Here is a 72,089-nt window from a genome sequence, read left to right as displayed (position 1 = left end):
ACCGCCCTTTCCTGGTATGCATGGTCCCCTCACCCCCCTTTCCTGGTATGCATAGTTCCCTCACCCCCCAATCCTGGTATGCATGGTCTCCTCACCCCCCAATCCTGGTAGGCATGGTCCCCTCAACCCCCTATCCTGGTATGCATGGCCCCCTCACCCCCCAGTCCTGGTATGCATGGTCCCCTCACCCCCCAATCCTGGTATTCATGGTATCCTCACCCTCCTTTCCTGGTATGCATGATCCCCTCACCCCCCAATCCTGGTATGCATGGTCCCCTCACCCCCCAATCCTGGTATGCATGGTCCCCTCACCCCCCAATCCTGGTATGCATGGTCCCCTCACCCCCCAATCCTGGTATGCATGGTCCCCTCACCCCCCAATCCTGGTATGCATGGTCCCCTCACCCCCCAATCCTGGTATGCATGGTCCCCTCACCCCCCAATCCTGGTATGCATGGTCCCCTCACCCCCCAATCCTGGTATGCATGGTCCCCTCACCCCCCAATCCTGGTATGCATGGTCCCCTCAACCCCCTATCCTGGTATGCATGGTCCCCTCACCCCCCAATCCTGGTATGCATGGTCCCCTCACCCCCCAATCCTGGTATGCATGGTATCCTCACCCTCCTTTCCTGGTATGCATGGTCCCCTCACCCCCCCAATCCTGGTATGCATGGTCCCCTAACCCCCCAATCCTGGTATGCATGGTTCCCTCACCCCCCAATCCTGGTATGCATGGGTCCCTCACCCCCCTTTCCTGGTATGCATGGTCCCCTCACCCCCCTTTCCTGGTGTGCATGGTCCCCTCACCCCCCTTTCCTGGTATGCATGGTTCCCTCACCCCCCAATCCTGGTATGCATGGTCCCCTCACCCCCCAATCCTGGTATGCATGGTCCCCTCACCCCCCAATCCTGGTATGCATGGTCCACTCACCCCCCTTTCCTGGTATGCATGGTCCCCTCACTCCTCTTTCCTGGTATGCATGGTCCCCTCACCCCCCTTTCCTGGTATGCATGGTCCCCTCACCCCCCTTTCCTGGTATGCATGGTCCCCTCACCCCCCTTTCCTGGTATGCATGGTCCCCTCACCCCCCAATCCTGGTATGCATGGTCCCCTCACCCCCCTTTCCTGGTATGCATGGTCCCCTCACCCCCCTTTCCTGGTATGCATGGTTCCCTCACCCCCCCAATCCTGGTATGCATGGTCCCCTCACCCCCCAATCCTGGTATGCATGGTCCCCTCACCCCCCAATCCTGGTATGCATGGTCCACTCACCCCCCTTTCCTGGTATGCATGGTCCCCTCACCCCCCTTTCCTGGTATGCATGGTCCCCTCACCCCCCTTTCCTGGTATGCATGGTCCCCTCACCCCCCTTTCCTGGTATGCATGGTCCCCTCACCCCCAATCCTGGTATGCATGGTCCCCTCACCCCCAATCCTGGTATGCATGGTCCCCTCACCCCCCTTTCCTGGTATGCATGGTCCCCTCACCCCCCCAATCCTGGTATGCATGGTCCACTCACCCCCCCAATCCTGGTATGCATGGTCCCCTCACCCCCCAATCCTGGTATGCATGGTCCCCTCACCCCCCAATCCTGGTATGCATGGTTCCCTCAACCCCCAATCCTGGTATGCATGGTCCCCTCACCCCCCAATCCTGGTATTCATGGTCCCCTCACCCCCCAATCCTGGTATGCATGGTCCACTCACCCCCCTTTCCTGGTATGCATGGTCCCCTCACCCCCCTTTCCTGGTATGCATGGTCCCCTCACCCCCCAATCCTGGTATGCATGGTCCCCTCACCCCCCAATCCTGGTATGCATGGTTCCCTCAACCCCCAATCCTGGTATGCATGGTCCCCTCACCCCCCAATCCTGGTATGCATGGTCCCCTCACCCCCCAATCCTGGTATGCATGGTCCACTCTCCCCCCTTTCCTGGTATGCATGGTCCCCTCACCCCCCTTTCCTGGTATGCATGGTCGCCTCACCCCCCAATCCTGGTATGCATGGTCCCCTCACCCCCCTTTCTTGGTATGCATGGTCCCCTCACCCCCCAATCCTGGTATGCATGGTCCCCTCAACCCCCTATCCTGGTATGCATGGTCCCCTCACCCCCCAATCCTGGTATGCATGGTATCCTCACCCCCCCAATCCTGGTATGCATGGTCCCCTCACCCCCCAATCCTGGTATGCATGGTCCCCTCACCCCCCAATCCTGGTATGCATGGCCCCCTCACCCCCCAATCCTGGTATGCATGGTTCCCTCACCCCCCAATCCTGGTATGCATGGTTCCCTCACCCCCCTTTCCTGGTATGCATGGTCCCCTCACCGCCCTTTCCTGGTATGCATGGTCCCCTCACCCCCCTTTCCTGGTATGCATAGTTCCCTCACCCCCCAATCCTGGTATGCATGGTCTCCTCACCCCCCAATCCTGGTAGGCATGGTCCCCTCAACCCCCTATCCTGGTATGCATGGCCCCCTCACCCCCCAGTCCTGGTATGCATGGTCCCCTCACCCCCCAATCCTGGTATGCATGGTATCCTCACCCTCCTTTCCTGGTATGCATGATCCCCTCACCCCCCAATCCTGGTATGCATGGTCCCCTCACCCCCCAATCCTGGTATGCATGGTCCCCTCACCCCCCAATCCTGGTATGCATGGTCCCCTCACCCCCCAATCCTGGTATGCATGGTCCCCTCACCCCCCAATCCTGGTATGCATGGTCCCCTCACCCCCCCAATCCTGGTATGCATGGTCCCCTCAACCCCCTATCCTGGTATGCATGGTCCCCTCAACCCCCAATCCTGGTATGCATGGTCCCCTCAACCCCCAATCCTGGTATGCATGGTCCCCTCACCCCCCAATCCTGGTATGCATGGTCCCCTCACCCCCCAATCCTGGTATGCATGGTCCCCTCACCCCCCCAATCCTGGTATGCATGGTCCCCTCAACCCCCTATCCTGGTATGCATGGTCCCCTCAACCCCCAATCCTGGTATGCATGGTCCCCTCACCCCCCTATCCTGGTATGCATGGTCCCCTCACCCCCCAATCCTGGTATGCATGGTCCCCTCACCCCCCCAATCCTGGTATGCATGGTATCCTCACCCCCCTTTCCTGGTATGCATGGTCCCCTCACCCCCCTTTCCTGGTGTGCATGGTCCCCTCACCCCCCTTTCCTGGTATGCATGGTTCCCTCAACCTCCAATCCTGGTATGCATGGTCCCCTCACCCCCCTTTCCTGGTATGCATGGTCCCCTCACCCCCCAATCCTGGTATGCATGGTCCACTCACCCCCCTTTCCTGGTATGCATGGTCCCCTCACCCCTCTTTCCTGGTATGCATGGTCCCCTCACCCCCCTTTCCTGGTATGCATGGTCCCTTCACCCCCCTTTCCTGGTATGCATGGTCCCCTCACCCCCCTTTCCTGGTATGCATGGTCCCCTCACCCCCCAATCCTGGTATGCATGGTCCCCTCACCCCCCTTTCCTGGTATGCATGGTCCCCTCACCCCCCTTTCCTGGTATGCATGGTTCCCTCACCCCCCCAATCCTGGTATGCATGGTCCCCTCACCCCCCAATCCTGGTATGCATGGTCCCCTCACCCCCCAATCCTGGTATGCATGGTCCCCTCACCCCCCAATCCTGGTATGCATGGTCCACTCACCCCCCTTTCCTGGTATGCATGGTCCCCTCACCCCTCTTTCCAGGTATGCATGGTCCCCTCACCCCCGTTTCCTGGTATGCATGGTCCCCTCACCCCCCTTTCCTGGTATGCATGGTCCCCTCACCCCCCCAATCCTGGTATGCATGGTCCCCTCACCCCCCTTTCCTGGTATGCATGGTCCCCTCACCCCCCTTTCCTGGTATGCATGGTTCCCTCACCCCCCCAATCCTGGTATGCATGGTCCCCTCACCCCCCAATCCTGGTATGCATGGTCCCCTCACCCCCCAATCCTGGTATGCATGGTCCACTCACCCCCCTTTCCTGGTATGCATGGTTCCCTCAACCCCCAATCCTGGTATGCATGGTCCCCTCACCCCCCAATCCTGGTATGCATGGTCCCCTCACCCCCCAATCCTGGTATGCATGGTCCACTCACCCCACTTTCCTGGTATGCATGGTCCCCTCACCCCCCTTTCCTGGTATGCATGGTCCCCTCACCCCCCAATCCTGGTATGCATGGTCCCCTCACCCCCCTTTCTTGGTATGCATGGTCCCCTCACCCCCCAATCCTGGTATGCATGGTCCCCTCAACCCCCTATCCTGGTATGCATGGTCCCCTCACCCCCCAATCCTGGTATGCATGGTCCCCTCACCCCCCAATCCTGGTATGCATGGTCCCCTCACCCCCCAATCCTGGTATGCATGGTCCCCTCACCCCCCCAATCCTGGTATGCATGGTCCCCTCAACCCCCTATCCTGGTATGCATGGTCCCCTCAACCCCCAATCCTGGTATGCATGGTCCCCTCAACCCCCAATCCTGGTATGCATGGTCCCCTCACCCCCCAATCCTGGTATGCATGGTCCCCTCACCCCCCAATCCTGGTATGCATGGTCCCCTCACCCCCCCAATCCTGGTATGCATGGTCCCCTCAACCCCCTATCCTGGTATGCATGGTCCCCTCAACCCCCAATCCTGGTATGCATGGTCCCCTCACCCCCCTATCCTGGTATGCATGGTCCCCTCACCCCCCAATCCTGGTATGCATGGTCCCCTCACCCCCCCAATCCTGGTATGCATGGTATCCTCACCCCCCTTTCCTGGTATGCATGGTCCCCTCACCCCCCTTTCCTGGTGTGCATGGTCCCCTCACCCCCCTTTCCTGGTATGCATGGTTCCCTCAACCTCCAATCCTGGTATGCATGGTCCCCTCACCCCCCTTTCCTGGTATGCATGGTCCCCTCACCCCCCAATCCTGGTATGCATGGTCCACTCACCCCCCTTTCCTGGTATGCATGGTCCCCTCACCCCTCTTTCCTGGTATGCATGGTCCCCTCACCCCCCTTTCCTGGTATGCATGGTCCCTTCACCCCCCTTTCCTGGTATGCATGGTCCCCTCACCCCCCTTTCCTGGTATGCATGGTCCCCTCACCCCCCAATCCTGGTATGCATGGTCCCCTCACCCCCCTTTCCTGGTATGCATGGTCCCCTCACCCCCCTTTCCTGGTATGCATGGTTCCCTCACCCCCCCAATCCTGGTATGCATGGTCCCCTCACCCCCCAATCCTGGTATGCATGGTCCCCTCACCCCCCAATCCTGGTATGCATGGTCCCCTCACCCCCCAATCCTGGTATGCATGGTCCACTCACCCCCCTTTCCTGGTATGCATGGTCCCCTCACCCCTCTTTCCAGGTATGCATGGTCCCCTCACCCCCGTTTCCTGGTATGCATGGTCCCCTCACCCCCCTTTCCTGGTATGCATGGTCCCCTCACCCCCCCAATCCTGGTATGCATGGTCCCCTCACCCCCCTTTCCTGGTATGCATGGTCCCCTCACCCCCCTTTCCTGGTATGCATGGTTCCCTCACCCCCCCAATCCTGGTATGCATGGTCCCCTCACCCCCCAATCCTGGTATGCATGGTCCCCTCACCCCCCAATCCTGGTATGCATGGTCCACTCACCCCCCTTTCCTGGTATGCATGGTTCCCTCAACCCCCAATCCTGGTATGCATGGTCCCCTCACCCCCCAATCCTGGTATGCATGGTCCCCTCACCCCCCAATCCTGGTATGCATGGTCCACTCACCCCACTTTCCTGGTATGCATGGTCCCCTCACCCCCCTTTCCTGGTATGCATGGTCCCCTCACCCCCCAATCCTGGTATGCATGGTCCCCTCACCCCCCTTTCTTGGTATGCATGGTCCCCTCACCCCCCAATCCTGGTATGCATGGTCCCCTCAACCCCCTATCCTGGTATGCATGGTCCCCTCACCCCCCAATCCTGGTATGCATGGTATCCTCACCCCCCCAATCCTGGTATGCATGGTCCCCTCAACCCCCTATCCTGGTATGCATGGTCCCCTCACCCCCCAATCCTGGTATGCATGGCCCCCTCACCCCCCAATCCTGGTATGCATGGTCCCCTCACCCCCCAATCCTGGTATACATTGTCCGCTCAACCCCCTATCCTAGTATGCATGGTCCCCTCACCCCCCAATCCTGGTATGCATGGTCCCCTCACCCCCCAATCCTGGTATGCATGGTATCCTCACCCTCCTTTCCTGGTATGCATGGTCCCCTCACCCCCCAATCCTGGTATGCATGGCCCCCTCACCCCCCAATCCTGGTATGCATGGTTCCCTCACCCCCCAATCCTGGTATGCATGGTTCCCTCACCCCCCTTTCCTGGTATGCATGGTCCCCTCACCGCCCTTTCCTGGTATGCATGGTCCCCTCACCCCCCTTTCCTGGTATGCATAGTTCCCTCACCCCCCAATCCTGGTATGCATGGTCTCCTCACCCCCCAATCCTGGTAGGCATGGTCCCCTCAAACCCCTATCCTGGTATGCATGGCCCCCTCACCCCCCAGTCCTGGTATGCATGGTCCCCTCACCCCCCAATCCTGGTATGCATGGTATCCTCACCCTCCTTTCCTGGTATGCATGATCCCCTCACCCCCCAATCCTGGTATGCATGGTCCCCTCACCCCCCAATCCTGGTATGCATGGTCCCCTCACCCCCCTTTCCTGGTATGCATGGTCCCCTCACCCCCCTTTCCTGGTATGCATGGTCCCCTCACCCCCCAATCCTGGTATGCATGGTCCCCTCACCCCCCTTTCCTGATATGCATGGTCCCCTCACCCCCCTTTCCTGGTATGCATGGTTCCCTCACCCCCCCAATCCTGGTATGCATGGTCCCCTCACCCCCCAATCCTGGTATGCATGGTCCCCTCACCCCCCAATCCTGGTATGCATGGTCCACTCACCTCCCTTTCCTGGTATGCATGGTCCACTCACCCCCCTTTCCTGGTATGCATGGTCCCCTCACCCCCCTTTCCTGGTATGCATGGTCCCCTCACCCCCCTTTCCTGGTATGCATGGTCCCCTCACCCCCCTTTCCGTGTAGCCGCGACCAATCAGCGTCGCGGCCCTCTGTCCACGACCAATCAGCAATGCGGGTGCGCCCCTCCCGCTCTCCTCTCCCCCCCCACTCTCCTCTCCCCCCCAACGGCATCGCGGTGTCAGTAATGTTTAGCGCTAAAGACCGTAGATGACGTAACTCTCGCGAGAGGGGACGTCATCAGCGGTATAAGCCGCAAAGCATTACAGGGACCGCGATGCCGGGCGCGTTGGAGAGAGAAGGAAAGTAGTCTGAGGGCCGCCGGATGGTGAGTATGTTTGTTTTTTTGTTTTTGTTACCCATGGCCACCTTCCGACGGCCTCCGATGTCCTTTCCACGCTCCCTGCCTCGCGTTCCCAGTAATGCTTTGCGGCTTATACCGCTGATAACGTCCCGCTCTCGCGAGAGTGACGTCATTGCGGGTCTAAGTCACAAAGCCTTACAGGGGCCGCGAGGCCGGGCGGGTGGAAAGGACATTGGAGGCCGTCGGTGATACTAATTTTTTTAAAATCTTTTAATGGAATAATCTCTGCGGCTGATTGAGCTCTGTCCCCGACTGCACTGGCCACTGATTGGTCGCGGCCGCCAGCTGCGCCTGTCGCTGATTGGTTGCGACCTGGCGGGGGCCTGGCAGCCGTGACCAATCAGTGGCCCGTGATTTCGGTTACAGACAGACACGATAAGGTGTTTATATATATATATATATATATATATATATATATATAGATATATGTCCATTAAATGTAAATGCAGCAAACAATGCTTACCTTCAAATACAGACAAAATATCCAGAGGAAAAAAGGGAAACAACGCAGTAGCGTCTCCGATAGTGTCGCTGAAGCAAGCAAATACAAAGTGAAGGCAAAGAGAACTCAATAGCGCTCTGTGCTCCGGAACAAATGATGGGAGCGCAAATAAGTTCGATTTTAAAATGTGGTCGCAGTAGTGGCCGCCAATCGGAGCAGAGGGGCGTTGTGAAATACATCGCCCAATAAGATTAATGAGAGCGCAGCTGTGGCCACCAATCGGTGCGGAGGGGCGTGGAAAAGGTAGCGCTGAAGGACGCCTATTCCAAGTCTGAATCGTTACAATAGACACTGTGTGACACGGTCCCAACGATCGCCGTGGTCGTTAGTAACATCGCTGATCGCTGATGGAGATCGGCCTGTATGACTGCTTACTAGCGATGCACAAACGATCTTAGCCAGATCGTATCGTTGTCAGTATCGTTGGTGCATCGCTATTTGTAACGGTACCCTTACTCTCACTAAATACATCAGAAAAATCAGCCAAATAGTCAGGAACATCTTGAGACTGGGGAGAGGTGGAGAAAACAGGAGTGTCACCAAGAGCACATTGACAACCCCAACTCACCACAGACACAGATTTCCAATCCAACACAGGATTATGGGCCTGCAACCACGGAAAACCCAGAACAATAATATCATGTAAATTGTGCAACACCAAAAATTTACAATTCTCTTGGTGATCCGGGGCAACCCGCATAATCACCTGGGTCTAAAACTAGGGTTTATTCTCCGCCAAAGGGGTAGCATCAATACCCCTCAAAGGAATAGGGGTCCGCAGGGGTGCCATAGGAAAACCACAATGCTTAGCGAAGTCAAAATCCATCAGATTCAAAGCTGCTCCTGAATCCACAAATGATTTAGTGGAAAATGTAGACAAGGAGCAGATCAAGGTAACAGCCAAAAGGAACTTAGGCTGCACACTGCCCATCGTAAATGAGTGAGCAAAACGTTTCTCTCGTTTAGGGCAGGCTGAAATAGCATGAGAAGCATCTCCACAAAAGAAGCATAACTTATTACGCCTTCTAAACTTTTGACGTTGCGCCCTAGACAAAACCCTATCACATTGCATGGGTTCAGAGGTTTGTTCGAAAGGCGGCACCGCCACTCGCACAGTTTTACGTTCTCGTAAACGTCGATCAACTTGAATGGCCAACGACAGAGTTGTCAAGACCAGAAGGGACAGGGAATCCCACCATAACATCCTTTACGGATTCTGCCAGACCTTTCCGAAAGAGAGCTGCTAGGTCATCATCATTCCATTTAGTAAGGACTGCCCACTTTCGGAATTTTTGACAATATAACTCAGCAGCATCTTGACCCTGTTTTAATGCAAATAAGGTTTTATCGGTCGTCCATGACAGCACCACCTGAGAGAGGGGATCCGCCCTTCAGGAACAGGAAACCTACAGATACAAAAGGGCGGCACCTCTCCCACGCATCAGTTGGTTTCCTGTTCCTAGAGGACGGGACTTCCTTCAGATCGTCCATCATGGAGTCACCGAGGGATTCCCAGGCCGGCTGACCGACCCAGGTAGCGAGGGGGTCTCCTACCTCAGTCAAGCTCGGGTCCCTGGAAGCGCCACGGTGGGGCCGGGCAGGTCTCCACGACGGTGGTGAGAGCAGGTGGGAGCAAGGGGTCCGGTGGACAGCCGCCTCCATATTGCCGCACCAGGAGGTATGTATGACCCGGGCCCCTCCTGGTGCGCTCTCCCCGTGGCCGCTCTCTCTCTCTTCCGGCGTGGCGCCCGGTCGGCGGCGCAGGTCGGCGCGCGTGGGGGCTGTGGCCTGGCCTGAGCCGGGGGGCGCCGTGCCTGCTCCTTCTGCGCATCCCCCGCAGGCCTCAGACGGGCGGCGGAAGTGACGCGGCGGAGGGGGCGGGGCCGGGGACGCCGAAACCGGAAGTCGGGTGCCGGCCGGCTTCCGGCGCGCGCCGCGTGTGCGCGGCGGTCCTGGGCGGCACGCGGTGGCAGGGGGGGACCGGAGCTTGCGGGGGGGGGGGGTCGCGGGGGGGTCCCGGGTGGGGGGTGCGCGCGAGAAACCTGCTGACCTGGGCAAGGAGGACTTAAAAGGCAGGAGGTGACGCTGCTGGGGTGCTTCTGAAGGCCAGCGATGGATACGACAGAAGCCCCCTTAGAGCAGCTGGACGAGGTGCAGGAGCACCCACAGAAACAGGCCACAGTGAAACCGCATGCGAGTGGCCAGCAGAAGAAACAGAAACGGACGGGCGAACAAAGCCACAAAAGTTCCTCCAGGCTAAAGGACCCTCCTGCCTCCCTCCGTGATCCGGTACCTGCCTCATCTGCATGGGTAAGAGATCTCCGTGAATGTACCCTGATGCAGTGTTCCCTTATGTTTTGTTCGCAGGGGAGGAAAGCTACGGGAAAACAGAAGCACAGGGAATGTGCCCTCTGTAGTTGCCCCTTGCCGGACGGCCACCCTAAAAAGTTGTGTCAGCCATGCGTGAGACAAACGGTAGGGGTGGAAGGGGACGTTGGCCCTGGGGTAGATTGACAGGCCCTTACACTCTCCCCCGTCCATACAGGTAGCGGAAGAAACGCCGGACTTCACTACAAGCCTGAGGGACAAAATCAGGACAGAGATAAAGGCCCTATCTAAAAAGGATTCCTCTAGGGGAAGAGAATGTAGTTTCTCAGGTTCAGAGTCCTCAACCGCCCTAAGGATCGATGACTCTTCAGATTCCCCGGCCTCCACTTCATCTTCTTCAGAGGAAGACTCGAGTCGATTCTGCTTCCCCTTAGACCAGATGGATAAGCTAGTTAAAGCAATAAGGTCCACCATGGGGGTAGCAGACACAAAACCGGAACTTTCAGCTCAGGACGTGATGTTCGGGGGTCTAGATCCCAGGAAGCGGAAGGCCTTTCCATTAAATGATAAAGTTCAGAGCCTAATAGATAGGGAATGGAAGAGACCTGAAAAAAGAGGCTCCTTACCTCCGGCCTTCAAACGGAGGTACCCTTTTGACGACCCAGTGGCCAAAATCTATGTCAGAATTTGGAAAAAATTCCTGCAGAACTCTGGAGTGGTTGCTGGTGCTTCAGCACCTGTAAACCAAATCTTAGAGTTTCTTCAGAAAGGTCTGGATATGGGGCTCTCCACTAGTACCCTTAAAGTACAAGTATCAGCCTTGGGGGCCCTCTTTAGCTGCAACATCGCGGGTAATTACTGGATCAGTAGATTCATTAAGGCAGCAGGTAGATCCAGGCCAATAGCGAAGGATAGATTCATGCCGTGGGACTTGAACCTAGTCCTCACGGCTATGACAGAAGCCCCATTCGAACCTATCTCATTAGCTTCCATAAAAAACCTGTCCCTCAAAGTAGCCTTCCTGGTAGCTCTAACCTCAGCTCGTAGGGTAAGCGACATCCAGGCATTATCTAGACGTCCTCCTTATATACAGTTCAGGGACAATAGGGTAATACTCAGACCTGATCCGGCATATTTACCTAAGGTAATTTCCAGCTTTCATAGGACACAGGAGATAGTCCTTCCTTCTTTCCTCCCTAATCCAGCTAATGAGAAGGAAGAGAAGCTTCACACCTTGGATGTTAGGAAATGCCTCATAGAATATCTGGCAGTTACCGATCCCTGGAAAAAAGATAATGCCCTGTTTGTCTCTCATCATGGCCCTAGGAAAGGTTGTAGAGTGTCAAAAAGTACACTAGCCAGGTGGGTTAGAGAAGCGATCTCAATAGCATACACCTCAAAAGGCAGGTCGCCACCCCGGAAGCTGAGGGCGCATTCCACCAGAGCCATGGCGACCTCGTGGGCCGAAAGGTCAGAAGTGTCCATTGACCAGATATGTAAGGCGGCTACTTGGTCCTCTCCGAGCACCTTTTATAGTCATTATAGGCTAGACTTGGGTGCTTCCACAGACCTCTCTTTTGGTATAAGGGTACTGCAGGCTGTAGTCCCTCCCTAAATAGTTTTACTCTCTGTAATTCTCTCAGGTGGTGCTGTCATGGACGACCGATAAAGTCTTAGTTACTCACCGGTTAACGGTGTTTTTCGGAGTCCATGACAGCACCCGTATATTCCCTCCCTTTAGTTTAAATTTGGGTGTGCACTTCTTCCTCTTGTATGTGCACTGGTAAAGAATAGTTGTGTAAAGTACTGTATATAATTTTGCTATTAACCATTGTGGTCCTCTTGTGCTCTGTAATCCAACTGATGCGTGGGAGAGGTGCCGCCCTTTTGTATCTGTAGGTTTCCTGTTCCTGAAGGGCGGATCCCCTCTCTCAGGTGGTGCTGTCATGGACTCCGAAAAACACCGTTAACCGGTGAGTAACTAAGACTTTCTCAGCTTGATCAATAGCATTAGGCTCATCATACAAATAACCCCAGGGCTTGAAAAAACGCATCTACATTAGCCAGAATAGTATCTCCAGATGTCAGAGAAAAGGCCCAGTCCTGGGGATCGCCGCGCAGCAGGGAAATGACAATTTTAACCTACTGCACCGAGCTCCCGAGGAGTTAGGCTTCAAAACAAGAAATAGTTTACAATTCTTTCCTTCTTTTGCGTACCCTAGAATCTAAGTTTGGCCGGTGATTCTGTTATGAATGGGTCACCGAGGAGGAGAGCGCAATAGGCTATGTGTGACGTCCGCCTGCGGGTCTGGGCTGCAGCCAGGCAACACCCCGAGAAACACTGATACCCTTTACCCCTATACAGGGATCTGGATTTATAGCAGAGCCCAGGAGGCGCTGTCTGAATAGGAGCAGTGACCAGAGCAGGACGGTCGCCAGAAAGGTGTTCCAATACAGGACACAAACGTGGAGATATGCGAGTCTAAACCAGTCGGGCAGCAATGGTACAAAAACGGTAGACAGAAGCAGAGTCAGATTCAGGCCGAGAGTCATAAACGAGGAGAGTAGCAGAGGTACAGAATCGTTAGGCAGAAGCAGAGTCAGATTCAGGCCAAGAGTCATAAACCAGGAGAGTAGCAGAGGTACAGAATCGTTAGGCAGAAGCAGAGTCAGATTCAGGCAGAGAGTCATAAACCAGGAGAGTAGCAGAGGTACAGAATCGTTAGGCAGAAGGAGAGTCAGAAGTCCAGGCCAAAGTCAGTCAGTCAGAAAGCAATTCACACAGTAACACACAGGGGAACCAAGAATATATCCGGCGGCTTGCAAGACCAGTCCCAAGGTATTTCAGGGATCAGGTCACCCCTCATAGGTTCCTGGACTGATGATGTCATCAGTACCGCCCCCAGGACCAGGCCAGATGGAGATGCAGTAACCTCTTGATGACTGACAGAGGGGTGGAGCCTGCGTCCACCAGATGCCTGCGCAGGTGCCCTTACTCTGTCAGCACCATAACTCCCGGGCGAGCCATGGCGCCTCCTAGTGACCGCAACAGGAGCAGCAGACCCAGAATTTAACGGCGACGTGACAGACCGGCGCCTCCTAGAGGCTAAAGCCGGGACAGTAGGCTCTGAGCCTGACGTGACAGAACCACGGCCCTGTCCAGTGGCCGAGGCAGGAACAGCCGTCCCTGAGTCTGACGATAAAGTGGCGGTCCGGCGCCTCCTAGAGGCCGCGACCGGAACAGCAGGCCCTAAGTCTGACGGAAACGTGACAGTACCCCCCCCTCCAAGAGGGGCCTCCGGACCCTCAAAACCCGGTTTATCAGGGTGAAGGAGGTGAAACCTTCTAATCAACCCCTTGGCATGAATGTCACTAGCGGGGACCCAGGACCTCTCCTCTGGGCCATAGCCTTTCCAATGAACTAAATATTGCACAGACTTTCTCACTAAACGGGAATCAAGGATGCCCTGGACTTCGTACTCCAAGGCACCCTTGACCAAAACTGGAGGAGGAGGGGACTGGACGGGATGAATTGGGGAGCGGTACACCTTGAGAAGGGATTTGTGGAAAACATTAGGAATTTTAAAAGACTGAGGGAGCCTTAAACGAAAGGCTACCGGGTTAATTACTTCTAATATCTCGTAGGGACCAATAAACCTGGGCCCCAGTTTGGCAGATGGCACCTTAAGCTTAATGTTTCTGGTAGACAGCCAAACTTTGTCCCCAACTCCTAGGTGCGGCCCCGTGGACCTCCGTTTATTTGCGGCCGAAGCCTGCCTGACCTGGGACCCTTTCAAGTTTGTGTTCACCTCCGACCAGATTGTCCTTAAGTGACGTATGGAATTCTCTACTCCCGGAAGCTCCGACATCTTGGCCGAAAATGAACCAAAACGTGGGTGCAAACCATGATTGCAGAAGAACGGGGTGGTTTTGATAGATTCCTGGTACTGGTTATTTAGAGCGAACTCAGCTAATGGGAGATGTTCCGCCCAATAAGACTGATGTTCCGAGACATAGCAGCGAAGATATTGCTCTAGAGCCTGGTTGGTACGCTCCGTTTGACCATTGGTCTCAGGGTGGTAAGCGGAGGAGAAGGATAATTCAATACCAATACGTTTGCAGAATGCTCTCCAGAATTTGGAAACAAACTGGGTACCTCGGTCGGACACGATATTCTCTGGAGCGCCATGCAGCCTTATTACATGAACAATAAACAACTTACTCAGAGTTTCTGAATTAGGTAATCCAGAGAGGGGAACAAAATGACATTGCTTACTGAACCTGTCCACCACCACCCAGATACATGTCTTCCCCTCTGAGGGTGGTAGGTCAGTAATGAAGTCCATGGAGATGTGGGTCCATGGACTCTCTGGAGTGGGCAAGGACTGGAGCCAGCCGGCAGGCCGATTGTGAGGGGACTTGGCGCGAGCACAGATTTCACAAGCTAGTACATAATCCTTGCAGTCCTTAACTACCGTTGGCCACCAAAAACTCCTAGTCACAAGTCTGGCGGTATTATTGACCCCAGGATGGCCTGCCAGGACGGAGTCGTGCGACTCCTTCAGAACTTGTAGGCGAAACGGCGCTGGAACAAACAATTTCTGGGGGGGCGTCGAGTCAGGGGCTGGTTCTGGGGACCTACGGATCTCCTCCAGAAGGTCCAGAGACACAGCCGACACAACAATACCATTGGCCAGTATTGGAACTGGCTCCGAGTCCTCAGCCTGTGAGGGTCAGAAACTTCGAGAGAGAGCATCAGCCCTCACATTTTTGGTACCAGGACGAAAGGTTATTAAGAAATCAAACCTAGAGAAGAACAAGGCCCACCTCGCTTGTCTAGGATTTAATCTTTTTGCTGACTCCAGGTAAGTCAGATTCTTGTGATCTGTAATCACAGTGATCTTATGTTTGGCGCCTTCGAGGAAGTGGCGCCATTCCTCGAAGGCCCATTTGATCGCCAATAACTCCCGATTACCTATATCGTAATTCTTCTCAGTGGCAGAGAATTTGCGGGAGAAAAAGGCACATGGGCGAAGCTGAGTGAGTGATGCAGTGCCTTGCGACAGCACTGCTCCCACTCCGACCTCAGAGGCGTCCACCTCTACAATAAACGGGCGGTCCAGATCAGGCTGAACCAAAACTGGGTTGGCTACAAAGCACTCTTTTAACGTAGCAAAAGCCTGAATTGCCTCAGGGTTCCAATTGGTCACGTCTGCCCCTTTTCGGGTCAAATCCGTGAGTGGTTTAGCAATTTCGGAGAAACCCCTGATGAATTTTCGGTAATAATTTGCAAACCCTAAAAATCGCTGCAGCGCTTTCAGCGACTTGGGTTGCACCCAAGTTTTAATAGGTTGGATCTTGGCAGGATCCATACGGAGGCCTGTGCTTGAAACCACATATCCTAAAAATTGTACCTCCTCCGCAAAAAAAACACATTTCTCCAGTTTAGCAAACAGGGAGTGTTCTCGCAGTCTCTGCAGTACGGAGCGAACGTGCTGAGCATGTGTCACAGGGTCAGCAGAATAAATCAAAATGTCATCTAAATACACGACGACATACACCCCACAAATGTCCCTGAAAATGTCATTTACAAAGTGCTGGAACACGGCAGGTGCGTTACTGAGTCCGAAGGGCATTACCAGGTACTCAAAGTGGCCAAGAGGGGTATTAAAGGCTGTTTTCCACTCATCCCCGTCTCTTATGCGGACTAGATTGTATGCCCCCCGGAGGTCCAGTTTAGTAAACCAACGGGCTCCCATTAGCTGATTAAAAAGATCAGGGATGAGTGGAAGAGGGTACTGGTTCTTTATAGTGATTGCATTCAATTCCCGGTAGTTAATGCAGGGTCTGAGACCACCATCTTTCTTTTCTACAAAGAAGAAGCCAGCTCCAACTGGTGAAATGGACGGTCTAATAAACCCCTTTTTTAAGCTATCAGCTATGTACTCGTTCATAGCCTGACGCTCTGGACCTGAGAGATTAAATATTCTCCCTTTTGGGAGACGGGCATCTGGAATCAGATCTATAGGGCAATCATACTTTCTGTGAGGGGGTAGCTTTTCAGATATTGCAATAGAAAAGACATCCTCAAAATCTCTGAAGGCAAACGGTATGTGGAGGGGTTTAACTTTAACTTGGTTTACTGTTAGCGACATGCAGTTTTCCTGACAGTGTGAACTCCAGCGTATAACATCGCCTAGGTGCCAGTCGATGACTGGATTATGCTGGCGTAGCCATGGCATCCCCAAATGACTGCAGCAGACAAATTATCAATCACAAAAAATGACATAACCTCGGTATGCAATGCTCCCACCGACATAGTGATTTTGTCAGTAACAAATTTAACCCCCTCCTGGGCAATAGATGTGCCATTAATAGCCGTAGTTTTTATAGGGGCATTAAGTCTTAATAGGGGTACACCGAGACTTTTAGCAACCAAAGAATCCATAAAATTCCCTTCAGATCCACAATCCACATATGCGTTCACACACTGAGATTTCTGATCAAAAGAAAGGGCAATAGGCAATAAAACTTTAGCCGCATCTGCGGGCAATACCTGTGCCCCTGGGCAACCATAGCCAGAGTTGCCCAGAGGCCGATGTCTCAGTAGTATGGATCTCTGACGCTCAGCTCTCTCTCTGAAGGCTCCAGACTGCAGCATACTGGTGCAGGAAGATGAAAGTGCTCCTTCAGGCTGTGCACTGAACCAGGTGTTTAGGCCAGAAATCAGCTCAGTCAGAAGAAGGGAGAGAAAAAAAAAGTTCAGGGAGACTGCTTTTGTATATGCTGGATATATACACAAGAAGCAGTTTTTTTTTATATGGCCGGATATAATGTGACGTCCGCCTGCGGTCTGGGCTGCAGCCAGGCAACACCCCGAGAAACACTGATACCCTTTACCCCTATACAGGGATCTGGATTTATAGCAGAGCCCAGGAGGCGCTGTCTGAATAGGAGCAGTGACCAGAGCAGGACGGTCGCCAGAAAGGTGTTCCAATACAGGACACAAACGTGGAGATATGCGAGTCTAAACCAGTCGGGCAGCAATGGTACAAAAACGGTAGACAGAAGCAGAGTCAGATTCAGGCCGAGAGTCATAAACCAGGAGAGTAGCAGAGGTACAGAATCGTTAGGCAGAAGCAGAGTCAGATTCAGGCCAAGAGTCATAAACCAGGAGAGTAGCAGAGGCACAGAATCGTTAGGCAGAAGCAGAGTCAGATTCAGGCAGAGAGTCATAAACCAGGAGAGTAGCAGAGGTACAGAATCGTTAGGCAGAAGCAGAGTCAGATTCAGGCCGAAAGTCATAAACCAGGAGAGTAGCAGAGGCACAGAATCGTTAGGCAGAAGGAGAGTCAGAAGTCCAGGCCAAAGTCAGTCAGTCAGAAAGCAATTCACACAGTAACACACAGGGGAACCAAGAATATATCCGGCGGCTTGCAAGACCAGTCCCAAGGTATTTCAGGGATCAGGTCACCCCTCATAGGTTCCTGGACTGATGATGTCATCAGTACCGTCCCCAGGACCAGGCCAGATGGAGATGCAGTAACCTCTTGATGACTGACAGAGGGGTGGAGCCTGCGTCCACCAGATGCCTGCGCAGGTGCCCTTACTCTGTCAGCACCATAACTCCCGGGCGAGCCATGGCGCCTCCTAGTGACCGCGACAGGAGCAGCAGACCCAGAATTTAACGGCGACGTGACAGACCGGCGCCTCCTAGAGGCTAAAGCCGGGACAGTAGGCTCTGAGCCTGACGTGACAGAACCACGGCCCTGTCCAGTGGCCGAGGCAGGAACAGCCGTCCCTGAGTCTGACGATAAAGTGGCGGTCCGGCGCCTCCTAGAGGCCGCGACCGGAACAGCAGGCCCTAAGTCTGGCGGAAACGTGACACTATGCCACCAGAACACCAAAGAGGTTGATCGCTCAGCCGTGGAGCGTTTCTACGTTGCCCTAGACGCTTCGTCACAGCCGGAGGACTAACTAAGCCTAAAGACAGAAAGGTGAAATCTAAACTGCCCCGGTGCAGATGCCCAAAGGAATAGACAGCCCCCAAACATATATTGTCGGTGAGACAAGATGAAGCACAAACACAGACAGAAAATAGACTGAGTAAATGATAGGGTCCACACTGACTAGATAGGACAGGACAGAAAAGGCACTGTCTGCAATCACGCAAAAAACCTAACAATTCCAACACGACTGATGTACAAAAATACTGAGGTTTGCACAAACCTCGCCCCCACTATATCAGCACTCAGGTGTGAACTGGCGGCTAGCAACAGGCTAATACAGCAGGGGACTGAGCAAACAAACACAATATACAAAAATACAGGGCAGGAGTCAGCAGCCCCTGGGGGAGCAAGCTGACCCCTGACAGCAAGGCAAAATCAGATGCAAAGGGTTTAGCAAATGACACTTAGCTGAAAAATGCAGGATCAGGCAGGAGACAGAAATCCTCAATAAGCAAAGAAAGGAGTATCATCGGCAGCCACTGAGAGAAGTCTGCTCGCTTATGTAGTCCCAGTCACTACCCCCACTCCTCCAATTATCTTCTGCAGCTGTTGGGTTAACATCATGTTGACCAGCTCCACTACCAGCAGTATCCACCAGAGGGAGCCTTGCCTCAAAAGTCGGATTAAGAGAGTTCACAACAGTTATGTACCTGTAATGTTTGCTGACTTTAATAATAAAACACCTCTATTGAAATACTCGTTACAAGTTACCTCAACAATATACACACATGTGTGTTTGTGGCGCATAAAAAGACAAAGAAAGCACAGTGATTCTGCAAACAAAAGCAAATTTTTATTGAACAATAATATCAGTAATTAGCTTTGGGGTATGTCGGAGGGTGAGATATTGTGGACGTGGGGTGTGTGGAGCTGGGATGAGTGGCTACCATGAATGGATGACGAAGGGGTTCCAGGGGAAGGGCCTATGAAATGCATGGGTCTGGGAGGTCATGGATTGGAGTAGACACATTAGGAGTGGAATCATGGGAATGGAGACACACATTGAAAGGGAGACACACATTGGAAGGGAGAGACAAATTTGAAAACAGAGACACAATGGTAGGTGAGGGTGGAGTGGGTTGGACAGTTTTGGGGCGATGTTTGGTGCTCCTAGTCTTCCTCTTCTGGCGGTGCTGAGCAGAGCTGGTACTGGGCATCTGTTTCCTGCTTTTTTTCCTTGTGTGTGTGGGAGTGGTGGCTTCAGGCTGGCGTGCTGCAGGACTCGGTATGGTGGTGGCTTGAGGCTGGCATGCTGCAGGACTTGGCATGGTGGTGACTTGACGCTGGCGAGCTGCAGGACTCGACATGGTGGTGGCTTAAGACTGGCGTGCTTCAGGACTCGTTATAGTGGTGGCTTCAGACTGGCGTGCTGCTGGACTCAGCATCGTGGTGTAGCTGGGTAGTGGTGGAATAACCCTGGTGTCCAGCGGTGGTGGTGGAGGATAGGTCACTGTCTTCTGCCACTGCCCTTGTGGCTGGCGTGCTGCAGGACTCGGCATGGTGGTTGTTTGAGGCTGGCGTGCTGCAGGACTCGGCATGGTGGTGGCTTCAGACTGGCGTGCTTCAGGACTTGTCATGTAGGTGGCTTCAGACTGGCGTGCTGCTGGACTCAGCATCATGGTGTAGCTGGGTACTAGTGGAATAGCCCTGGTGTCCAGCGGTGCTGGTGGAGGATAGGTCGCCGTCTTCTGCCACTGCCCTTGTTGCCATGTTGAAAATGGCATGTGTGGCTGCTGGTAGTACCGGGACTGCTGCATTGCCTGGTTGTAAGCAGCCTGGCAGGCCTGCATCATATTCAGTTGCAGTTCAGGCGTAAGGTTTTCTGACATGCCCCGCTCTATAGCAAAAAAAAAATGTTGTGCTGGTCTCTGAAGGTCGGCTTCCAGGCGGTCAAGGCGTCAGTTGACTTCCTGGAAAAGTGTGTTCACGTGGGTGAACCCACTTTCCAGTCTCTCTCCAATCACCTTCTGCCCATTCTGGAAGACCGAGCCTAAGTGAAGAAGCTCAGGCATGACTGGCCTGTCCCAGGCCCTCTGCCGCTGGCGAGAAGACCCAAAACAACCAGTGGCAGAGGACTGCGAGAGGGGAAAACCTGTTGGACCGGCTGCCTATGCCCCAGTCCCCAGCCTGTGAAGCATGTCCACTTGCTGCATCGCTGGTGGATGACTGGGACTGTTCGGTGGCTGGTCGAAGAGGGGTTGCTCCAACAGAGGACGATCCAGGTTTTGCTGCTCCAGGTTCTGTGTGGAAAAGAAATGAAAAACATTACTATAAAAAAATAAAAATTTTAAAAGCGCCAACATATCCTGTGGAATAGAAAAATTCAGATGTTATACCATGGAATAGAACACAAAAATACTTACGTTCGATGAGCAACCGCAGGCCTCAGGAAGGAGAGGTTACGATGGTACTTGTATTTGGAAATCTTTGGAGCAGCACCACTTCGAACTAGGTTCTCCTCTCTCATGCGCTTATTGAAGCGATCCTTTATTGAACACCAACAGACTTTTACTCTCTTCACTGTGAAGGGGTAAATAAAAAAGAAATTGTAAAACAATGCACCTTTTACAGGTTCACTGCCGCATCAGACCACATTGCAATACTTACGAAAATCCTTTCTGACTTGTGGCGTGGCTTTGTCCCAATCATCCAACAGCGATCTGGCCACTTCTTCCCAGAGTTGTCGAATCACCACCGTGTCCGAGTGCTGCCGATCATGGGTGTCCCACAAAGCTACTCGCTCTTGCACCAGCATAATCAAGAGGTCTTTATCAATGGTGGCTTCCTCACATTGTGGAACCTAGAAATCAAAGAAACACATTAGTCATATACGTGTAAAGATAAAACACTGAAACCAAAAACATTCAAGAATACTTAATTGCCGTATTTCCACCTGAGGAACTTGGGCTCTCCAACTGCTCCTGCTCTTCTGCACTGGAACTGTTCTGTAAAGAAAATTCATGATTTTACCACATGTGTCATATTTACAATCAATACATACCTATCAGTATAGCAAATGTCCGCACTTCATCAGTCTCCTGTCCACTCTGGGAGGAATTCTGGTCTTCATTTGAGGACATCTTTGAAGAAGGTTGCAAGAGAGACACAAGTGAGTACAGACTGCAGTGAGAGAGACAGACAGACAGAAATTTTCATAGCTTCTATACTCACATCCAGGGTGAAATCCAGAGTCTTCACAGCAGATCCACTGGCTTGTAATAGCCTCCAGAGGCTTGAGAGTACTGGATTTCCAGTGTCCACACCCTTTTTTTATACAGCTTTGTTTTGGGAGTGACTGAAACCAGTTCCTGGACCTGCTTATTCTGAAGTACGCATGCGTATCGAACGCATGCGTACGCATGTCCTTGCATACCAATGCGTTCCCATAGACAGTAATGCCTTGTTTTGACACACTTCATCCACACTCATCCGCATGCGTATGGCTACGCATATTTGACGCCTCAAAAAGTGCAACATGTTCCGTTCGCCGCACACCGCAAAATGATGCATGCATCCGTAACCGAACGCATGCAAACGCTTGTTCCTGCGTACACCATGTTAAAGATATGTACGCACGACGCATGCGGATCTATGCGGATCAAACGCTGTGCACAGATACGCAAATGTGAAACCAGCCTTAGAGGTTTCGGCAGTGGCCACTCTGGAGGAAGGAGCTTGCTGGGTGCAGTGTACTTTGCTGAGTTCGCTGATCTGGTGTCTTTTTCCTGCTGTGCGGTGCTTTACAGCAGAAAGCTAAGTGTTGCATTTTTGTTACGTTGTCCCATTTGGTGTCTGTCTTTCTATTCCTTTTGTTGTATTAGTGCAGCAGTGGGACCAGTGCTCTCACCTGCCAGTTCCCTACTTAGGGATAAGAGCAGGGCAAGTGAGGGATTAGGTATCCTGCTCGTCGATGGGGTGAAAGAACCTTGAAATGGGCGATAGTGAGATCAGGGCACATGCTCAGGTGAGTGCAAGAGGTGTCCATTCCCACGTTCCCTATCGACAGGGCCCACCGTTGTTTCCCTGATGTTCCCTGGTTTGTTGTGCTGTTTGGTGACCGACCAGCCATTGGGTCGTGTCACACTGGTCAGTCACTCCGTGACATTAACACCGACTGTGCATTTTTTTTTCCTCGTGAGCTATAGTTCAGATGCAGGCCTTTGCTCAACTGCTCCAGACCCTCAGCGATGAGCTCAAGGTGCTGCATGGTGGTGTGGTGCAGCAGCTGCAGCAGTTGACGGGGATCTGGGCCTCAGCTCTGTTGCAGGCTCTGCTGGAAACCAAGAAACTCTCTCCCTGACCTGGAGGGAGAGATAAGTTTTTCGTATTTAAGGAAGCCTGCAAGTTATGTATTAGGCTCTGCCCTCGTTTATCAGGGAGTGAGGAACAGAGTGTGGGGATTATAGTCTCCCTTCTCAAGGGTGATCCCCAATCCTGGGCTTTCTCCCTGCCAACCGGTTTTCCATCTTTAGGGTCAGTGGAGGAGTTTTTTGCGGCATTGGCGCTTGTGTAGGGGGATCCGGATGGCTCACCCTGGCGGTATCACGGCTCATGTCAGTTTTTTCCCCCACACTGGTCAGTCACTCCGTGACAATAAGAGGATGTAGCCACATAGTCACTGATGTGGCACCACACTCGTCTACAAACGCTGACATGCAGAGAGACCCTGTTCTCTAGCACCAGTGAAACAGTATCTAGTCAGCTAGATAAGAATGCCACCAGTTCCTCATTAGATTTAAGCCTTGTCCGTTAACGGGATTATATTGGTACAGAAACCAGCCCTGGTAGCATGGAAAGTTAAGCTGAGAATTTGGACGTGTGGATTTGTGGATCGAGATAAAATAGCGGCCTAAGGTTAAATTACATATTTAATCTCCTTACCGGAACGCTAGACAATACACTATATACACAATGGTTGTGCATATACAATTGTCAGATATGCAAATACAGGTGAAATACAAAAGATATCAAGACCTTAAACAAGCCTTTAACCCCTTGGTTGGTCCCACCCTTTTTTGCCCTTTAGAGCGTCCGTATCCCCACTCCCCTGGAGGTTTTCAGCTACATCGCACAAAGCCTATGAAAGATTATAACTTCCCAAGGTCATAGGGCAGCGGTTCTGATACTTTCGGGTCCAGGTGATCCCCAATTATGCTTGGAGACCAAACACAGCGTTGCTACCTGGCTCCTACTACCCATCCTATGTCTCTGCACCCTGGGATGCTAGAACGGATGAATACCTTGTAAGGCGTTTGGTCCATTCCAGAGATCTCAAAAATATTACTGATGTGTGGCTATGATATACAATAAGTCCATATTCTCCTTATGAAATCATAGCTGTCTCAAGAAAGCCGTTAGACCGCATGATATCCACAACGGGTCTTCCTGTAGAAGCTTGGACACTGCTAACTGGTGGGTTGGTGAATTTCTTCTCTGAACCTGAGAAGGCTGGAGCTACATATGTTTCAGGAGGATAGCAAGCCACCATTAAATCCACCATCCTTCACACTAAACATCTGTGCATCTTCTACACACTACATGTATATCATACTGTAAATTAACAGCAAATGTGTCATTATTGTACCCTTCCTCCTCCAATTTCTAGCACCCCCTTCTTGCTGCCTTTACTCAGAAGTTCCTCCCTCTATCGTGTTGAGAAAACCGAAAAGGTCGACATGCGCTAGGACAACATTAATCATGCCAATTATTAAAATATCATAAACTTTAATAAATTACCAGTCAGAAAAACAACAGTATAGAGATAATCCCAGCGATTCAACAGAGGATTAAAATTGGTGGGTGAGCACCTCATGGGAATCTCATTAGCACAAAATACAATCTATAAATCGCAAATAAATAGAGTAAAAATAAGTATGAATTAGTGTTCAGAAACATATAAATACAGTTATGGCCAAAAGTGTTGGCACCCTTGAAATTGATCCAGAAAATGATATACACATTTATTTCCTTTGTGTGTTTTGGAACAACACAAAAAAATCAGAGAAAAAAGCAAATTAAAAAATTTCACACAAAATCCACAAAATGGGTGGAACAAAATTCTTGGCGCCTTTCTAAAATTGTGGGTAAACAACTTTGTTTCAAGCATGTGATGCTTGTTCAACCTCAACAGTGGCAAGCAACAGGTGTGGACAATATGAAAATCACACCTGAAAATAGATAAAAAGGGAGAAGTTAACTCAATCTTTGCATTGTGTGTCTCTGTTTGCCACACTAAGAATGGAGTAAAGAAAGAAAAAGAGAACTGCCTGAGGTTACAAGCCCGTCTCCAGAGATCTAGATGTTCCTTTGTCCAATGTGCGCAACATAATCAAGAAGTTTACAACCCATGGACGGGAGAGAAAAATTGATTAAAGGTTGCAACGCAGGATTGTCCAGATGGTGGATAAGCAGCCTCAATGAAGTTCCAAAGAAATTCAAGCTGTCCTGCAGGTACAGGATGTATCAGTGTCATTTGTCGACATTTGAACTAAATGAAACACTACAGCAGGAAACCCAGGTGGACCCCAATGCTGATATCTAATATATAAAGCTCAATGTGTGTACGTATGTATGTATGTATGTATGTGTGTGCGTATGTCCGGGATTGGCATCCGCACTGTCGCAGCTACAGCCACAAAATTTGGCACAGTCACACGTCTGGACCCCGAGAGCGCGTTCCAATTCACCAAACAATTTTGCCCCTATCTACATAATGGGGAAAAAGTGTGTGTGTATCAAACCCCGCCCCTCATAATGATGTCATAATGGTTGCCATGGCGACGCTGATGTCATCATAGTTTGAAAGCCCCGCCGCTCATTATGATGTCATAATGGTTGACTATGGGATGAAGGATGTGTGATGGGTATATATGGGCACTGGACTATGGGATGGAGGATATGTATGACGGGTATATGGGCACGGGACTATGGGATGGAGGATGTGTGATGGGTATATGGGCACGGGACTATGGGATGGCGGATATGTATGATGGGTATATGGGCACGCGACTATGGGATGGAGGATATGTATGATGGGTATATGGGCATGGGACTATTAGATGAAGAATGTGTGATGGGTATATGGGCACTCGACTATGGGATGGCGGATATGTATGATGGTATATGGGCATGGGACTATGGGATGGAGAATATGTAAGATGGGTATATGGGCATGGGACTATGGGATGGAGGATGTGTGATGGGTATATGGGCACTCGACTATGGGATGGAGGATATGTATGATGGGTATATGGGCACGGGCCTATGGGATCGTGGATATGTATGATGGGTATATGGGCACGGGACTATGGGATGGAGGATAATTATAATTTGTTATAACTAACCACAGTTAGTTACTATGCCCGGGCAGCGCCGGGCGCTTCAGGTAGTAGAGACATAAAAAAGCTAGACTGCCGTTTGTGAAAATTTATGTAAGCAAAAATCCTTTTGTGAAAGCTTCTTGTGGACAGATGAGACCAATATAGAGTTTTATGGTAAAATATAGCTCCCCAAACCATCACTGATTGTGGAAACTTCACATTAGACCTCAAGCAGCTTGGATTGTGGTCTCTCCACTCTACATCCAGACTCTGGGACCTTGATTTCCAAGGTCTAGTTTGAAGTTTCCACAATCAATGATCGTTTCGGGAGCCATGCCATCTGCTGGTGTCGGTCCACTGTGTTTTATCAAGACCAAAGTCAGCGCAGCCATCTACCAGGAAATTTTAGAGCACTTCATGCTTCCCTCTGCCTACAAGCTTTTTGGAGATGGAAATTTCATTCTCCAGCAGGACTTGGCACCTGTCCACACTGCCAAAAGTACCAATACCTGGTTTAAAAACAACAGTATTACTGTGATTGATTGGCCGGCAAACTCACCTGACCTTAACTCATAGAGTATCTATGGGGTATTGTCAAGAGGAAGATGAGAGACACCAGACCCAACAATGCAGATGAGCTGAAGGCTGCTATCAAAGCAACCTGGGCTTCCATAACACCTCAGCAGTGCCACAGGCTGATCGCCTCCATGCCACGCTGCATTGATGCAATAATTGATGCCAAAGGAGCCCCGACCAAGTATTAAGTGCATTTACTGAACATACATTTCAGTAAGCCAACATTTCAGATTTTAAAATAATTTTTCAAGTTGGTGTTAAAGTATTCTAATTTACTGATATAATGACTCTTGGGGATTTAATTGGCTGTAAGCCATAATCATCAACATTAACAGAAATAAACACAGGAAATAGATCACTCTGTTTGTAATGACTCTATATATCAATTTCACTTTTTGTATTGAAGAACTGAAATAAATTAACTTTTTGATGATATTCTAATTTTGTGAGATGCACCTGTATCTATGCAAGAGAGTCAATATAAGAAAAATTAGTATAATCCACTAGGGAATAAGAGGTAACAAGTATAAATAGAGAGTAGTCTCATCCACCAAACACCAGACACGTTTCACAAATGCTTTGTCAGGGTGATTTGTATTTAATAAAGGTCATCATATTTTAATAACTGGCATGATTAATGTTGCCCTGGTACATATCACCTCCTTCCATTTTCTCCTTAGAGTGCCTTTTTGGGGACACTTATTTTCTAGGATTGCTAGCCCTGGTAGGTTCCTCTATGATCTTGCTGATTGTGCACTGTATAGACTTCCATCTCTTGAAGTCTTTGCTCACTCTCCTTGGAAAGTAAAGCCCATACAAGAGAACACACTACTGGGCCGGTGCAGCGCCCTCCAGACGGCAGCAGCATTTCACTACAGAAAATCAGGTACTGAGAGACCTATAGAGCCAAAACAAATGGGATTGAAATACTAAAACTAAAACTGCTATATACAGAAAGGACTCTGCCAAGTGTTTGATCCCCACCAATCTAATAGTGATGACGGCCTATCAGAATAATAGGTCATCATTTTCATTTGCCTTTAAGACAGCACAACATTTAAAAAAGTCCAGCAGAACAAGTAATGTGGAAAAATAACAGGTGCGTAAATCATCGTAAATCCTGTAAAACCAGAACCGATGACGCCGGTGAGAATTGAGCGTATAGTGGCATGTTGTTATCATACTCAGTGTGGGGAGGGCCCAATAGAGTGATCAGTATAACAGTGCCACCCAGAGGTGTTGTCAGCAGCAGGCACCAGGGCATGTGTCATAGCTTTGGTGCTGCATGTTAGGCCTCATTCAGACGTCCGATTATCATGTACAAGCGCTAGCCATGTTTTCCACAGATAGCACTCGCACCTGTGATAGTCTATGGGGCCAGTCACCTGTCTGTGATGTTTCACAGACTGAGAGGTCGGCGGAAAATCTTGGAGACAAATCCTATTTTGATGCGAGTGCTTGATCAAAATCGGTAATGCAAGTCTCTGGATCCATGAGAGAAAAGCAGACCGTATTCGGATGTAATTCAAGTAAGTTCCAATTTTCAAAAATTGCCAGAAAGAAGAAGACGAAGAATTTTTTTTTCTCCATGTTCGAGAAAAACAGATGACACTCTGACAACACTCTGATCAGTGTTTTAAAAATAATCTGTCCTTTTTTCTCATACGTGAGAAAGTCGGACATCTGAAGGAACCCTTATGGTCTCCAGTGGTCACTCTTATTTCCAGTAGTCCCAAAAGATCCTCAAAAGCAGTCAGTGTATAGTGCGTCAAACAAATCCCAACAATTGTCCTCGTGTGCGTATAGTCATTCAGCAATGCCCCCCTTTCGTACACAGAAAATTGACCTCCTGTTTATCATAGAGCTTAAATGTTAATTCAAGTTTTCTCCTTGAGACCCCCCTAAAGAAATGAGATCCCTGGGCAAGTACCCATTTTGTCAGCCCTTCCTGGTTTACCAGATTTTTTTTTAATAAATGGAAGTAGAACATACAGGTTTTAGTCAAATATTTTTATTATTTGTATAAAATTACTTTTTTTTTTCTCAGATATTATAATATCCAGTTCTGCAAAGCATCAAATTGCCACAAAAACAACATTTCTCTTACGAAAAACATTAAAATAATACAAAAATTATTTCAGTTTATTCAAAAGGCACATTCCTTGCGTCCAAATAAACATTTCCTATTTTTTCATGATCAGTTTTAAAACACTCCGGCATCTTCAGTGCATAATTAAACAGGATTTTGTTCTTGAGGGGAATATTTTAATAATTATATCTAAAAATAATATTTTTAAGCATATTTACAGATTTGTATATTATTATTTTTTATTATTATTTTTTTTTTTTTAATAAAGCAAAGCACATTAGCCTTAAAGGAGCTCATCAGACAAATGATACATATGGACTAGGCCTAATAATGACTAAAGGGGTTTTCCTTGGTGTTTTTGCCTCCCTGCGTCATGCTGCACCCTCTCAGGCTCCGCATTAGGCATAGCCCCATGTAAGCGTTGTGCCCAGTGTTCCTTTAAATGAAAAGCAGCATTAAAATAAGCAATGAGATTCTAAGAGGGATTTAAAAAAATAATAGTCAAAAATAAAAAGCAGATAATAAAAAAACTAGCTCTTTTCCTTCAGAAACAGCACCACTCTTGTATTTAGGACATGCCTGGTATGGCAACACATCCAATTATTTACATGGAGCTCAGGTAAAATACTAGAAGCAGTCTATAGAGTGGAGACGTTTCTGAAAGAACTTGGCCATGTTTTCCCTATAAATTAATAAAAGAGTTCTCAATAAGAAAATAAAAATAATAATTTGTAAAAATCTAAAATGACAGGGTTTTTTGCTCCTTTTTTTTCTTAGTCACATATGAAAATAGTGCATTATAAAACATATTTAAAAAATCACGGTCAGAAAGTTGCATAGCTATGGACGGAGAACTCCTCAAGGTTCTCAATACTTGTATTACATGATCCCGTGGGCTCTAAGGATGGTCTATTAGAAAATGGCTATAGGTGATGGCAGCATTACGCAGGGTCAAGACATAGCGCTCGACTAGACAGGCATCTGGACTTCATTATAGACATCTTGACCTTCCTCTTCTTCCAGGTTGACAGAAGCGTCATCTGAATCCAGCTGAAAAGAGAAATAGTGATGGCAGACATCCTAGAGTTAATTCAATATATTTGTTTGTTTGGGAGTCTGCTACCTCCAAAAGGAGTTGTCCAGGTTTGGAATAAAAGTGTATGTGACTGCAGACTTGTGAATTCTAACAATGCACACTGTCAGGATTCTTCAGTGCTAGGAGTGGATAGTCAAGTATGTGATATGCAAACTCTTGGCTACATTCGGACTAGACATGCGCAGCCCTTGCCCAATACAAGTGCATTGAGTGAGGACAAAAGTCTAGATGGAATGTGGTTGGAAGTATGTATCTCGCCAATCTCCGGTCGCGCCATCAGCATCGGTGAATCCTGACAGTGCACAATGTGAGGATTCAGAAGTTTGTTGTCACAGGGAGAATTCAGACATTCGTGCCAAACTTGGATAATTCCCTTTTAACTATCTGTACTGTGATATTGGGGACATAGCCGCTATAAAAATAATATTAGCACTGTAAATGTCAGTGGTATGGTGTCGGAGAAAATAACTCACAAATAATAATAATAAATCATTTTCCTGGAGGCCAAGGATTCTATTGCTAAACTCCCTCAATTTGCATTTCAAGGACTTTGAGACACTTTGAATTAACAAGCTCACTTGTTCAGAGCATTGGATTTTAGGGACTTGTCCAGAGCAAGTGAGTGCTGCATGGACTCAGCATGTGCCCACAGACCAGTGGGGTAACTTGAAGCTTGTCGGTCCTGATGAAAAAGCTCCAATGGGGCCCCCAATCATTACAAATCTTCAATAATAATAGGTCTTATCATATGGGCGAAGGGACATTTTGGGCCCCATAGGCCTCGAGGACCCTGGTGCAATTGCAACCCCTACACCTATTATAGTTACGCCCCTGCCACTGATTGCGTCCACCCGCTTGCACACAGTATCAGATCCAGTGACGGTCCACCCTCACTGTTAGTGCTCATACTGACATGGTGTGCACTCAGCCAGGCTCAGGCAGTGTCGGTGCACATACCGTAGACATGTGGGCTCAGTTAGGGTAGCACTTGCTTTGTCTGGACAAATTCCTAAAATGCAAATTAAGGGGACAGAACAGCACATTGACGACTTGGCAATGCCAAGAGTGCACTGAAGCCCACTCATTTAGAATTGAATTAAAGGTCACTTTCTCAGGCACTGTACGAATAGCAGTTACAATGGTACAGCTAGTTTAATGTACATTTTTGCTGTGACAGACTCCATTTAATATATTAGGATTTGTGACCACCTATCTGGGCCCTTTCTCTCTCTTAAAGAGCCCCAAAGTACTCACATGGGCTAAGTCCCACAACTACACAAAAAGTACACAATTATTAACAGTCCAGCTAAAAACTCAACTGAGTAACCCAATTCTGTTTTTTATGTTGACAACATGAGCAAGGTGGTCAATCGCGGCCCACCGCTAAGATGTAACGTTCATAGTAATGCCATCATGGCAGGCTGAGATTGTCCATCATGGTCATCAAATACAACACATACAGGAAGAAGCAATAAGTAAAAAATAGGTAGTACTGATGTATCGTGGCGCGGGGAGGTAGCCGTGGGCGAGGTACTCGTCTCTTGCACTCCCGACACGTTACATGAAAGTGGGAGTCCTGGTTGGATGTGTGAACTTTGTGTACAGGGGTGTTAGACCTTTGCAGGCCACATTTTACCGATGACTTGGGTTCGCCAAGACCAAATGTTAAACAGTTCAATGAGGGAGACCACAAGTTAAAAATAACCTTTTTACTGAACGATAACTTGGTGGGGATTATGTGCAACAGGTAGCAAGTACACAACTTGATAAATGTTTCCTTCACAATATTCTCTATTTCCACTGTTTCACCTTGACCACAACCCATCTCAGTACTACAGTCCAGTTAATGAGAGTCCTATTCTCTACCCCTCAAGGGAACTAGTTTGCCAATATGGCCAGTACTTAGCTTCTCTGCTACTGACACCTTGGAATTCTCGCCCGGGGCACTCTCTTTGTCTCACGTTCTTTGACCCGTCCTGACCCATTACCTTTCTAAGTTATAAACTCGGGCCATACTGCTAGGCGTCCTCTCCCAAGACCCATCTCTGGTTGACTAGTCTGTTCTTTTGTCAGTTTTCCTTCCTCTTTACCCCAGTTCACGCTAACCACTTTCTTGGTCTCCTCTCACTTTGGGACACGTACAGCATGCAGAACTGCTTAATTTCCAGACCTTATGTCTGCTTCCGACGCGCACTGCTCCCTATCTGACGTCCTCACAAGAAACTGTCTCTGTGCCTTCACCGTATCCCTTCCCACTCTGAGCTAGTCCCAAACATTAACCCTAACTCTCTCTACTGTACGGCAAAACACAGCATTATCACCAATAACACATATCTCAATTCATATTATACATCATAACAATACTTGTGTCTTCAAGCGGGAATGTGGGCAGTATGTCCATCTCCTTACACTGATACCAGGCAGGGTCAATGTGGTGACCACATGTTGTCAATATGGAAAAGCTACAACATTACGGTACTAACAAAAAACGAGTTTTAATGGACTGCAACCTATTTGCAGTTTTGGGCAATACACATTTATCCAGCTGTCTTAGACCCCTTCATCATTAGTGGTTTACATAGGGTCACAGTAGAAAGTATCGTTCATGGTGGCACCAAATAAGTGTAGTATGTGGAAGCCCAATAATCATTTGTGACATCGTCAAATATCTTTAATCCTGTTTGCTCATTATATGGCTTTCTTGAATACTTACACATTTGAGCTCCAGGCTTGTGAAAATGCGAGGCAACAAGAACAGGCGGACTGGCACAGTAAGGATGAGGACGAAGGGAAGTGCCAGGGAGGCAGGAGTGAACATCACAGCAAACAAAGCAATCAGGCAGATCGTCTGCACTAGGGTGAATACATGCATACGCCAAGTCTTAACCTGCAAAGAAAAATAAAGCATATAATTTCCAATGTCTGTACAATAGCATGTACCTGCTTTACACTCGTGGTCCAATAACTATAAGGGAACCATAATAAACATTATAACCATTGTGCATATAGTGTATTGTCTAGTGTGCAAGTAAGGCGATTAAATAAATAATTTAACCTTGGACTGTTTTTTATCTCGATCCACGAATCACACGTTCGTTTCTTGGCTTAACTTTTCATGCTACCGGGGCTGGTTTCTGGCCCAAAATAACCCCATGGACTGCGCTTATATCTAACAAGGAGCTTGTGGTGGTTCTACTGAGTTGGCAGCTCTCTGTTTCACTGGTACTAGTGAAAGGGCCTCTCAGCCTGTCAGGGTTGTGAGTCAATGTAATGCCACATCAATGACTGCGTGGGACACATCCTCTCACTCCCTGTGCCTCCTTGGGCCCGTGTGGACAGGGGGCATCTGTGTAAAATTGTACCAAGCTGACCTTCCGTCTCCCCATGGGGTGCAGAACATCATGTTGGTGAAAGAGGGGAGTCCGCAGTACGTGATCCGTCTGACGTAATAGTGACGTCAGGCGGGGTGGCGAAGTGCCGGTTCATCACATATGGTGGCAGCGGTTGCATTCTGTGTGATCTCTCCGATGTCATCCTTTACGATAGCTAACTAGGCGTGGTCCTCAAATCTATTGGGAGTCTTGATGAGGACCAGGCGCATTTGGATAAAAGACTAGATTTACATACAGGGCTATATCTCAGGATCAAGGAGGAGCAAGAACAAGAAATATCAGATTCAGAAGAAGCAACAGCATTTACACCATGGAAAAAAAACCAAAAATATTTTTAGCAACTGACCGTTCCTTTACTTCCCATGTCATTGCTCCTTCCTCCATCTGCTTCCATGACCTTTCTTTTGACCATGACAAGCCATAGCCAAAAGCATCAAAGAAAGCACCTATACATCAATGTAAAATCTGTAAGAGGGACCTCCAATTTAGCACAGGTCTCCTCCCATTGAGCACAAAGACCATCCACAATCCAAATCTCGAAGATGACGTTTTTCTCCTGGCATTACTCACCCGTGTTACATAGGGTTCCTTAGGATGATATTTTGGGGGCTTCAAGGTGAGTAGGATCCGGTCGAACAGCTGTATTCCATTCAGTGAGGTGACCCCCATGTACAGGAAAATGCCAAATAAAACAGCCAGCGGGATGAGGGACAGAACTGGCTCCATCAATATGGAGACACCTGGAAAGAGACATACCGTACATATACATTCATACATTACGATATTACAATTACGATGGTCTCCATCTCCCACTGTAGTATGCAAATATACACAAAACTAAAGAGACTTCTGAGACCTCATCTTCTGATCCGCCTTATTTTCAGTGCGCCAAGCCCATCATACATATCAGGGCCAAAATAAAGGGGTTTTATATGATTCCAAAAAACATGGCCATTCTTCTAGAAGTAGCACCACACCTGTCTATAGGTTTTGTCCAGTATTGCAGCTCAGCTCCAGTAAAGTGAATGTGACCAAGCTGCAATACCACATATTACTTGTGGAGAGGTGTGGCATTGATTTTGGAAAATAACATGCTTTTATTAATCTGATTTAAGCTTAAGCTAGAGTGTGACAGGCCCCTGGTGCCCCACAATGAACAGGTTTTCATTACGCAATCTGAACCCAGTCCTTACAGTGCTGCTGTGATTGTGATATAGGATAGAACCTTCTTATATACAGTAGGTACCTAATTTCTATAGCATTCTACTTTTCAAAATTATAGGGGAAGAGGCCCACAAACCTTGACTAGCCCCCAATACATGTACACATATAGTGATGGAGCATATTATGGACTATTACAGTCCTGTATATGGTGGGCTTGGGGTGTCGAAAATGTCAATTACTTCAGATTTTTTTCTGCAGTGCCAGTGCCATCTTTCATAGATAAATTACTTGTTACATTACATGACCTCAAGCCTCTCCTCCATTCCCTGTACAGTATGTGTGTCCTCTATGTATCTCACACTCCATGCGTCCTTCCTTTCAATGCCTGACCCATTTTTCCACATCCTCCCCCATCCCTGGTGCTGCACATTCTCTATAGCTGAATACCCCCAGGGTCAATGTCGGCTCGCCTTGTTTGTTGTCAGTGGCAATGGAATATGAGGACAGGAGGTCACACTTTGTAGATACAAGCGGGATGTGATTTATGGCATTATGAGGATGGACTGAGGACATGTAATTAAAAGGTTAACACAGGTTTTCTTTATAAGCATAGCATTACATACATTTCTATGACACAGTTGAAGTATTCACCTGACTATATAATGGACTCTTCATTCAGAACCTGCTGCATTCATCGTAACAACTGATTCCACTATATGGATCTAGTGACTCAAGAGCCTAATGTGGGTGCAGGAAGATGGTGGTCACCCTTACCGGGGTTGGCACACCATTCACTAGACTCCTCGAAATAAAGTTCTAGCTTGGCCCTTCCTAATCAGAAAAACACTTAACTCGCTACCCTAGTGCTGTATCCAGATACCCTGAGCTAGACAGGGTGGCTACCTAACCCACCCTGGCGTTCAGTAGCCCCTCGTTACCAAGCTCTCAAGATCGAAGACACATATAGTAAAGTCATAAGGTTTTCTGACTCCCAATGCTGAAAAACTCTTTATAGGGTCACAAGACCATATTTTATCCCATCTGAGAAAATCTTGTCACACTGATCAGAGTTTGAGCAGAGTGTGATCCAATTCTCTCACATGAGGAGAAAATGGAAGAAAAAAATGTCTCCGTCTTCTCCATTCTGTCAGTCTGTTTAAATCGCACTCGGATGTGTGGTCCAGTTTTTTTGACAGTCCCACTGACTTCTATGGCAGAGTGCGATACGATTTACGGATACAAATCATGCATATTGCGATTTTTCTTCAAACAGACCCAGTCCGAGGTAAAAAAAAAAATGGGACATGTGCGCGGCCCCATAGACTAATATTGGTCCGAGTGCAATCCGATGTTTTGTCAGATAGCACTCGGACCAAAAATATGGCCGTCTGACATATTAGTCACGTGACTGCCGGGAGACAAAGTGCCGACATTGTTAGAACAACACTGATATGGCTCCCCCCAATGTGTGGCACTTCCTCAGTCAGAATGGGTTGTGTCACAGTTTAGAGGCATATTGGAATTTATAATGTTATTTTATTTCTGTATCTTCTTTTCTATTCCTGGAGAATCCCTTTAATATCACATGGGGTATCTACCATGCAGCGGTCACATCTCCTGGTGCCTGATGGGGCCCACAGGTGTCATATAGCAATGGCATAAAAGATGGCGCATGTAAGGTGGGGGCCTGTTACAGATTCTCCATTGGGACCAGGAACTTTGAGATATACTAGATATTCAGATTCTCCTTTTCTAAGTTTCAGTACCGTTTTAGCATGGAGTGAAAGAACTAAATATATGGGGAAGATGCCCATAGCAACCAACAGCCCATAGCAACCCAATAGCAACCAATAGCAGCACAGCTTTCATTTTTTAAAAGCACCATGAGAAATGCAAGTTGCACTTTGATTGGTTGTTATTGACAATATAAATAGTTTTTCGTTTTGACAGTTTCCTAAATCCCCCCACATTGAGGCATATAGACATTATTCAGTCTTATACATACCCACAAGAACAGCCACCAAGAGACCGCTGACTCGTTGCTCAATAACGCGCTCTATTTGAGGTTTTCCTCCCTTGGACATGACAGTGAGAGCATTGGCATGGCTGACTGTTCGGACTGTGGTTGCACTGAGCCAGGGCATTCCAAAGAGAGCACATATCCCCCCCATGCCCACAATCAACAGAAGGTCCAAGTGAAATCCAGAACCTTTCACAGCTTTTCTTTCTGGTTTGCTGACGATGAGCCTGAAGGAGAGTAATGTCAGCATCTGAACACAGGGAATATATATGATAACATTTCATCTATAGACAGAAATATTTCTTAGACCAAAAACAGCGCCACTCTTGCCAATGGGCTGTGTCTGGTAGTGCAGCTCAGCTCCATTCAAGTAAATAGGACTGAACTGCAATACCAGACAAGATTGGTGTTGTTTCTGTTGGGAGAAAAAAAGCTTATTTTTATTTATAAATTATGCATAAAAGGTTGTCACAGCCATTTATGTAGAAATATAAGTAAAATTAAATGACAATATCACGACTAGTTACAGAGAATCCTTACGTAGTAATCTGGGATTCCATAAAGATCAGGATGAAGACCAATATTGCTGGGATCCCACAAGCAAACATCATCCATATGGGGAAAGGCTTGACTTCTGGGTTTAGCCCCATGGGCGAAATGAACCAACTCCGGTTTGCAGGAAGGGAGACGCTAATACCTTTGGGGAGCGCGAGTTTCTGGAAATGGATAACGTATATGTCATTGGTGTATGTGAAGATGATAGATATACTCTGGTATATCAGTAGGAATATACTGACCTTTGTGTACGTATCCTCAATAAAAAAGTCAGCCGAAACCATAATAAGGATTGCAATAGGAACGCCAAAATCTCCAATTATACGGCGGAGCTGGAAAGCAATTATTGAGGGTTATGGGTGGAATGTATTTCCCACAACATCTATCCTGGTCTTACCATCATGGCACGTTAGACATAAGTTTTTTTTTATACTGACTGGCCCAATCAGTATCCATTGATGTTTCATTTTTCTATAATTTTTTATTACATTGTTAAGGTGCATTATTTTATATCTTGATGTTGTGTAGCCAAACACTAATGTTATCTTTCATGAGGGGCCTAGGACACGTATAGAAGAGGGAATTCTAGAGTCATAGTGAAGCTTACAGAGATGCAACCAGTAACTAATTTAGGAATGTGAGATATTTCCACTTGAAAAACCACTTCAACAGATTTTTAGTCTTGGTTTTCAAGTTGCTGGAGACTTAAAGGGAACCTGTCATGTCATATAATGATATTAACCTGTAGATATGGAGTTACTTTGCAGGTTAATAGCATTAGCAAAGTGCCCTCCAGCCGTACTGAAAGTGTGGCTCTCGGGAGAAATTGAACTTTATTCCTCCAAGCAGCTGCTGGCTTTCAGTCATACAGGTGTGGCGGCACAGCTACAGTCATCACTCACAGCACTGTGAGAAGCGGCTGTAAGCATGCCGCGGGACTCTGACTGACAGCTTACTTTGCACATACATGCTGTAGAGTCGGCTGTAAGTCACATGCTAGGGCATGCTTATAGCCTCTGCTCACAGTGCTGTGAATGGTGACTGTAGCTGGGTCGGCACGCCTCTATGACTGAAAGCCAGCAGCTCAAGAGAGGAATAACGTCCATTTTCTCCAGGGTACCGCCCTTTGATATGCCGGGCAGGCGCTTTCCCAACTCTAGAAACCTGAAGATTAGCCCTATATTTACAGGTTAATAGCGTTATCCGACCCAAGAGCTTCCCTTTAATTTCTGCCATTGAGTGAAGTTCAGCCTTCTTATGGCTATGGCCACACCATCCTTTAATCACACAAAAGAGAATTACATAGGTTGAAAAAAAGACAAAGGTTCATAAAGTTCAACCTTTTTTGACCAATTATCCATTTGTTGCTAGATTATTTATTATGATTAGTTATTATCTGCCATTTCAGGTCATTATGTATTCCACAGTGTGTCTACCCTAAGTGTAAAGAACCCTTTCCAATTTAAATGCCAGATACACCTTTCCTCCTGAATACCCCCTTTTTTTGGAAAATCCATGAAAGGAATAAGTTATTCTAGTTCTTTGTGTAGACCACACATGTAAATTATATCACAAGAAAGGCATTTTTTTCTATGCTAAATAAGCACAATGTTTTTAACCTCACACTTTACAGGCACTGTTAGACGGTCATATATATGGGACCAAGAATGGACCTGGCTTGGCCTGCCTTAGGTTTCTAATATTCCTATTAGAATGTGGAACCCCAAACTGAATCCTATATTCAAGATGTTGGCTTACAAAGGATGCAAAGAGGATTTTTATCACATAGGGATCTCAGGTTTTTCTCTTTCTTTCTATGCACCCTAATATATTAGTTGCTTTTGCGGCTGCGCTTGACATTGAGCACCAATGTGTCCACTTAAAGATCGATAAGTATCCTGTTCTCTTGCATCAGAATAACTGATATGTCTCGACCAGTTGGCCCAGTTTGGTTATTATCTTTGAGACTTTTTTGCTTGCAACTGATTTCATTTTCAAAATATAGCACACAATAATTTAGAAATGACATTCCAGAGCATGTTATAATTGTATAGTACCACAACAACTTTACCTTTCCAGGAAAGAAGCTGCTGTTTTTGAATTGACGCAAGAAGTAGGCGATGAAGAAAGCTCCAGACATCAGCACCAGTGACAGCAGAGCTGTGTTTGGCTGTGGTAAATCTGTATTATGGACACTGGATGCATTGTAATGGGCCATGAGAGGATGTGCCATGAAAATCTGGAAAAAAATGAAACAATTTAGAATTATCAGTGGGAAATATATTCTTAAAAGGGGTTGTCACTAATAGCTAACCTAATAGACATCAAAATCTCCTATCTAATAATTGTCAAGTTTAAAAAGTGTCCTTCTCTCTAGAGGACGCCCTCTGCCTTTGGACATTACAAAGAACTTAGACTGACTGAGGAATATAACCTATTACGCATTGATCAGCATTTTAGAATGAAAAGTGGAGAAGCTTTCTGCTAAAGCAAGCTGCCTCCCAGTCCACAGTCATGGCCTCTTAATTTGTATTGAGCATAGACATCAAGTTCCCAATCAAATTAGGATTTGGTGCTTCATCAATAATCAGGCTCATGGTAACATCTAATTCTTTCAAATCAATTAAACTGGGCCCCGTTACACGCTTCAATGTCCCAGCGATCCCACCAACGATCCGACGTGGATGGGATCGCTGGGACATAGTTAGCTGATCGCTTGTAAGCTGTCACATAGGCAGACTCACCAGCGATCAGGACCAGCGAGCAAGCTGGAATGCAGGGTAAACAGCGGGTATCTAAGCGCCACGCGGCTCTTAGTTACCCGCTGTTTACCCTGGATACCAGGTCCCAGCGTGTGCTGTATGGCGCTGGGAGCTCGCTGATCGTTGGTCTCTCGCTGTCACACACAGCGATGTGAGCTGCCCAGCGGGAGACCAACGATAGATTTATGGCCCAGGCCATTAAGCAATGATTAACGATCAGCCAACTGATCGTTGCCACGTGTCACATGCAACTATGTCGTTTTGACATCATTGCAACGTCACCAAACTGGTGACGTTGCAATGATATCGTTCACAATATCGCTACGTGTAACAGGGCCTTAAGTTTCTTGGGCCTGAAATAGTTTAGCTCTATAAACTTTAAAGCTCACCTTGGCCAAATTGGCAAATGTCTCATAGATAAAGATAAGTGAGATAAGAAAGGCAAAGATCTCCTGTGTGAATCTGGAAATGAAGCGGACCAGGAAGCTGCCTTCAATGGCCACTATTATGATGACAAGGAGAATCATCCAGAATCCGATCCACACACGTGCCACAATGTATTCAATCTCCATGCTTTTACAGAACTGAAAAACAAGATAGTGTAGCTTTCTCTTTAAAGGATCAAATACCAGTGTATTTGGCAGGTGACATGACGTTGGTACATTCTAGGTTGCACAGTTTCCCCCCAAGAAAAGCACAAGGTACAAATTTCTCTAAATCATAACTTACTTTATAAAAAGCTTCTTCGAACACCAGAAGAGGTCCAGAAAATCCAAGAATGAGCAGAGGTTGAGCTCCCAAGAGACAGAAGACAATACCTTGGATGGCAGTGGAGACCATCAGTTCGGGAACTCCCATCCAGTTATCGGTCTTCTGAGCTAAGGCACACGTGAAATGTATGTTACCATTTGGTTTCTGTCTGAAATATTCAAGCCTATACTACTATAATAATAATAATAATAATAATTTTATTTCTATAGCGCTGACATATTCCGCAGCACTTTACATTTCAGAGGGGACTTGTACAGACGATAGACATTACAGCATAACAATAATCACATAGATCATAACAGATACCAAGAGGAAAGAGGGCCCTGCTCGCAAGCTTACAATCTATCTACTATGCTGTACTGTAGAAACGCTACAAAGCTCTAGATGGTAAAGGGAATCTGTCAGGAACTTTACAGTCGACAAATTAAACACATTAATTTTTTACCTTTAAGAAAGTAAACTTTAAAAGAAACCTGCAATGTCCCCAAATGCTATTAACCTGCAGATATGAGCTTAATATACAGGTTAATAGTGTTCTAAAGCTGTGCGCCTGCCGCACTGAAAGCCAGGCTACCAGGAGAAAATTAACTTTTTTCCTCCCGGCCACCTCTGGCTTTGGTTCCAATAGGAAGTGTGTAATACTTTATTTCTCCTCTGGAGGCACTGCAGGGTACATGAACACTTGCAGCCATATACCTCCTGAGATTACAGCTATGCGTTGAGTGGGCTGTGTTAACGCAATGTGAACCTGGCCTTATATGTAGTTTGCAGCTAAGTTCTTACTTACAGACTTTCTTTTCTTGTGGGAGTATCTCCCAGTAATAAAGGCTGGATGGGAGGTCTGTGTGATCAGAATGCTGCCGTCTTCACTAGATTCATCAGTCCAGCTTCATTCCTGGGATGATTTCCCCTTCTATAGCCGATGATGGATAATGTGCAAACCAGAACTTCTCTTACTTAATAACTTGATGAAATCCCTGTCTTCACAGTGATCTACTCTAAGCCACCCCTCTACATGGCTGCTTATATCTCTAAAGGGCATGTCACACTAAGAGATATCGCTAGCAATATCGCTATAACTAGTGACGTTATAGCGATATTGCTAGCGATATCTCTGTGTCTGATACTTACCTCCGACCGGCTCCCCCGCTGGTTATCGCTGATCGCGCGAGAACGTTCAGGACCGTTTCTCGTCGTCTGCTTCCTGCGGCGCTTCCTGCTGTGAGGATGAGCGACGCGTGGAGCCGGGCGGGAGGACGCAGGATCGCCTAGTGTGACAGGTAAGTAGCGATCCCCGTCCCCAGCGATGTCGCTGGTGAGATCTGCCTGTGTGGCAGCTCACTAGCGACCACTTAGCGATGCACCAGCGATCCTGACCGCGTCATATCGCTGGTCGGGATCGCTGGTACATCGCTAAGTGTGACAGTACCTTAAGACTACAGAAGGGAGGGAGTGCTGAGAGAGCTGTCAAATCTATCAGAGCTCTGCTCTTAGCTCTGTGACAGATTCTGCAGCAAAATGGTAAGAAAATGTTAGTTTAGAGAGTTGCAAAATATTGCATTTAGGAATCAAATGGACAATGATTAAATTCAGAGCAGAGGTCTGCATAGCTCTTAGGTAACAAGTGCGCTCTATAATCATAAGTATTTACCAGTGTTGGTAGGTACTCACCCATCAGACCACCAAATGTAATAGCCGGAGAGAGGGCAGCAAAGTAGATGAAGATGACAGCAGCCAAGCACTGTGGACTAAGAGCATCTCGGATGTCGCTGAGATACTTTGGGTAACGTCGTTTGATGTCACGGACAAGGCCCCCAAATGGCTTTCCAGTTCTTTGTAAAGGGTCTTCAGGTGGTTCTGCTTTAAGTTTTTCATCTATGGAATACAGAATGATATATTAATAGTAGACAATTCTTTCCCTTCCTGGATTGATCTTTTTCTCTCAGTTCATGGGCAAAATCTATATTTATTGAAGACATATTTTCCAATTACAGAAATTGGAGATGACAGTTGGTGCTTTTAAAATTCTATGGAGGGAGGAGCTGAAGCCGGCATTCCGATGCAAGTTCTACTGAAAGGATGGCTAAAGCTTTCCATAGAACTTTATGAACACCAACTGTCATCTTCTAACTCAGTACTAGGAAAATCTGTACCACCAGAGACAGATTTTACCTGTGAATTGAGAATTTGGAAAACAAATGATCAGTCCAGGAGGAGAAAGAAGCATATTTCCCTATTAAAATGTTTTACACAGCTTCTTATTTTCATGTGTCTTATTTTTTTTTTAAAGAACAATTAAAATTATTGCTACTCTTTTAACTTCCTCCACTGGAAAGGGGCACAACCCAGAAATTAAGAATAAAAGGTTTCCTCCATAAGAAAAGTGGATGAACTGATTTAATTCATCCCTTATTTGTGTGATAGTATATATGTGATAATGTCATGTTGGCAACATGTGATCTTTACCTTTGTGTCCACCTGGAATCACTTTGATTTCTTGATACCTCTTCCTCAGAAGGTTCTGCTGGACTGGCAGGAGGTCCTTAAGTAACTGCTCATTGGTAGCATCACAGGGAGGCAGGACTATACAACAATCCAAAAACTCATCCAGGGATTTCAAGATATCCTGGCGCCCACCAGCTAAGTACATATCAGTTCGGAAGACCTGAGGAAGCACATTTAGGAAACCAAGATCAGCAGTGAAAAAGAAATCAAAAATTGCTATTAGAACAATTGTTTTTTTTCAGATTCCCATAGTCAGGATTGCCCACACCAATTTATAGAGACAACTTCCAGATATGCATCCCATGTATAGTGTTACTCACTCTTTCAGCCATCATGCTGGACACAGCCCTTCCAACTTCATGGTAACTTTTGTAGGTATCTCTAGGTCCAAGGATAATGAAAAGGAATCTGATAGGCAAAGCAACCTCAAGAACTGACTCAAGGAGAACAGCTTCTTTCAGGCGAACAAAACACAGAGTGGGGGTCTCCAGGAAATGTGCACTACCTGTGGAGTTGGGACATGGTGAGAGAGAAGATGGGATGACAAGCATGGCAAGTTGGAAGGGTTTACAGAAAAGGAATGATAGGAGGAGTAGAGATGATAGGAGCCTAAAAGAAGGAATGGTAATGAGGTCATGGAAGATAGTGAAAAAAGAGACATAAAACCAAGAATTAATCATATATGTGATAACAAAAATGTCTACAATTTTCTTCAACAAAAATCAAAGAACCCACGTAGACAATTATACGTACCCACCAAAACCACAGAGGCTTCAGCATTTTCTGGTACACGCTCTGTTAAATTTCCCTTGAGAGGTTCCTATTGAGTTTGAGGGTGCAAGGTAAGAAATGTACACCTCATTAAAAGCATGAAAAACAAGGACTGTTATACAACCAGACAGTTTAAGCTAAACATGGGGTGGCATCAGTGGTGTAACTGAAGGAGAGGGGGTCATTTAATATTGCCAAGTTTTCCACTCAAGACAGAAGGGCCTGGTGATGGGTTTCCCCTCAATATCCTTTCTATGATCCTTGGAACCTTTCCCCACGCCTCTCTGCCACATAGGTACACACCAGTTTTATGAATGGGACCAGATAGGTGGGTTGGAAAGCTGTTACAGATTTTATATAGGAGCTTCACATTAGTGTTCAGATTTAAGGAACCATTTCTTGCCTTCTCTGAAAGAGGTTTCATTTGTAGCTGATGTAGGAGAGGTTGTCCACTCTCGGGGTCCTCTTTTGATTCTTCTCCATCAGCGTGGCTGTAGAAATGAAGACTTTTGTTATCATGTATACATTTCTTGTGACTTTATGAATTAACTTTAATTAGCTAATAATGAAAACTATATTTGGCAGCTTTTTAAGTGACCATGTGGTTTGGTGACACACTGAGTTACCCTCGGCAGACAGATGTACTGACTATCGTAAATAGGAGTGTGACTTTGAGCCAGGTACGGACTAAGGCTGAAATTCAACCCTGGCATTTGAAATCTCACAGGCCCATGCTGTCCAAGTTCCCAAGCACCAGATGGAATATATTACTAATATTACCCTAGATGTCGGAAAGCAAGAATTACTACGAGACCAATATTTCTAATGATACCCGGGGCCTACTGGGGTAAGTAACAGAGTCAGCGACTTTGTGCTCCATCACAACTCTTAACAGTATGGGTGTCTTGAGAAAACAAATTCTGCTAACAACACAGCAGACAAGGCAGCCCACATCCAGACAGGCTCTTCTGGCATTTGCCAGAATTGCCAGATTGCCAGTCCGGCCCTGCGTTTGAGCCATGAGTTTGAGTTGAGCCGGACCTTTATCTACTTGTGCTATACACTCATGACTCTACAAACTACATAGAGGAAATATAATAAGACGACTGGGCAATACCTGTGTCGCAGTAGAAGTGCCCTCAAGACCTCTTCTCTGTTCTCAGGTCGAACATGTCCTTCATAAATAAGTTGGTCAATGACTTGGCTAGATATTCCAGGTAGAGTCTTTTCAGCCAGGTCAAGAATCACAGTTCCTAAGGTAAATAAATGGTTAGAAAAGAGACAACCATTGTAATCCAACGTCTTCAATAGTTTTGAAGCCCTCACCATTTTTTAAAGCCTGTCGTAACTCCAGGAGGCTTGTGAAGGTGAGGTAGGAGAGCTGAGGTTTTCCCCAACACTTTAGATCATCCTGGAAGTCTTCTTCAGTCTTTAGCCAACGGGCTGCCTCCACCCAGTGCAATTCATTGGTATGGTCCATGACCAACTCCTGTAACTCCACGTAGGTCTAGTGGAAAGGGAAGGTCAAAAAGTTGGAACAATCTATATCTAGTAAAGAACCACAACGAAGTTAGGGTAGTCATGAAGTGGGAATAGATAGGGCCAAATGGAGGACACTTGTCATGAGCTACACACATTGAGGTCTCCATAGTGGAATTGACTAGAAGCTAACCCATCAGTTTAATGGCGTTCACTAAAGTAGGTGTTTGACCTACAAATTTACCCCCCATGGGTACAGACTAAAATAAGCACCTTGTAAATAAGTCCTACAAAAAGTGACAAGAAAAATTAGTGAGTTGTCAGGTCATCAGTGAAAGAGAGAAAGTTGTGAACCTTCTCTAATGATATAGTCTCATGTTACACTGAAGACGTGCGGCTGCATCCAGATGTAGCAGGGTTGAGCCTGTCCTTTGTCATGGACAATTTTGGATTTTCGGGGGTTATTTGTAGCTTTCCATAGGACGGATGGCAAAGCTAATGGATTATCTGAACCATGCAAAAGGTAAATTCTGCTCTGCTATATCTGATGTGAAAAATACAAATATACAGCATTACATGAAATTACGGGCAAATTATCTAATTTACAGGTAGAGCTAAACGATCAGGAGCACTTCAGCTTGTGTTTAGTGTACATACAGTACACAGTGAGCTTTTATATCTGTATATAGACAATATATATCTAACTACCAGAAACATCCCCGGCCATTGTGTATATATCAACATGACTTGTCTATATAAAGCTATTATGGCACACGCTGCACACACTTTAGCATTCCTCTCCCGCCCTCCACCTTGTCGCAGCATATCTTACCCATAAAACCTCGAGTATCAGGACGGAGAGATGGGTAAGGACCTGTGTCCCCCGGAAATTGTGGAAGACATTGCTAGAAGTACTGTTTGATCTCAAGAGTCAAAGTAGTGTTGGAAAAAGTAGGAGGGGGGTAAGAAAGCACAGATAATTCTGGCTAAACCTGAAAATCAGTTCTGTACTGCCATGTGTGATAATGCGGGTGGGTTTGAGGACAGGAGCCGGATCAGTCACTCTAAGGCTGCAAAATTTTATCAAAGGGGTTAATGGCCATTTGTTAGTATGGTTCTGCAAAAAAAAAACACAAGAAGATACACTTGATGGCAGGGAGTCACACTGTAGGACCCCCAGCAATCAGATATAATCTATAGAGAAACAAGACAACAGGTGTTCAATTCTTTCACAGTGCCTCCGCAGGGGAAGTAAAGCATTGCATGGTGCCTTTTGAAATCAATGACAAAGCGGTTCCTCCAGGCACAATGAAACTTTTTATTTTCTGCTCCAGATATATCTATAGATCCCAAATAGGGAAATATATAATGACATAAATAGGTATATCCCTTTCCTATCAATCTGTCTCTAGGAAAAGCTGGGTGACAACCAAAATTCTGGCCATTATAGCTCCCACAAGGGTTGTCACCCAACTTTATATCTATCCTTTGCTCCCATAGGGTTGCATAACTTGGCAACTTTGCCATTCAGGAATATGGGAAAGTTGAGTGACCTCCTGTATGGGAGATGTAAATGGTTGTCATTCAGCAATAAACAGCTGTAAAAAAAAAAAAAAACTCAGCTTGTTGGAATTTTACAACTAGACAGTGGAAAACGACTCAAGGACAAGTATTGAGCGGAGATTTGATTCTTATTTTAGAAGAAAAAAAAGAAATGGCTTCTCTACTGGCTTTTACCAAAACTCCGATATTCATAATATGTATCAAATGGAGGTATATTAAAGGGATACGGAAAATTAGAAGAAACAGTTTGAGTTTCCCAGAAACAGTGCCTTCTATGCCATCATGTCTATGGCTTGTGAGATATTGTAGCTAAAATCAATTTGTGTCAATACTGCAATACCAGACTTGTCCAGAGCAGAAGGATGGCGTTGTTCTCTCATCTCTCTCTAATATTATATATATATATATATATATATATATATATATATATATATGATTCAGGAGCCGGTGGATCTGGATGATCGCACCCATACTCTTGAGATTGGTGCTGCTTTACTTTTTTTTTTACATCTAGACAGACAGAGAGATACATACACACATAGGTAGACCGATAGATATGGGATAGATAATAATAATCTTTATTTTTATATAGCGCTAACATATTCCGCAGCGCTTTACAGTTTGCACACATTATCATCACTGTCCCCAATGGGGCTCACAATCTATATTCCCTATCAGTATGTCTTTGGAATGTGGGAGGAAACCGGAGTACTCAGAGGAAACCCACGCAAACACGGGGAGAACATACAAACTCCTTGCATAATAGATAGATGATAGATAGATAGATAGATAGATATGAGATAGATAGATAGACAGATACAGTAGATAGATCGATAGATATGGGATAGATAGATAGATAGATAGATAGTAAGGTAGCACCAATCTCAAGAGTATGGGTAGAATCCTCCAGATCTTGGATAATGATAATATGTAAGAAATAGAGGCCACGTTACATATCTTGACAAAAAGGTAAAAAGATAATTATAATTTGTTATAACTAACCACAGTTAGTTACTATGCCCGGGCAGCGCCGGGCTCTTCAGCTAGTTATACTATATACTTTGGGCATAGAATAAATCTTTTCACCTTTATGTCACGCTACGTAGCCTCTATTCTTACACCCCCCCCCCATTTATAGCTTTTCTAAGCTTCTTCCTAGGAGACCTAATAATTTAGTGGCTCATCTACTCCCAGTGGTGACAGTTTGGAGGAAGGAATGTTTCAGTGTTTGCTATGCTTAGTAAGTGAATACCCCTATAAATTACACAGGTCACTGCCTGCAACAAGATCAGAACACTCTTCTTCTTCTGCTGCTGTGACCCTTCTGATCATCTGATTGAGCATAAGATAACATTTACTGTAAAGGGCGATTACGCTGTACCAAACCAAAAAGAACTGATATGCTGACAGCTTTCCTGTAGAAAGACATCTCTCTGGGGCCCCTATACATGGGAATCATGGGTTGCAGCTCCGCTTACGTACAGAAACTTTACAGCTGCAGGGCAAAAGATCCAAAAATCTTTAACACGTGACGTTTTAGCCTTACTTCAGCACGAAATATAGGTCAGATGTAGCAGAGCTGAGTTAGTCATTGTAAGGATAACGTAATTAAAAGTGACCCCGATAGAAAAGCCATTTCTATCAATGTAGTCAGAATGTAGCGTCGGAGGCCGGTAATTAGTCTCTGAGGGGGGTCTGGTGGTCTCTAGCCAATCTAATCTGGATATCAATGGTAGATGAAGTCAGATCAAGGCTTCCACCTTGAACCGCTCCTTCTGTTCTCAGTGATAACGCTGGGTCAACCTGCAGTCCTATGGAAAATCACTGAGGATGACACAAAGTGGCATGATTTGCTCCAAATGACAAACTCAGCTCTGCTACATCTGCACATTTCTAACAGGAAAAAAGATATGGACTTTAAGGAAAAAAAAGAGTTTTATTTTTTTCTGCTAAAAAGAATTAACCCTTCAAGACTCAAATACTGCTGGTGCCCGCAGATGGGAGGCAGCTTGGCCCGGCTCTTGACTTGAGGACGACTAACGACTCTGCAAGGAGCTATGTTATCTGTAAACACACGCTGCCCTTCCGGCACACACCCTTCATGAATGTGACGGGAGGGTTCGAGAATCATGACATTAATACAGAGAAACCCTACAAGGTAATAAGCATACCACTGGGAAATATACAATGTCATTAGGATGAGATTAATATGGGCTTGCCTGATGTAGCTGTATTGAGTTTATCATTTAGCTGGGGTTAAAGATAAAATTCAGGCTGCCTGCAGCCACCACTAGGGGGAGTAGAGGAGCTTACTATGTTAACATTGATTTAGCTCCCCCTAGTGGTGGCAGAAGGTAATTAGAATGCTGTCATTCTATGTTTGTACAGGGCTGTGCATTATACTGGAAAATGGATCAGAACACATTTTGGATTTGTTGAGGTGAAATAAACACATTTCTGCTTAATAGTGGACATAAACTATAAGAGGCTAGGAGGGTCTCACCTCGTCAACGTCACGTCTGGGTGGGATATAGGATGGAGCCGCAGGAGGGAAGAGTGGGGCAGGAGTTTCAGAGACGGAATCTAGAAGAGACAGAGTTATATGATTATATACCTTTGTCATAAAATGCTTGAGCACAATCAAAGTGAAATTCAAATCTTCTATGGCTGCTACAGAATGCTGGGAGTAGTAGTGTCACAGCCCCTGGAAGCACATGTTAGAGAGCAGAGCCCTTGGGTACGTTACGATCAATGTGACCCTGAATGACGAGGACCGCCACCCATGGGAAGTTGACCTGGCACCCATGGCTCTGTCCTTAACTTCCATAGACATGAGATTTCCCACTAATGGAAATAGCATAAATGTATGAACCCTTGGGATCGCACAAAGAATTGGGGTTTTGAGTCCTCCTTCCTTCTCAACGCCCAACCACAATGAGTACGGATTTGGATGGATGGGCTGGTGGTAAAGGAAACGAGGACTCGGGACCACCATTCTTCTGGTTATTGGGGGCTTAGCAGCCACCAGATTTACAGATATTTTACATTTTCTTGTAGATAGGTAAAAATATCTTGTGTGAGAAATTCTCTTTAAGGAGGAAGAAGTCTGAATGTGAAGTACTTCTAACTATAGCTATGGTGAGACTTGTAGTTCCACTGTGGCAACAGGAAGACATAAGGTAAAAGTAGTTGAAAATTGGCAGAATCCTCGCTACTTTACTGACAAGTTCTTCTAAGGAGATTGAAATATGTGGCAATAAGTGTCTGCTGTGAGCTGATGAGCCCTAAAAGGCAGAAACAGATGTGCCACATTGGCCACTGCCCGAGCCATTGACAGTGACTTGATCACTAGCCGTGTGACCGGTGATCCATGATACAACGCTGTGCAGAGGATCTATAGCAATCAGGTGATCCATGATACAACACTGTGCAGAGGATCTATAGCAATCAATCAGCAGGACAGGAAAAGGGATAGTCTTAAGGTGCACTGTCCCTTTAAATGACGCATTCCTTCCTTATGTATTTTAGCATGACTGTAGAAAAAAAAATTTTCAGGCTTCTTAAAGGGGTTGGATTTGTCTAATAATCTTGGAAAACCTTTAAAAAAAATTGTCAGACTAGAGGACGACTGTGAAATGTATGGAAGCAATCACAGAATTATGAAGAAGTCATCGAAATGCCTTTAAGTAGATCTGTCTTCAGATTTCTCAATACTAACTCCATACATTATTAAATAGATCTCATAGACCTAATGATGCTGGTGTGCTTACTTTGAGAATCCGTGTCAGAGTGACTGTATAATCCCAGTGTTTAGATTAGCATTTTATGGGTGCAGTTGGACTCATTCTGATATCAGAAGGGAAAACTTTCAAAAGAGATCATACAGCCATTGTGACACGGATTTTCAGAATAAGCATGCCAGCCTCATCAGGTTCAAAAGATCTATTTAATGATGGGTGCAGTTTGTAATGCAAAATCTGATGACATTGAAAAAAAAGACAAGACACTGTAGAGAAATATTATCCTTGGAGGCTAGAAGAGTCAAAATAGACTGGATAGCAATAAACCTTTTGGCAGGGTTAAAAAAAAAACCTTTATATTTGACAGGATTTAGGAATAAACTCAAGCCAAAAGTTTCCAATTACATACAACTTGAGAAAGGCCAAAATGTCTCATGGACTGATTAAAGTCCATTTTTTCATCATCTGACCCAATATTTTAGAGTTTTTGCATGTAAGAGATTTTGGTGATTACATTGGGGGCTTTGCATAATAGATAGATGCCGATCCTTCCTTGCAGACCCCCAGGTAAATTGTATAGTGAATCTATATATAATTATTAGAATGCAGCCTATGAGCTAAGACCAGAGAAAAAATTGCCAAGAATTATCAGATATCCTCATCTCACCTGTTCTGCATCCTCAGGGGCGATGGGACGAAGAAGACAGGGTGACACTTTGCGTCTTTTATTCAGTGACACCCCTTCTCCTTCCATGCTCTGACCTATCGGCGCACGTCACTGAGTTTTCTCAATACTGGGTAATGCTGTCACTCATCCAGCCGCTGTTTACACTAAATTACTCAGCAATTCACCCTGCTGACTGTAAACACGCGTGATAAAGTGGTGGAGTTTCACTGCTTTACCCTCCATTAAATGCCTTGATAGAGAGATAAAGGGATAGGTAATAGATAGATAGATAGATAGATAGATAGATAGATAGATAGATAGATATAGTGGGTACGGAAAGTATTCAGACCCCTTTAAATTTTTCAAACTTGGTTTCATTGCAGCCATTTGGTAAATTCAAAAAAGTTCATTTTTGTTCTCGTTAATGTACACTCTGCACCCCATCCTGACTGAAAAAAACCCAGAAATGTAGAATTTTTTGCAAATTTATTAAAAAAGAAAAACTGAAATATCCCATGGTCATAAGTATTCAGACCCTTTGCTCAGACATTCATATTTAAGTCACATGCTGTCCATTTCCTTGTGATCCTCCTTGAGATGGTTCTACTCCTTCATTGGAGTCCAGCGGTGTTTAATTAAACTGATAGGGCTTGATTTGTAAAGGCACACACCTGTCTGTATAAGACCTCACAGCTCACAGTGCATGTCAGACCAAATGAGAATCAAGAAGTCAAAGAAACTGGCCAAGGTGCTCAGAGACAGAATTGTGGCAAGGCACAGATCTGGTCAAGGTTACAAAAGAATTTCTGCAGTACTCAAGGTTCCTAAGAGCACAGTGGCCTCCATAATCCTTAAATTGAAGTTTGGGACCACCAGAAGTCTTCCTAGACCTGGCCGTCCAGCCAAACTGAGCAAGCGTGGGAGAAGAGCCTTGGTGAGAGAGGTAAAGAAGAACCCCAAGATCACTGTGGCTAAGCTCCACAGATGCAGTAGGGAGATGGGAGAAAGTTCCACAAAGTCAACTATCACTGCAGCCCTCCACCAGTCGGGCCTTTATAGCAGAGAGGCCCAAAGGAAGCATCTCCTCAGTACCAGACATATGAAAGCCCACATAGAGTTTACTAAAAAACACATGACGGACTCCCAGACTATGAGAAATAACATTCTCTGGTCTGATGAGACAAAGATAGAACTTTTTGGTGAGAATTCTAAGCAGTATGTGTGGAGAAAACCAGGCACTGCTCATCACCTGCCCAACACAATCCCTACAGTGAAACATGGTGGTGACAGCATCATGCTATGGGGGTGTTTTTCAGCTGCAGGGACAGGACAACTGGTTTCAATTGAAGAAAACATGAATGCGGCCAAGTACAGCGATATCCTGGATGAAAACCTCTTCCAGAGTGCTCTGGGCCTCAGACTTGGCCAAAGGTTCATCTTCCAACAAGACAATAACCCTAAACACTCAGATAAAATAACAAAGGAGTGGCTTCAGAACAACTCTGTGACCATTCTTGACTGGCCCAGCCAGAGCCCTGGCCTAAACTCAATTGAGCATCTCTGGAGAGACCTGAAAATGACTGTCCACCAATGTTCACCATTCAAGCTGATGGAACTGGAGAGGATCTGCAAAGAAGAATGGCAGATGATGATCCACAAATTCAGGTGTGAAAAACTTGTTGCATCATTCCCAAGAAGACTCATTGCTGTACTAGCTCAAAAGGGTGCTTCTACTCAATACTGACCAAAGTGTCTGAATACTTATGAGTCCAGGGCCGGGCTGGCCATCTGGCATTTCTAGCAAATGCCAGAAGGGCCTTTCTGGTCGTGGGCCACCTTGTCTGCTACGTTGCTAGCAGAATCTGTGTTCTCAAGACACCCATACTGTTAAGAGTTGTGACGGAGAACAAAGTCGCTGACTCTGTCACTTAGCCCAGCAGGCCACGGGTATCAATAGAAATATTGGTCTTGTAGTAAATCTTGCTTTCCCCCATCCAGGATAATAATAGTAACACATCCCCATCTGGTGCTTGTGGGCAGTGACAGCATGGGCCTGTGTGATTTCAAATGCCAGGGCTGAATTTTAGCCCCAGTCCGTACCTGCTTATGACCATGTGATATTTCAGTTTTTCTTTTTTAATAAATTTGCAAAAAATTCTACATTTCTGGGTTTTTTTTGGACAGGTAGATGGACAGGTAAATGGATGGATAGATGGATGGGTAGATGGACAGATAGATGGACGGATAGATGGACGGATAAATGGACGGGTAGATGGATGGATAGATGGACGGAGAGATGGACGGATAGATGGACGAATGATGGACAGATAGATGACAGGTAGATGGACGAGCAGATGTATGGGTAGATGGATGGGTAGATGGACGAAAGATGGACGGATAGATGGACAAATGATGGACAGATAGATGGACGGATAGATATATGGGTAGATGGACAGATAGATGGACAAAGAGATGGACGGGTAGATGGATGGGTAGATGGATGGGTAAATAGATGAATTATGGACAGATAGATGGACAGTTAGATGGACAAATGATGGACAGATAGATGGACGGGTAGATGGGTATATCTACGGTGCCAAGATTCAACCGCCCCGGCTGAAAAACCACTGACGTCACTAAAGCTGCGCTCCCTCACAGCTTGAACTGCGGTGACCTCTGGACCGTGGGAAAATGCCAGTGGTGAAGTGACCGCAGTTCATGCTCAGTGTATTCACAGCAGATCACCCCTGTGAAAAGTTTTCACGGTGATCTGCTGTGAAGACTCTGAGCCTGAACTGCAGTCCCCTCATCACTGGCATTTTCCCACAGTCCAGAGGACACCGCAATTCAGGCTGTGAGAGAGCGCAGCTTCAGTGACGTCACTGCTAGTCACTGAAGCTGCGCTCACAGCATCTCCTTATTCACCAGTGGTTTTCAGCCTGGGCGGTCGCATCTTGGCACCGTCCAGGTTGAAAACTGTATATCCCCCAGATAGGGATTACTGCGTGGGATACTACGACGGACAGGTATGGTATATTGTTGGTTTAATATTTTACTTTTATTACAGGAGATCGAGGGCTTCTCAGGAATTAGGTAAGGTCGTAAGTATGGATTAATTAAGAATATTAAAGGAGACTTCTGTGTCTTTATTTCAATGAAAAGATTCTTTACTGGGGTTAGTAATAGGGGCGTCTTATTGGCGCCTCTCCATTACTTATATCGGAGCTTGATGTCACAAAGGTGACATCAACCGCTCCATCTATTACACCACTTGCCACCACTACAGGGCAAGTGGGAAGAGCAAAGCTAAGTGCCAGAATTGACGCATCTTACATATGCGCCTTTTCTGGGGCGGCTGAGAGCTGATGTTTTTAGCCAGGGGGGGCCCAGTATCCATGGCCCCTTCCTAGGCTAATAATATCAGCCCGCAGCTGTCTGCATAGCCTTTGCTGGCTATTAATTATAGGGGGACCCCACATCATTTTTTTTAGGGTCCCCCATTTTAATAGCCAGTAAAGGCTTAGTATACAGCTGTGAGCTGATATTAATAGCCTGGGAAGCTCCATGGGTATTACCCCCTTCCCAGGCTATAAACATTGGCCCTCAGCCATCGACTTACCCTCTGCTGATTACGAAAATTGCATGGGATCCCACGACATTTTTTTCGTAAAAATAATCTTTTATTAATTAAATACATGTCCAGTAATTTGCACACACACTGTACTAACTGTATTTGTCACTGACATCTATATATCTACATATTCTGTATGTATTTACTGTATGTAAACCACCTCTTCTATCCTATCGGCTCCTGCAGTGATTTTACAGAACCCGGCAGGTGAATTACTGGCTATTATTCTATCCCTCTATCCAATATAAATACATATATATGTGCGTGTCACTGATATATATATATATATATATATATATGTATTCTATGTGTATATATCTATTCTATCCTAACCTGTCACGCTGTGATTATACTGTACGCGACAGATCATTTGCCGGCTTTTAATCTACCTGTTATATATTTTTGAAGAATATTTCCCTTCTAAGGCTAGTTTCACATTTGCGTTTCAGGGCGCAGCGACAGCCTGCGCACGGCCGCCGCTAAGCCCCGCCCCCTGCCGAGCCCCTCCGATAGCTCCGCCTCCAGGCGCATGACGCTGCATGCGTCATGCGTCCCCTATCTTTATCACTGAGGACGCAGGCCGTGCGCAGTATGCGTTTGGCGGCGCCTGCGTCCTTTTGACGGTGTGCTGACCAGTGCCAAACGCAACCTGTTGCAATTTGGTTGCACTCGGCGCATCGTCAAAAGGACGCAGGCGCCGCCAAACGCATACTGCGCAGGGCCTGCGCCCCCAGTGCTAAAGATAGGGGACGCAGGACGCATGCAGCGTCATGCGTCCGTAGGCGGAGCTACCGGCGGAGGCTTGACAGGGGGCGGGGCTTAGCGGCGGCCGTGCGCAGGCCGTCGCTGCGCCCTGAAACGCAAATGTGAAACTAGCCTTAACGATGTATAAATGACTGAGAACTGCTCTATGTAAAAGCTCATGTTAAAATCGCATAGCAATCGCACTGCCTTCTGATGTAAATCGGATGCTAGGTGTGAAAAATCGGATTGTGCTCGCTGAAAAAACGCATGACACTCACATTACATTCGTCCAACTCTCCTGCATCAAAATCAGACCGATTTTAAAATCGCTAGCGTGTCTCCAGCCTAAGGCTGCATTCACACACTACAACCACATGCAGCCAGGAACCATGCAAACATGGAGATGGCCAACATTTGCAAAAAAAAAATGTAGTTTCTTGTTAACAGCCCAAATAGCCAAGTGGCAGAGTGAAAGCTTTTAGCTGCAGGCATTTAAAACTTGCACCTAGTAGCAGTTTTGGCCGCTATGTGTGAACATATTGCATTTTCAGCAATCTGCATTAATTGATGACACCAGAGACCACAAGCCTGCACTCCACCCATGACCACGCATGGAACAAACACTGGGCTAGAAACTAATGTCTGAGGTACCTACAAGCTTGTCACTTTGTGTAATCTCAACTCTTGTAATACCGAGACACACAGGGGGCAGAATGACAATGGACACCAATCCACCATAGAAATAAGCCAATATGTGAAGCTCCAGGGAACCAATACAGAATCTGTACCCGGACCTCATATCTGTTGTTCTGCTCTCCCCACGTGGGGGCAGAAGAACCTTTTGGGCCCCCCTGGTTGAAGTCGCAGACGGATTATTAGAAACGGAGTGTTAATGAATGACTTATTGCTAATGGCCGTGCACGGCTTCTCGTATAAGGTTATTATTATAGCTCCCAACAAGGGTAGGCTAGGGTAAGTAGTAAGGCTACGTTCCCACCGTGAGTTTTTGGGGAGTTCTTTATGCTGCTTATTTTTGAAAAAAATGCACTAAATTAATTTTAATTAATGGGTGCAGAAGCTCATCATGTGAACATAGCCTTAAAGGGCATATAACCCTTGCAGTAGCCATAGGATGAATGTCTGCGCCATTGCCTATGTTGGCAGCATCACAATTTTCTATTACACAGTGACAGACATTGGAAGCAAAGGCCCCATGTGTGAGAAGTGTGGATGGTCTCCCTCTCCTGCATGAGCGTGGCGATGTCCAGTGGTCCCACTGAGACTGAATGGAGGGAGTGGATATGTTCGAACTCTGCTCCATTTAGACGAGACGTTTTCCGGATGGCTTTGGGTCCAAGTGGGCGATCGAGTAGCTATCCCCTTGGGGCCAGATGCAACATTCATTTACTTCTAAAAATGTTGTTGTTGAGTGGTCCCCTCTACTCTGGGCCTCTGTGCAGCTTCACAGGCTACATGTCTGCCCCTGATATAACATATCTGACCGTGCCGCTGCCATTGTGGGGTATTATATGGATTACAGCTTGGAGTAAATGGATTGGTAGAAGGACGGATAAGTGATCAGGTCACCTGAGCTTGGCCCTAGGCGACCATTCCACTTGTCCTGTTACCTGCAGGCGGCTTGTAAAACCATTGGATTGCGATGTGCTCTGTATAAACAGGCTTTGTGTATACGTATACAGCATATACATGGAGGAACGCGCTGGGTATATGTGTAGTATATATGCTGTATACACACCACATCTCATAACCTGGTGGACCGAGGCCATATTTGTCCGGCTAGTCCTCTTAAGTGACACTTAACTACACATATTCTTGGGATATTTTATATCCTGTAAAATTAGTTATATCATCTTCCTAATACTTATTGTAGCAATAAACAATATACGCAGCTTGAGTACTTTTCAATTAAATGACCTATAGGGGGCGCTGTTCCAGAGTTTACATGGACGTTATTAATAGGAGGAGCTCTGTAGTGGTCACTGAGGCTGAGTATAGGCCGACACTGCCTGACTTGTGGGGGGATAAATCCATAATTCCCGCTGATCCTCAGATTTTTGCTGCTGATTTGTAGTTTTCACTTGCTCTGAGGCACAGGAGTATTAGACTTGTTGCCATTCAATGGGGCTAATTATTATTATTTTTCTGTGCAGAAAAATGCTTAAAAATAGCAAGCAACTTATTTCTGCCATTTTTCTTGTTCTGCAGCGGCGCCACAAAATCAGTGAGTAATTCTGTATTGCATGGGTTGTGGAAATCCTGTCCATATTTATTGGATGCGGACTATGGTTAGATTTCAGTGCAGAATCCCACCTGAGAACATAGCCTTACAGCTCCTACATCGCTTCTGGGGATGAATATCTCTATAATACGGAATCTGATGGGACATGGGAAACCTCTGTATTCCAAATATGAAATTTGAGGCACAAGGCGCCAGTAGACACTTATGGGTGCCATATCCCTGATCTGCACAGTATGGAGGTTATACACCGAGACGCAAGGAGGCTTTAGGCTAGAGGTACACGATATAGCAAGGCCCTCAACCTACTTTTATCTTCCACCTCATCCAGACTGATATCTAAGTGGATAATTAATGGGTGGGAAAATTGCAATAATCGGAAAAGGAACTCAAAAACAAGATGTTATATCCGCCCCCGATTCAAGCTGTGACCAAACTAAACATGGGTATAGAAGATTTTTTTCTGGCAAATTATGTTGCTTCCATCTTGACAAACGCTGAAGTAAGATTTTAAAGCTACACATCTCCTCCTCCCTCATAGTCAGCATGGAATAAGTCCATGATAATGGGGATATCAGAAGTATCCATCACTTTGTCTGGTCAGATTGAGGGTTTGGTGTTCCAAAAGGACCAGAATTTGAGCAGATCCCTCCAAAAACTGGAGTCTCGTTGTGTTCAGGGCCGCCATCAGGGCATTACTGCCCTGACTGGCGTATGGGGCCCGGTGGGCAGAGGGGGCCCGCATCAGGCTCCGTCTCCTCTGCTCACCGGGCCCCTACCGGCAGGTAAACCGGGCCCTAATATGTGGTCTGGGCATGGTGCATGGTATTTGTTCCTTGTATGTGATATTATTCGGTCACTATGGTATTAATATGTGGTCTGGTCATGGTGTGGTGGTATTTTTTCCTTGTATGTGGTATTATAGGTCACTATGTGGTGGTAATATGTGGTCTGGACATGGTGTAGTGGTATTTGTTCCTTGTATGTGATATTATTTGGTCACTTTGTGGTGGTAATATGTGGTCTAGTCATGGTGCGTTTGTATTTGTTCCTTGTATGTGATATTATTCGGTCACTATGTGGTTGTAATATGTGGTCTGGACATGGTGTAGCGGTATTTGTTTCTTGTATGTGATATTATTGGTCATTTTAAAAATTGAAAAATAAATAAAAATATACCTAAAGTGTATTGCTTATTTTAACAAATATTTAATGGGTTACAGTAGAGTAGAGCCCGGCCAAAACTGTCTACCCTGTTATGGTAGCGGCTTAAAAAAATATTTTGTCCAAAGCAAAAGCTGCCGGCTATATGTGAGATCTGGTGATGGGAACTGTTAATGTGTGATAGGTGAGAAGTGGAGTTTTTCCAAGAGAAAGCGGTGGGACTGTGGACAGTTCGAGGGGTGGAGCCTGGGCAGAGTCTCAAGGGGGCCCCAAAAATTTTGCGAGTATGGGGCCCCGAAATTCCTCGTGGCAGCCCTGGTTGTGTTGACGGCTTTAAGCCACTTGGAACCAATAGAAATAGGCATCTGATAAATAACAGATCTGTATTCTATATCTAGTGGCTTCAGGAATGGTCCTGGACATGAGATAATGTTCCGCCATCACCAAATGACTGACCTGCTTCTCCAGTCCAGACTCTGTTGTGGTGGCTCCTGCAGCATCTATCTTGGCTTTGTTCTAGTGAAGTCTTCCCACTTGCACCAGATTGGGGTACTCAATGTATTTATTGGCTTTGCTTTTTTCCAGGCTTTATGCAACTCTATTGCCACCTAAAGTACACCAAGGTACCCATATCTAATATATAAAGCTCAAGTGTGTGTATGTGTGTATGTCTGGGATTGGCATCCGCACCGTTGCAGCTACAGCCACAAAATTTGGCACAGTCACACGTCTGAACCCCAAGAGCGTCCTAAGCTATGTTGTGAGGCGAAATTTTAACCCCGAATATGTATGATGGGTATATGGTCATGGGACTATGGGATGGAGAATATGTATGATGGGTATATGGGCATGGGACTATGGGATGGAGGATGTGTGATGGGTATATGGGCATGGGACTATGGGATGGAGGATATGTACGATGGGTATATGGGCACTGGACTATGGGATGGAGATTATGTATGACGGGTATATGGGCACGGGACTATGGGATGGAGGATGTGTGATGGGTATATGGGCACTGGACTATAGGATGGAGGATATGTATGATGGGTATATGGGCACGGGACTATGGGATGGCGGATTTGTATGATGGGTATATGGGCATGGGACTATGGGATGGAGGATGTGTGATGGGTATATGGGCACTCGACTATGGGATGGAGGATATGTATGATGGGTATATGGGCACGAGCCTATGGGATCGTGGATATGTATGATGGGTATATGGGCACGGGACTATGGGATGGAGGATAATTATAATTTGCTATAACTAACCACAGTTAGTTACTATGCCCGGGCAGCGCCGGGCTCTTCAGCTAGTATACTATAAACAGTTAATTTTGAAACCTGCCCCTGTGCCCATAATGTGACCAGGTCATGTTTCTAGGATTCTCTCAATAAGTCAGTGGCTTGTAGGTTCATAGGACTTATGCTGCAAATTAGGGTTCTTCTTACTGGTGCATACATAACCAATTTATTAAATAATCTCAATAGCGCCAATGTAATTTTACACTAATAAGAGGCAGGAACATGGGTTGAAGTCCTTGCAACATCCAACAATCAGCTACAATTCTATTAAAATTGGAACCTAAAGGTAGTTCTGATAGCAGTGTGGGACGTGGTGGTGACTCAAAATAAGCGCCATCTGCTTATGTTATGCTAATTAAAACTGAGGCTTATTGCCAAGCAATAAGTGAGTCAACCTGAACTCAGGACAGAAGACCAAATGATAGAAGTCACCTACTTCTTCTCCCATGGTATCGTCCTCCCTTCCCTCTGTCTTCCTTCTGCCTCCTCCTTTCCAGATTATATGATCCTCGGATCCTCCAATCTGTTGACCGTCTGAAAAACAGACTCGCAGGAGGAGAGCAGGAGATTGTAATATCTCATTTTGTTGCTTTTGGACCCCCCAATATTTTTTTTCTTTGTACCCATTTTAAAGCATGTGATTCTATGGATTGTATTATGTACACACATTCTACTCAGATTAGGACTGAGGGACGTAACTTTGTTCTGTTGGTTATCATCACTATGGGTGGCCAATATGGTAAAAATTACACAGGCAATTATGACATTACTTGGGAGGTGTAGGAGCCATCCATTGTAGACAACCATGGATCCTAGTTTAGGGGACATTTTTAGCAATGATTCACCAACAACTGGTGACTGGCTTGTGACTAGAGGAATTTTTTTTCATGGTTAGTCCTAAAATTGTCATGTAAACTCACCTAAAGAATTTGTAAAGTTTTGACTTCCTCTTCTCCTCCTGTTGACTTTGTCCTACACAAAGCAAAGACTATGCTATAATATGTCCTGATCCTGAGAACCACTGACCGTTTTCTATAATATAATATCCTTATGGCCTCCAACAAAGTCAATCAAGGTGGCAGACTTCCATTTTTGGGGTTCTTCTTGAGTCTCGCTCTACTAATATGGGAGTATATGGCTCCTCTGCATTAACCTACTTTCTAATCTATTTTACTGAAGGTCTTACTGCAGAAAAGAAATAATATAATTTTGATATTAAAAAGTGATGGGTCCATTTCGGATGAAGGATTCCTATGGAATAAAACGCTGTGTGCTGCCATTTTGACATCCATATGGATATGCCAAATTTATCTTGGTATTTTGGTTGTCCATACACAGTCTCACACTGTCCAATCAATGCTGAGACATTAGACTTTGCAGAGACCCACCCCCTTGACAAGGTGATTGGTAACACCCAGATGTCAATTTATTCATACATTTCTTGGAGGAATACCAGGGGGACGCACAACACAGGAAACATAGAAAATATGCGACAGGATAGTTATTTTCTTGGGAATACAATTATTCACTAAAATGGACATGGCAGGAGAGGTGACGGGGCCTCTTTGAGATCTTTTTTTATTTATTTATTTTTTTTAAATGAAATGGATTCCACTAGTTTTTTCTCCTGTTCTCTTTGCTAGGACTTTTATAGACTTTAATAAAATAAAAAAAACCAAAAATGCACCAAAGACTATACAGATGTAATTTAGAGCACTTCCAATGCTGCACTGAAAGGATTCATGATTTTTAGACATTTTAGGCATGATACCCCTCCAATCGATAGCAAGTACAAGCATCTATATAAGAAGGGCAGCACACTTTCTCCATTGAAGTCTATGGGACTAATGAAAACATGCAAAGCAGCTTGCTCGAGAATTGGGGATTCCCACGTCTTCCGATAAGTTAGGGTCTGACTTCTCCAACCTCCACCTATTGGAAATTAATAATTTCCTGTGATTACGCTAAAAATGTCCAAAGTGGAAAACCTCTTGCAGGATATGGTGACCCTCTGCAAATGTATTAGGAAAGTGACTCAAAAAGCAAGACAAGTGTCATTGTCACAAGTGTATCCTTTAGATGCTGGGGCGTCCCATTACTAACATACAAGGCTTGACTTCCTTACCCACCAGGTTTCCATTGGTGCAGTGTAGGCTGTATCAGCAGCCGTGGAGACATGTACAATTCTGGTTGGCAGCAGACGCCACTAGAGGGAGCTCAGGAGCCCAATGCATAAGGTAATACATAAAGCTCCATAATAAAGAATGGTATGCAGTGCTCCCCCTAGTGGTGGCTACTGGAAACCAGAATATCATTTACAGCTACATATATGCATTAATTTTGGATCCCTGTTACAAAAAGAGAGCTCCAAACACTAGAAAAGTATATGAAATGGCACCAGATATTGGATTTGCTTAGGTAAGAAAAAATTCTGATCAAGGATGTACAATTTCTTTTAAAAAAATTTTTTCATAAAACCAGTATATTTCATTTGGATGTAATTGTAAATGTCCTTGTTACTTACGATCTCCACTGCCTACGGTTTCCTCTGGATCATCAAAGCCTGCAGTATCCAGTGCTTCTTCCAAGTCTTTATCATAGTTGAACTTAAAGACAAAAAAATAATTAAAAAAAAGTGTCACCCACACAATAATACTGTAATAGAAGAATTCTTACCCCCCCTTGTTACAGGCCTGAGGCTGTGCTTTCTGTAGATCTAGTAAAGGCTGACTACAGTGGTATAATTGGTGCTCACCAGCTCCAATGTGAAATCTCAAACAAGACCCCCGACTATCACGGGTTTTCTCTAGTATTCATCTTTTTATGAGCCAAAAGGACCTTTAAGACCTTCCCAGGTTCCAGGACCCAGTTGTAACTACACTCACTATAGTGACCCCCCTGGTTTACTATGTGCAGATGCGACATGTTCTTGGGTCAGGTCCAGTGGTCAACTCATAGGCCAACAATGGACACAGGATGATACATAGTGATCTAACCGAGGATCCTGTGCCCCAATGTAAAATCCGTAACAGCCCCCTACCACATTATGTGCAACGTGTCTTCCTATGTGTCCAAAGAGTGTACGTTGTGATTATGGCTACACTCCAGGTGCATATATATGTTTTGGGGAAATACCCTTTGGCCCCTGATTCTTTACTTTAATTTTTTTTGTCACTTTACTTGTTTGTTATGTGGTTTTCGTTGGCATTCTTTTGCATGAAATTCTTCATAAATGGTGCACGCGTTTCACTATTTTTACATCTTTTTAGAGTAAAACGTGTTCTGCTCTGCAAAATGTGAGCAAAAATTTTTGGAGTGTGAGAAAAACTTATGGGGGACTGGAGTACAGTTATGTAAAAATGTTGAAAATTTTTTAAATAGTCACATTGGAGGAATTAGTCTAAAACATCCAAAAAGCCACATTGTTGTAAAATGCAGAAAATTAGCTAAACAACCAAGGACAACTTTAAACAAAGGCCCAAATCTCCAAATTTGTCGCTAATTAAAAAGCCACCATTTGAGAGATATTCAAGCTGAAAATGCAATGAGGAATTGGGCCCTTAGTTTGTGTTGACTTAAGGCTATGTGCACATGGTGCGGATCCTCCCGCGGATTTTTCCGTGCAGATTTTAAGAAATCCGCAGGTCAAATGACTTGCATTTTTCCTGCGGATTTCTTCCTTTTTTTTTGCCTGTTTTACTGCCGTTTTTGTGCGGTTTTCCACTTGCGGATTTGTAGAATGGAGCAGGTGGAAAACTGCAGCAAAACCGCACAAAAGAAGTGACATGCTGCTTTTTTTTACCACACAAAAACCGCGCGGAAAAATCCGCAACGTGTGCACAGCGGTTTTTTTTTCATTGGCTATAATGGTACTGTACATCGCCTGCAGTTCTGCTGCAGATCCGCAGCGGCAAATCCGCTGCGGATCCGCAGTAGAAACCGCACCGTGTGCATAGGGCCTTACAGTGAAGACGTGACTTTTCTTACCTCTCCTTTAGACGTCATTCTGTCCACTGGTTATTTCCCAGCCTGCTCCAGTATCCAATGAGTGGCGACCATAACACAAGGCCTGGGATCTATGTAGGTAAGACAGTGGTATTAGCAAGATATGCCGTGTGCATCTCTTCCTGATCACTCAGTTAATCCTTTACTCAATGTTATAAGTCGGACCTACCATCCACCATTGATTCTTCAATTAGCTGTGCGCCTTGCATACTTTAGCCTAACCTTGGTGTCCTTATTATTATGACCTCACTCCTCCGTTAAGATATCCTTTGGGATATGGTTTGGAGAGAATTAACATATAGGCTGTAATAGTAGACACAGACAGGAGGGGCACCCTGACAATTTTATATTTAGGGAAAGTACCATCTAAAGGTTAATAAAATGCTATTAACCTGCAGATATGGCGTTAATAACGTTGTAACGACCTGCATCCGCCACACAGAAAGCCAAAACACTATGAGGACATTAACTTTATTGCTCCCCGCAGTCTCCAGCTTTCAGTCATAGAGGTGCAGCCTGCGCTGCTTCAGTCACCGCTCAGTACATAGTGAGCAAACGACTGTAACCACATCCAGGCAATGACTGACAGCCGGTTACGAAACTGATGCACTGTAGAGCTGGTTGTCAGTCAGTGCCGGTGTGTGGTTACAGCTTCCGATCACTGTGCACCGAGCAATGACTGAAACCACACCCCTATGACCAAAATCCAGATGATGCCGTGAGGGATAAATAAAGTTAATTTCCTACCGGAAGCCGTGTTTTCAGGGTTGTAGCTGGAGAACTTTAGAACACTATTAACCTGTGAATTAATTTAGAGTTATAATAGTTCTATAGTAATCTGCATAAATATTAATTTCATAACTTTTAAAATACATTATATTTCTGATCTTGTGCTGATTGTGACAAACATCACATTTTATACATCAGAGCTGCATTCACAATTCTGCTCGTTCTAATTGAAAGCAATTAGTAAATTTGTCATCAGAAAATGCTAAAAAAGAGTTGTCAAAAATTACAAAATTATGTTTTTTTTTCCAGCACTACATCTGCTAACAGGTTGATTGTGTTACAGCTCATCAACATTCACTGCAATAGAGCTGAGCCACAATACCAGACACGAGCCATTGACACAAATGTCTTTTGGAAGAAAGCAGCCTTGTTTTTCTAATCTACTATATAATCGTCTAATTCTGTCTGTCTGTAACGGAAATCCCGCGGCGCTGATTGGTCGCGCCCGGTCAGCCACGACCAATCAGCGCATTCGAACAACGCACACCTCTGTTGGGAGATCTGCGGCGCGGGGAGAGAGAGAGTGACCAATCAGCGCATTCGAACGATGCATGCCTCCGTCAGGAGATCTGCGGGGAGAGAGAGAGAGACTGAGACTCTAGAATACCCGATGCGTTAGAATCGGGCCACCATCTAGTCAACCATAACCTGTATGGCACACTTAATTTCTTTGCTGAGTTTTCAAAGCAGAAACCCTCCAAGGCTATGTGCACATGCATTTTTTTCAGGTTGATTCCCCCCAGAATCCACCTGAAACCGTGCTGCAAAAGCGCCTCATCAATACACAGCAAGATGAAAACGATATTGCTGTGTACATGATCTGTCTTATGTCACTTCTTTTAACTGCTTCAGGGTTTGGAGACCTTGAAGCAGTTGAAAGAAGTGACATTCTCATTCTTTCGAGCACATACCCCAAATTTCCATTTAAAAAACATTTGTATTCCAGAAACTCAGTAAAAAAAACTCACTGTGAACCCACCATAAGGCTGTGTTCACACAATGCTTGCGTCCCGACCTGAACTTATAGCCTCAGAGACACACATGATTCTGCACCTCCTGGTCGGTTGACAAGCTGCCAGTCCAGGCATTGCTCTCTGTTTATTAATTATGAAATAAGTTTGTGTGACCCCAGCCTGAGTCAGCCAGAAAGAAATATTGAGACATTTCAGCTCTTAAAGTGGTTTTCTCCACAAACAAACTACATTTTAATCAATACATCTTGGAATAATAATAATTTCCACAATTGGATGTGTTCAATAAAATGTTCCTGTGCTGAGATAATCTTATAAATGTGTCCCTGCTGTGTACTGTGTAATGTCTGTGTCTGACCGTACAGGGACATGGTCTGATCATACCACATCTCCTGGGTAAGGGAGGAAGGAAAAGAGGATATACACTGGACAGTATGGGATAACAACTGCTGCTTTCTGTGAGGTAAAACCTTTTCCTGCCTGTTTATAAACAATGTTTTACCTCACAGAAAGAATCAGCTGCCGTCTCGTGATTAATGTTTGTATACTCTTTTGCTCCCCCCCCGTCCAGGAGATGCAGTATGATCAGACCATGTTCCTGTACAAATACAAAAAGGGTGGGGGAACAAGAGGCGCAATAGTGCCCTATCACTAGTGACACTACAATGTGAGTGGTGTAATGCAGTTCCACTCACCTATTCCAGTTGTGTGACCCACAACTGGCTTGAAGACATAACACAGTATCAGCTGCTGCAGGACTTCCACCGACCACTCCAACGTGGAAAAACTGCCAGAAAATATGGGAAGCAAGGTGTGCCACAGTCCGCGCTGCTGAGTCCACAAAATCACCTGGGATGCAAGATGTTGTAACAAAGTACTTCTTTATTCCTTCCTACGCGTTTCGGCGCCCTTCCTGGCACCTTCCTCAGGGATCATACAAGGATATGGATGAGGAGCCATACACACCAGGATAGGGATGAGGAGCCATGCATATAAGGTTAGGGATGGAGATTCATGCATACCAGCATAGGGATGAGGAGCCATGCATACAAGTATAGGGATGAAGAGCCATGCATACAAGTATAGGGATGAGGAGCCATGCATACCAGTATAGGGATGAAGAGCTATGCATACCAGGATGGGGATGAGGGGCCATGTATACCAGGATGGGGATGAGGAGCCATGCATACCAGGATAAGGATGGAGAGCCATGCATACCAGTATAGGGCTGAGGGGCCATGTATACCAGGATAGGGATGAGTAGCCATAAACACCAGGATAGGGATGAACAGCCATGCATACCAGGATAGGGATGAAGAGCCATGCATACCAGGACAGGGATGAGGATCCATGCATACCAGGATGGGGATGACGAGGCCGTGCATACCAGGATAGGAATGAGGAGCCATAAATACCAGGATAGGAATGAGGGGACAATGTATGCCCGGCTTATACTTGCATTAATAATTTTTCCCCGGTATTTGTGGTAAAATTAGGTGCCTCGGATTATACTCGGGTCGGCTTATACTTGTGTATATACATTATATGTACAGGGTGGGCCATTTATATGTATACACCTGGGTGGGCCATTTATATGGATACACCTGGGTGGGCCATTTATAAAGTTGGATCCAAAATGGCCGACTTCAAAATGGCCACCACCCATCTTGAAAAGTTTTCCCCCTCCCATATACTAATGTGCCACAAACATGAAGTTGATATCACCAATTATTCACATTTTATTTAGGTGGATCCATATACATGGCCCACCCAGGTGTATCCATATAAATGGCCCACCTTGTAGATTAATATGTGTGAACTGGTATGCAAAGATGAACTGGTTCAACTAATTTTTGATCTGAAACTCTGGATGTAATGATCCAACACTTTGTATACATCTCGCTCCTGTCACATCTACATTAGGTCTTGTTGTTTTTCCCATATTCTAGTAAGGGATTCCTGATGTCATACATATTTTTTTGTACAGTAGCATAAGGAGATAACGTTTTTTTCATGTTTTCTTCACGTCCACTACTGGACGTCTTTCTCCAAGACTGCTCTGTTACAGCCGATAAGACGATTCCGTAATGGGGAACTCCCTACTACGTGACACCAAAGATAAGGAAGGCAGAGGAATCCCCACCACACCCAACTGTGGCATCGAGATGAACCCTAGCATTGCCTCTATTCATCATCTACCTTCGTCACCATCTGAATTCTACATCTGAAATATCTTGGTACAGAACAATGCATGAGGTCATAGGAAACCCTTTCAGTATTCGCTTCTATGGATCCATTCAGACAATGTTTTGCTGTGAGACGGAAACGAGGCAACTATGGTTATTAGGTACTATTTCCAGTACTATGACACATAACTGCCTCAATAAAAATAATGCTTAGAAATAAAAATAAAAATTAGTATGACCACTTGACTTGCTACGGGTTAACCACTTGGATATTCCCCTGGTTCTATTGGACATAACGTAAACATCAAGTTGGAGCTTTAAGTACATTAGAAGGTGCATTTTCCTGGTGTTGACCTCACTATATGGACCCTAAAGCAGCCCATACGCTTTGAATAGCTGCTAGCTGGAAACTTGTTTGACCAACATCTATTCATCCCACCCCCTCCCCTACTGTTCTACCTTGTGTGCATGTATTTTAAATGGGGAAAGTGGAGTATGTGACTGCCAGACACCTCTGATGGTGACTTATGACTTATGTCCCCTGAGAACAAGAGATGGGACTATGAGAATCAACATGCCCTATCCTCTTCTTCCCTGCCGTAATTTTTCAAGAGAGTCAGGAGATGCCCACACACATAAGATAGTGGCTGTCCTGTGGGTTAGCTGAACTTGCTCTAATATGAAAGTAGGCATTTACACTGGCCATCCGTGGCCAATAAAAGACTGCTGGTTGGCCACAAGCAAGCTGATCCATGGTTGTTAAATAGCCTCTTTAGACAGGGCGATTGCATTTTCATGCTCATGGAAGGATTCTTAAAAATCATTTCACTGGACAGACTAGTGTATTGCTCGTGCGTTGGGTGATTGGCACCTGAGTAGACAAGCTAATGGAAATGCACCCTAAGGGCGCCTTTGTGTTGTGACTCCTATTTCCACACCAGACCTTAGAAAATGCTGTGGAACAGTAGTAGAGACCCAGCCAACATCATGTATGCTTCTTCTAAAATAGAATAAACTGTATAAGGGGCAAAGCACTCAAAAATAGGGTGATACCCTAGTGAGGTAGATCAGTAAACGTGTAGTGTCAGCTGCTACAGGCCCATAGCTAGGGAATTAGAACCTTCGGGAGACTTTAGACCACAAGGGATGGTTTACGTTGTAAGGCTGCACTGCTGGAAGGAAGGTCTTTGGCCAATAGTAGAAAAAGTGTTAATTACCACAACATGTTTCAACACCATACTGGTGACATTCTCAAGTGAAAAAAATGTGTTTTTGGACATTTTTGTGTGGTTTTTTTTTCACTTGAGGAAAAACATGCCATTGAAATTTTTATCTTCTGTTGGCCAAAGACTTTCCTTCCAGTAGTGTAGCGTGACAAAATGCGTTGTCCCTTCTGGTCTTATTAAAACATGGCATATGCATGACACCTGAAAGATAGCCAATAGTTGCCTTGGCAAGAGCCAATGGCCAGGAATTTTACAAGGTATTGATTCCATTTGTGGCAAATACTGTATGATTGTATAATTGATGGTGAATCAAATTTGCATCTATATTCTCTAGTCGTGAGTAGTATTCTAGAATAATAGCCCCTGACCCATCACCCTCACATATAAACATGCCCAGATCTGCTGCTATCACTCGGGCACAGATATTGCATACCAACAGTATCTCTGATCAAGTCACTAAGCAGAATCTATGTGCCGTGAGCAAGGTCAGCAGATCTGGGAGGAGAAACGTTGGGTGGAGAAAGGAGACCAACGCGTGATGGGTGCATCATTCAAATTAGAGCGGTAAAAGTTCTCACTGACACAAGGTCCGATATGTAATTGACACAATCATTTACATTACTGGACATATTCCGTAATAGTTATGTAGAAATATATCATGCATTATCCTAATAACCATGTGATCATATTACATAAAATGTCATCTACTGGTTTCTCAACATCATTGTCTGACTGGAGGTCCAACCGCTGGACCTAATACTAATACCTAAAATGAAGGGACCATAGTGCCTTGCTTCAGATCTGGGCACAGTACTTAGTTGCATGTAGAAGGTGCCACAAACCTGAGGAATTATTTTATAGGGGTCCCAGCTGTTGTTGCCCCCCTAATTGACTTGTCATCAATAGTTAGGTGGGAAAACCATTATCAATATTCTTATGTCTCGTACTAAATAATACTGCAACTAATGGGAAATCATGCAACTGGTTGGTTTTATCATACATGCTATAAATGTTCTTCATTGATACTGAATGTGACCGGTAAAAAAACCTATCTGTTAAAAACACCAATGAACAAGCATGAATGCAATTACTTGTAAATGTATGACCTCTCTCCCAAGTAGCTTTCCCAAATCATGGGGTTCATGGACTTCTCAGATGGGATTCTCTTAAATCTTTGACTAAATATATGCACATTTTACACAGATCCAGAGCTCAGCAGTCTATAATCAATTTTTAAGAGATTTGGTCAAGGTTATTTAGATTTGAATGTTTCTTTGAATTTTTGGTTCACGTCCACTCTCAAACCCCACAGACCGGATCATCCATTCAATAATTCATTGTATATGGTTATAGTTTTATGATATAATCATAATTTACATCTATTTATCTCTTGATATCCCAGGACTCCCCCTTTGGAACTTACCTGGATAACCAGTCTTTGCAGGGTCTTGTCCCGCTTCGGGTCTTTCTCTCCTGGGACCAACTGTTTCTTCCAAAACCCTGAGTCACCAAAGTCACTCAGCCTCCTCCCTCTGCCAGAAATTAGCCTTATCTCCCCATACACACAGCTCCCTCAAACCTCCACCTCTTCGCCCCTCCTCTTCTGCGCTCTAGTTCCCAATGCCTTCTATTTAAAATTGAGGCTCTATTAACATAATGTATTTTTTGGGGGAAGTACTTAATTTTGAGGGTCTCTAGGAATCTAGTACGTCAATTACAGCCTCATTGACCAATAATGATCCCACAAATGGATGGGGCCTAAATACAAGTTCTTCATTGTCCTTAACATTTTGGTGGACAGGCATGCCATAAGTTTATTTTTTTATATTTCAGGACTTCTATTCTTTTTTTTTTTTTAAAGCCAACATTCTCAAGGTAACTTAATATCCATTGAAAATCTATTTCTTAGGATGATTTTACTTCTACAAAACACATTTGATCTCTAATAAGATCTATTGCCCCCTAGAACATGGCCCTCCTGGCTCTGTATTTATCCCTGCATTCTCCACACACTTACACTCCATCTTCATAGACCTGGCAATGAAACAGAGCTGAACCTTTAACATTTAGGATTTCTTTCTACTGAAACAGATCATGAATTATAGATCTGGCTATTGTCTCTGATCACCTGTGCACACACATCCACTCTCTGTACGCCCTATAATACAGAGCTGGATCATTTTCTAGATCATCTCTCAAGTATTTTCAGTCTCATGAAGATAAGGAGATCAAACAAATGAACCCTTGACCAAATGAAACATTATCTCTTGTATCAAGCACAAATGACCAGAATGAAATGAATCTTATTTTTGATTATAAGAAAGTTCAATTTTAGAACAAACCAAGAAAGATGAAGACAAGGGAGTCACCAGCAACAAATAGGATGGAGACCAGGGCGCCACAAGCACTTAGAGGAACGTATACAATGGAGTCACCAGGAACTAGGAGGAAAAAGACCAGGGAGCCAAAAAGAAGGGTGCCTCCAGAACCTAGTACGATGCAGATCACAGGACTACTAGCAACTAGAAGAAAAGAGACAAGGCAGACACCAACAACTAGAAAGATGAAGACCAGGGGGCAACCAGCAACAAGGGTGGAGACCAGTGAGGTATCAACTACCAAAAAGAGACATGGAGACAAGAGAGCGATCAGCAAGAGGAAAAGAGGAAGTACAGAGGCCAGGCAACTACCAGCCATAAGAAGAATGGAGATAAGGGAGCCATCAACAAGGAGGATGGAAACCAGGGGACTACTAGTAGCCAGAAGGATGGAGACCAAGGAGCCAACAACAATAAGGATGGGAGACTAGGCAGTTACCAGTTACCAGCCACAACATTGATAAAGATAAGGAGAGTGATGAAGACAAGTAACTGTTAGCTGCAACAAAGATGAGACCAAGATACCACCAGCCACAAGAGGAATGGAGACGAGGGGGCAACCAGCAGAAAGTTAGATGGAGATGAGGAGGTGCTCAGCAGAAAGGGGATGGAAATGATGGAGTCAACAGTAACAAGATGAATGAAGATGGTCATAGAATTCAAGAACCTCTTTATACGGAGTCAGAACCAAGAATTTTCGGGATTCATAATAATGATTTTGTCTTCCATAATATTTTGAACGTTAGATACTA

At 45.8% G+C, this 72,089-nt stretch overlaps 1 protein-coding gene across 7 annotated transcripts; it reads right to left on the bottom strand.

The window, feature by feature from the left end:
* Positions 1-28,099: 28,099 nt before the first annotated feature.
* Positions 28,100-70,528, bottom strand: SLC4A1 (solute carrier family 4 member 1 (Diego blood group)). 7 transcript variants are annotated; one of them, XM_073572755.1, is made up of 23 exons: positions 70,383-70,528; positions 66,243-66,396; positions 63,770-63,858; positions 62,307-62,388; positions 60,703-60,754; positions 60,219-60,316; positions 48,775-48,854; positions 44,556-44,736; positions 44,347-44,482; positions 43,633-43,720; positions 43,212-43,278; positions 42,779-42,963; positions 42,420-42,618; positions 41,625-41,828; positions 39,912-40,060; positions 39,572-39,766; positions 38,492-38,659; positions 36,663-36,752; positions 36,406-36,581; positions 35,851-36,092; positions 33,252-33,421; positions 32,003-32,176; positions 28,100-29,243 (listed from the first exon to the last, which is right to left on the bottom strand). In XM_073572755.1, the coding sequence occupies exons 3-23, from the start codon at positions 63,785-63,787 to the stop codon at positions 29,163-29,165; spliced, it is 2,835 nt and encodes a 944-aa protein (XP_073428856.1). In that variant the 5' UTR covers positions 63,788-63,858; positions 66,243-66,396; positions 70,383-70,528; the 3' UTR covers positions 28,100-29,162. The 7 variants fall into 7 exon arrangements, with proteins under 7 accessions (XP_073428856.1, XP_073428852.1, XP_073428850.1 ...); XM_073572751.1 differs by lacking the exons at positions 60,219-60,316; positions 60,703-60,754 and adding an exon at positions 65,064-65,145; XM_073572749.1 differs by lacking the exons at positions 60,219-60,316; positions 60,703-60,754.
* Positions 70,529-72,089: the final 1,561 nt, after the last annotated feature.

This window comes from Dendrobates tinctorius, unplaced genomic scaffold, assembly GCF_039654945.1.
Source record: "Dendrobates tinctorius isolate UK_male_01 unplaced genomic scaffold, ASM3965494v1 ptg000032l, whole genome shotgun sequence".
NCBI classification, from domain to species: Eukaryota; Metazoa; Chordata; class Amphibia; order Anura; family Dendrobatidae; genus Dendrobates; species Dendrobates tinctorius.
Note: the sequence above shows the minus strand (reverse complement) of the source record. Positions and strands in the feature narration are given on the sequence as shown.

Coding starts and splice junctions, on each gene's coding strand:
- SLC4A1 (XM_073572755.1), bottom strand. Junction 38,660..39,571: donor CATTTGCCAATTTGGCCAAG/GTGAGCTTTAAA, acceptor ATTTTTTTCCAG/ATTTTCATGGCACATCCTCT. Junction 32,177..33,251: donor AGGAACCCTATGTAACACGG/GTGAGTAATGCC, acceptor TTTTCTTTGCAG/GTTAAGACTTGGCGTATGCA.